General features: G+C 44.4%; 1 protein-coding gene and 1 pseudogene across 2 annotated transcripts; one reads left to right on the top strand and one right to left on the bottom strand.

The window, feature by feature from the left end:
- The first annotated feature begins 4,854 nt into the window (after positions 1-4,854).
- On the top strand, positions 4,855-24,082 carry shc2 (SHC (Src homology 2 domain containing) transforming protein 2). Of its 2 annotated transcripts, none has more exons than XM_055922512.1 (13): positions 4,855-7,688; positions 12,222-12,292; positions 14,286-14,346; positions 14,440-14,559; positions 17,096-17,149; positions 17,337-17,388; positions 17,606-17,732; positions 18,896-19,073; positions 19,478-19,571; positions 20,905-21,075; positions 21,258-21,556; positions 22,149-22,293; positions 22,508-24,082. In XM_055922512.1, exons 1-13 carry the CDS (start codon positions 6,945-6,947, stop codon positions 22,528-22,530), a joined length of 2,139 nt encoding a protein of 712 aa, XP_055778487.1. In that variant the 5' UTR covers positions 4,855-6,944; the 3' UTR covers positions 22,531-24,082. The 2 variants fall into 2 exon arrangements, with proteins under 2 accessions (XP_055778487.1, XP_055778486.1); XM_055922511.1 differs by having other exon boundaries at positions 22,125-22,293.
- A 1,453-nt stretch (positions 24,083-25,535) lies between these two features.
- LOC129855146 (ankyrin repeat domain-containing protein 24-like) lies at positions 25,536-43,130 on the bottom strand (annotated as a pseudogene).
- Positions 43,131-56,140: the final 13,010 nt, after the last annotated feature.

Genomic DNA, 56,140 nt, shown 5'->3' with positions numbered 1-56,140 from the left:
GTGACAAAACAATGTCCTCTGATGAACTACTGCTGACTGAGGTAATATAGTGTGGGGAAAAACAACATTTGTGTATTTCATTTCAAAGTCTGGGTTGTTGGAGGTCGCCAGGTTAATTTCGTGTCTTTATTAAATTTGAGCTCAAATGACCTTAGTGTATTACAGTATGAGGAGCTAGCCATGGAGTTATGCTCTGCCTTAATGAGTGGGTGGCATGCTTTAGTTGGTTGATTGCCCTCTACTTAGATAATGGGTGATTCAGTTAATTATTTGGTCATTCATGTTAACACCCTTACAGAAAAAACATGTGGAAATGAGTTCATGTAAAAATTCACATGCGAAAACAAGTGTTTTTGTAACACTTCACATGTGACCCCATTTTCACATGTGTAGTTGAAGGTTATCACGTTACCACATTAACTTCACATAAGATCACATGTAATCATATGAAAACGTGTTTTTGGAGCACTTCACGTGATCACATGTAAAATTCATGAGTTTTCTTCGTAAGGGCATGCTCTCCTATCACGGTTGGATACAAAGCCTAACCTTAAACCGTTAGCTGTCTCGCTCACCATCTTAAATAAGCATGCCCCATTCAGAAAATGTAGAACAAAGAACAGATATAGCCCTTGGTTCACCCCAGACTTGACTGCCCTTGACCAGCACAAAAACATCCTGTGGCGTTCTGCATTAGCATCGAATAGCCCCCACGATATGCAACTTTTCAGGGAAGTCAGGAACCAATATACACAGTCAGTTAGGAAAGCTAAGGCTAGCTTTTTCAAACAGAATTTTGCATCCTCTAGCACTAATTCCCAAAAGTTTTGGGACACTGTAAAGTCCATGGAGAATAAGAGCACCTCCTCCCAGCTGCCCACTGCACTGAGGCTAGGAAACACTGTCACCACCGAATCTACTATATCTATTATAATCTACCAAATCTACTATAATCGATCATTTCAATAAGCATTTTTCTACGGCTGGCCATGCTTTCCACCTGGCTACCCTTACCCCGGCCAACAGCTCTGCACCCCCTGCAGCAACTTACCCAAGCCCCCCCTGCTTCTCCTTCACCCAAATCCAGACAGCTGATGTTCTGAAAGAGCTGCAAAATCTGGATCCCTACAAATCAGCTGGGCTAGACAATCTGGACCCTCTCTTTCTGAAACTATCCGCCGAAATTGTTGCAACACCTATTACTAGCCTGTTCAAACTCTCTTTCGTATCGTCTGAGACCCCAAAGATTGGAAAGCTGCCACGGTCATCCCCCTCTTCAAAGTTAATAAACAGAATACCGACCATTTCAAATCCCACCGTATCTTCTCCACTATGGAGATACGGTGGCTTCCGAACTGGTCATGGGTGCACCTCAGCCACGCTCAAGGTCCTAAACGATATCATAACCACCATTGATAAAAGACAGTACTGTGCAGCCGTCTTCATCGACCTGGCCAAGGCTTTCGACTCTGTCAATCACCGTATTCTTATCGGCAGACTCAACAGCCTTGGTTTCTCAAATGACTGCCTCGCCTCGTTCACCAATTACTTCTCAGATAGAGTTCAGTGTGTCAAATCGGAGGGCATGTTGTCCGGACCTCTGGAAGTCTCTATGGGAGTGCCACAGGGTTCAATTCTCGGGCCGACTCTTTTCTCTGTATATATCAATGATGTTGCTCTTGCTGCGGGTGATTCTCTGATCCACCTCTATGCAGACAACACCATTCTGTATACTTCTGGCCCTTCTTTGGACACTGTGTTAACAAACCTCCAAACAAGCTTCAATGCCATACAGCACTCCTTCCGTGGCCTCCAAATGCTTTTAAATGCTAGTAAAACTAAATGCATGCTCTTCAACCGATTTCTGCCCGCACCTGCCCGCCTGCCTAGCATCACTCCTCTGGAAGGTTCTGACTTAGAATATGTGGACAACTACAAATGCCTAGGTGTCTGGTTAGACTATAAACTCTCCTTCCAGACTCACATTAAGCATCTCCAATCCAAAATTAAATCTATAATCAGCTTCCTCTTTCGCAACAAAGCCTCCTTCACTCATGCTGCCAAACATACCCTCGTAAAACTGACTCTCCTATCGGTCCTTGACTTCGGCGATGTCATTTACAAAATAGCCTCCAACCACTCTACTCAACAAACTGGATGCAGTCTATCACAGTGCCATCGATTTTGTCACCAAAGCCCAATATACTACCCACCACTGCGACCTGTATGCTCTCGTTGGCTGGCCCTCGCTACATATTCGTCGCCAAACCCACTGGCTCCAGGTCATCTATAAGTCTTTGCTAGGTAAAGCTCCGCCTTATCTCAGCTCACTGGTCACCATAGCAACACCCACCCGTAGCACGCGCTCCAGCAGGTATATTTTACTGGTCATCCCCAAAGCCAACACTTACTTCAGCCGCCTTTCCTTCCAGTTCTCTGCTACCAATGACTGGAACGAATTGCAAATATCACTGAAGCTGGAGATATCTCCCTCTCTAAGCATCAGCTGTCAGAGCAGCTTACTGATCACTGTACCTGTACATAGCCAATCTGTAAATAGCCCACCCAACTACCTCATCTCCATATTGTTATTTATCTTCTTGGTCTTTTGCACCCCAGTATCTCTACTTGCACATCATCATCTGCACATCTATCTCTCCAGTGTTAATGCGCAATTGTAATTATTTCACCTCTATGCCTCTATTTATTGCCTTACCTCCCTACTCTTCTACATTTGCACACACTGTACATATATTTTTTCTGTTGTGTTATTGACTGTACGTTTGTTTATGTGTAACTCCGTGTTGTTGTTTTTGTCGCACTGCTTTGCTTTATCTTGGCCAGGTCGCAGTTGTAATTGAGAACTTAACTACCTGGTTAAATAAAGGTGAATTTTCTAAATTCTTTTTAAACATTAGCTGTTGTTTATGTGCTGTAGAATGTGGAATAATGGTCACTCTGGAATAACTGTATGAATTCATTAGGTCTCACTAGGGCTGTGCACAGTGTGCAACACTGGGACGTTAAACGGGTATCCTGACTCTCTGAGGTCATTAAAGATCCCATGGCACTTGTCGTAAGAGTAGGGGTGTTAACCCCGGTGTCCTGGCTAAATTCCCAATCTGGCCCTCAACCATCATAGTCACCTAATAATCCCCAGTTTACAATTGGCTCATTCATCCCCCTCCTCTCCCCTGTGTTCTCAGTCAACTTACCTGGTAAAATAACGGATAAATAAAAAATAAAAATAAATAAACAGTGTGTTGTGAGTCTGTTGGCCATTACAATTATAATTGAAAAAGCCTGCTAAACCCCCTAGAGTTGATGTCCATGCACCCATATACAATAATTAACATAATAAAACAATCCCCATAAAAATCTGTCAGTTTAAGCTAGAGTTATTTTTTGGATGTGTCTCAATATACAGCATCTGCCGATGTCGCACTTCCGCATCTGCGGTGAAAGGTGTCAGAGCTAGAGCGATATTTGTCAGACCATGAGACATCCCGAAAATTGGTCTTCTCACAGAATTGTCTGTAGCGTTCGAACAGTTTGGCCCACAACTATTATGACCCCTCTATTGAAAGAGAACACGATGGTGTTCTCTGTTTTGCTCCATGTCCCCCACAAGCGTCTTGGAACTCTGAAATCGGTACAGCCGATCTGCCAACTTCTGTCTGAGGTGTCCGAAAAGTTTGGACTACACACTAATATTACCCATCTGTGGAAAGGTGAGACTCTCACAAACACATACATGTCAGTTGTTTTGCTCTAGGATGCCCACAGACTTGTCTGAAGGTCCCCGGTACCAGTTAATTTTTGGGGGGGAAGTACAGTATATATGGAGACAGTTTAGTGCCTTAAATGTTCCACACAGCTTAGTAGACTCTAATGTGTTAATTCTTCAGTTTTTACATTCTTCATTATTGAAATAACTTTGTACTTATCTTTATCAGTTAAACAAGATTATTTGCTTCTTTATGTCACACCTTGATCTGTGTCACCTGTCTTTGTGATTGTCTCCACCCCCCTCCAGGTGTCGCCCATCTTCCCCATTATCCCCTGTGTATTTAGACCTGTGTTCTCTGTTTGTCTGTTTCCAGTTCATCTTGTTTGTTCAAGCCAACCACTGTTTTGTGTCTCAGCTCCTGCTTTTTCCAGTTTCTCTTTTCTTGCCCTCCTGGTTTTGACCCTTGCCTGTCCTGACTCCAAGCCCGCCCGCATGCCTGACCACTCTGCCTGACCCTGAGCCTGCCTGCCGACCTGTACCTTTCCCACCATCTGGACTACCGACCTCTGACTTACTCTGAGCCTGCCTGCCTGCCGCCCGGTACTGTTGCCCACCTCTGGTTTCTGACCCCTGCCTGCCTTGTCATGTCTTTTGCCTGCCCCTGTTTGGGATATTAAACTATTGTTTATTTGACGTGGTCTGCATCTGGGTCTTACCTTCATACCTGATACTTTGTGTCTCTCATCCATTATTTTGGACAGTTTAGAGCTGAGTAGTGCTGTGTGTTCCGGAGTAGAATGGTTTCAGATTTAAATTATTATATCCTAAGTCCACTTCCTGTGTGTCTGATAATATGACATTGGGTTTGATTATCTGCTGTGTGACGAAACATGTTCTTCTGCTGTGACCAAAGATTTTTCCCAAAAAGATGAGCAGAACAAATCCCGGCTTAACCCACTTTGTCAGGGTTTTTGTAGACGACTCTCCCCCTCCCATGGTAACCTGAAATTGAGAGAATATGAGGGGACTAGAGTGGGGAGCTAAAAGGTCTGGTCTCCTCCTGCAGGCTCCTTTAGAAGATGGCGGATAGCTCTTGGGAGAGGGGTGGGGAAGGGGGGGACATGGGGAGAGAGAGGTCACATGTGCTGGGAGTAATTCTGAGTATTGCTGCAATGCTAGCATTGTTAGATTTTGCCTGTTTTTAGGACATGGAATCAATATGTGTGCATTTGCAAATTGGATGTTGTACTTCACCATTTGGATGAGTCTGTGGCAAAATTTACCCATCACCACTCATATAATAAATCTGAATGAATTGTTTACAATTTTAGCTAGTTAGAAGAAGTGAATTTCTGTACCTTCATTTCTACTCAGATGTTTTCACATCTTCTCAGCTATTGTTGACCTTTAGTTGCAGTTAAGTAACCACTTGCTGAATTATTGTAGCCTTTAGTTGTTATAGAACAACCTTACCATAAGGGGGTAAACACCTACACACAGAACATATTTTTTATACCTTTATCTAACTAGGCAAGTCAGTTAAGAACAAATCCTTATTTACAATGACAGCCTAGGAACAGTGGGTTAACTGCCTTGTTTAGGGACAGATTTTTACCTTGTCAGCTCGGGGATTCAATCTTGCAACCTTTCGGTTACTGGCCCAACGCTCTAACCACGAGGCTACCTGCCGCCCCAAATACACCAACCACACAATGGAAAAGAGTACTTTGTGTCATTTGTTTACTGTGACAGTTTCTAGGCAAGAAAAGATTGTCAAAGAGTTTATGATGCTCTCAGTCATCATCATCCCACCATGGAACCAGAAGTGTAGAGAGCAGAGAGATAACTTACTCTTTATGCACACTGGACTCTACCCACACACTCACATATACTTATACTGATACACACACACACACTGCATACGCCCACACACACATAACATGTGCACACATGCTTACTGACCACACACACACACACACACACACACACACACACACACACACACACACACACACACACACACACACACACACACACACACACACACACACACACACACACACACACACACACACGCACACACACACACACACTTTCACACTCACCACATACGCTGCTGCAACTGCTCCACATATGCTGCTGCTACAGCTCAGTCTTATCTATCCTGTTGCCTTGTCACTTTACCCCTACCTATATGCACATAGCTACCTCAATTACTTTGGTACCCCTGCACATCAACTCGATATTGGTACTCCCTCTATATAGACATGTCATTTTTACTTGTGATTTTTATTCGTTCACTATGCATTTATTCCCTCTGTTACTATTTCTGTTTAATTTAAAAAAAAATGTCTTTAACTCTGGATTTTTGGAAAAGGATTTGCAAGTAACTATTTCACTGGTAGTCTACACTTGTTGTTCACAAAGCATGTGGCAAATAAAATTACATTTTGATTTGAGATAAGACTTCAGGTATAGTGGGCGTTTTTCTTTACAACCACTGATAATTCATTGCATTTTGTCAAAGTCACAGATGTTTTGTATTATTTTACTGGCAGCACAATTCAGTCCCATAAATTTGATGTTAATGTGGTTAAAGTATTATTATGTGGCTAAGAGATTATTGACTCTTTTCACTAAATCATGAATTGATGGTCTTTGTTAAAAATTGCATTCATGTATGTTTTGCTTTTGCAGCCATTGCCTAAGGTATGTCTTATGATGGGAAAATCTCTATCTTTCTGTCATTCCCACATGTGGGGACATTATAATGTTGGTGTCTATACGCTGCATGTAGATACTGATTGTGTGTGCGCATGCGTGTGTGTGTGTGTGTGTTAGGAGGGAGGCTCAGGCAGATATGTGTTAGCTAATGCTGTCTGAGAGCAGCTGGGCAGGGCTAATAAACGAACAATAACACAATGACATCACCCAGAGAGAGAGAGAGAGAGAGAGAGAGGGGGTGCGTGCAAGCGAGCCAAAGCAAGGGAGAAGCTCAGATGCAGAGAGGCAGGAGAGAGAGAGAGACCGTGTGTGAGTGGGAGAGCACTGGACAGTACTCACTCAACATTGACAGGGGATACAGCTCTTTCCAGAAGATTTTGCATTTTTTTCCCCCCCTCTCTTCCATTGCACCTCTCCCCCTCCCCCTTTCCCCTTCCCCTCATCCTCTGTCAGCCCCTCTCAGCCTCTGCTTCAGGCTGCTCCTCCGGGCATGCTACTTAAGCCAAAGTATGGCCGCTTTCGCAACGCCTCTGTGACCTCCTCCTCCGACGACCTGATGCAGAGCTTAGCCATGAGCGGCAAAGTTGTGGCCACCCCTGTGGTCCTCTCCTCCACCCCCAGCCTGCTGCTGCCCCCCCTGCCTCCTCTGGAGTCCATCCCCGGGTCCTCCTCCGCAGCCCCGGCCCTAGCCGACTCCCCCTGTCTGGACGGGGAGCAGGACGCCACCACCACTTTCTGCATGCTCATCCCCAGGATGCCTCAGTGGAAGTTCTCCAACACTCTGCTGAGCAGGAGCCCCTCCAACTCCAGCTCCAGCTCCAGCTCAAGCTCATGCAAGGACTCCGGCAAGACTGCGGCCCCCTCATCGCAGGGCTCGCACGGCCCCAGTGGCCCTTCGGCCCCCAGTGGTCCCGTGGCAAGTCTGGCTGCTGTTTTGAATTCCTGTGACCCTGTGTGTGTCACCCCCTGTTCCCTACAGGCCATCAGCCGGCAGAGATCTGCAATGCGCTCAGCCAGTCCAGGGGGCCACGGAGCAGGGGCTGCAGAGGGCACAGGGAGCCCTGGGGGCCACAATGGCTTCAGGACAGGGATGAACCGCAGGACCAGGGTGGAGGGCATGTGGCTGGGAGGGGAGGACTTCAACCAGAAGGGCAGCTTCATCCACAAGCCCTCCCAGGGATGGCTGCACCCAGACAAGAATATCACAGGCCCTGGGGCCTCCTACATTGTCAGGGTGAGTCACCATGCATGCAGTCCCTCTACAGCTCTCTGCATTACCCACATATTGTTTTCATTCGGTGTATATTAAAGCACTTCTGCATTGCATTTTTTTAAGGGTCGTCTTCCGTGCTGTTAAATACTGTATCTGTCAGGGATAATTTGACAGCTTGTTGATGCTTTCCACCCAGAATTCCTGTTATCTTGTTTACAAACAAACCTGTAGAATAGTGAATAATTTAAATCCCTTTTGGAGTAAAGCTTTAATAAGACAACACTGTCAGAAAGATATCCTGTTTGCAGATGACGTTGGGATGTCTCATTCCTTGGAAATAATATCAGAATGTTACGATGATAAACCACCCTAATTGTGTCTCTTGGATACAATGGCATTAGGATGCCGGGCAGTGTGTTATGCAGCCAATGTGTCGAGGCTGAGGAGTTAGATGGCTCTCTCTGCTTTATGTGGTGTGATGTAGTCGGCTGGGGAGACTGCGTCAGCCTTCAGGCTTTCGGGTGGGTGGATGTCAGTTGAGTGAAATAAAGAGAATGGAATCGTAAACTGAACAACAAATATTGCATGTGGTGAATGAGTGATACGTGGATTGAGTCAATCTATATTAATAGAATGTGCATAACAAAGCACAATCATTTAAGGAGGTTTATCTCTAGTTTCAATGAAGTGTGTGTGTAGGAGGGGCATGTTTTGTGATTAGCCTGATTGTTTGCGCCTAAGTGAAGGATTGGATGTCATGTTACTTCAGACAGACAGACATACATTACATCGTCGTAATCAGTGACAACGGTTATTTCCTTGTTACAAATCCTGATGGTAGTGGATATTATGGAATGTGTTATCGCACATTGGGTTAAAATACACCTGAAATAACAAATGATAGTATTGTTGATAAAAAGCTTTTCCTGATCTCCCAACACAGAAGCAAAAAAGCAAATATACAAAGATTTAGATATAATTTCCTGGTCTAAGCTGGTGACTTTGGCTCACAAAGGGTTACATCCGAGGCAGAGTGTTTGACGTCAATGTCAATGATCTCCCCCTCCTTTACTCCCCCCAGCCTCAATAAAACGACATGGCTCTTTATTAGCCCAGTCTAGGCCCAAGCACGCTTTGTAATTACATTAAACACAGGCACCATTCATTCCTATATTCAATTACATTTAATCACAGTCATTTGCATCACATGTACTGGGGTAGAACTAGCGTGACCTAGCAGGGTATTCTAGTCCATCTGTAGTAGCATACAGTAGAGAGAGAACACTCAGCCAGGGGTTTCCCTCAGCTCTAATCCTGCTTTCCTCACATGCCTAACATAGTCCGCAGCTAAGCATGCTACAAGGAGACAAAATACCTAAGAGCATTATAGGAAATATTTCATTACTGTTACGCCCTGCACCAGTTTTCATTAGCAGTTTGCTGTAGCCTACCATTATAATAATAGTTAAATGGCACCTGCAGCCAGCCAGGCAGATAAGATGGCAGTATATATATATGTATATATACAATCACCCCTACAATAAGTGCCATGTCATCATTAGTGACCATAGAGAGTCAGGACACCCGTTTAATGTCCCATCTGAAAGACGGCACCCTACACAGGGCAATGGCCCCAATCACTGCCCTGGGGCATTGGGATATTTATTTAGACCAGAGGAAAGAGTGCCTCCTACGGCCCTCCAACACCACTTCCAGCAGCATCTGGTCTCCCATCCAGGGACTGACCAGGATCAACTCTGTTTAGCGTCAGAGGCAAGCCAGCAGTGAGATGAATGCCACATTGTCTTCTCTCTTCTCTGCTGGAGGGAGACACAGACAGACAGACAGGCAGAAAGACACCATTGTGCACATTTCCTCCCAGGTACTTCCTCCCTGTCCCTGCAGCCAGTCGACCACCCCGGCAAGCTGAGGCAGAAGCTGTGGTGTGGTGGCCCTGCATCTGCGTCTTCCACAGCCATTCCACTGCACTGCAGGCCTTCTGAAACCAAACCCACACAGCTGCCATCCACCCACCCTGACCTGGAAAACTGCAACATGAGAAATACTAAGAGAGTTATTCAGCGAAAAGAAAAAAGACTTGCACCTTGGTTGGACTGTAAGGTAGCGACAGTGCAGTATAACTTTTCCACCTAGAAACATGAGCCCCTAGCCAGTATCCCCCTGCATCTATCTAGAGAGCCGAGCATCAACGACATAGATATTAGATCGACTTTGGCTGGAGACTTGAACAGGATGTTCTTGGATAGAGGGACCAAATTTGCCTCTGTAATATGATAGATACCCTTTGTTGACAGTCACTTCCTTCAAGGCAAAGCAACAGTGAAGATGGCATGTCTTTCAGAGGAAGAGAGCTGGCTAAGAAGGACACATTTTCAGAATTTCTCTGGAATGTTTCTTGGAAACGCTGCATCACAGGTTTCTGGAAGGGAGTATTAGAGATTATGTCGGGGGGGGCAGAAGTAGAGCAAAGCGCTCGAAAGCACAGTGTATCGTCCGAGAGAGTGACAATGAAGGCATTGAGAAGAAGCTAGAGAGAAGGAGAGGGAAAAGGAGGGAGAGGAGGAGACTGTCTGACTGATGGAAGACTTCCCCTGTCTCCTAATCTGGTTAGGGGGCTTGTTTAGCTCTCAGGCAGGGGAGTTAGCCTGATTATTTCTTTCCCTGTCTCTGGCAGCAGCCAGCCACAACAACAGATCCAGACAAACTACACATACAGTAACAAGACATTGATTGAGCTTGAGTCAAATGAGGATGCATAGGTTGGCTAAGCTTGTACACCTGTGAAAGTGAAGGGGACTACAGTATACCTATCCCATACACTGAATGTACAACACATTAAGAACATTCTTCCTAATATTGGGTTGCCTCAATTCATCATGGGCTCTACAAGGTGTTGAAAGAGTTCCACAGGGATGCTGGCCCATGTTGACTCCAGTGCTTCCCACAGTTGTGTCAAGTTGGCTGGATGTCCTTTGGGTGGTGGACCATTTTTGAGACACACAATAAACTGTTGAGCATGAAAAACCCAGCAGTGTTGCAGTTCTTGACACAAACCAGTGCGCCTGGCACCTACTACCATACCCCGTTCAAAGGCACTTAAATATTTTGTCTTGCCCTATCACCCTCTGAATGGCACACATACACAATCCATGTCTCAAGGCTTAAATATCCTTCTTTAACCTGTCTTCTCCCCTTCATCTACACTGGTTGAAGTGGATTTAACAAGTGACATCAATAAGGGATCATAGCTTTCATCTGGAATCACCTGGTCAGTCTATGTCTTTGAAAGAGCAGGTGTTGCTAATGTTTTGTACACTCAGTGTACATACAGCAGGTTGATACTGTATAGTGGAAGCACAGTCAACTTGGTGTGCTCTTTAAAAGTAGCACAGTAATGCAAATGTGTCTGCGTAGGTGTATCAGTCAATCAGTGAGAATTGTGTGTGTGTGTGTGTGTGTGTGTGTGTGTGTGTGTGTGTGTTCACTCGGCTGATTTGTTGTCTATATTGGTGATCTGTTGTCTATATTGGTGTTTGGTTTTGCGTGGGTGTGGTTGTCCCACATAGACCTAGAGGACATGTCATAAGTGGCATGTTTTTAATTAGAAAAATCAAGATTCGCCACACCCACTCTGCCCCTGGCTCTGTCACACCTAAACACCCATGGATTTCAATTGCTAATCAAAACAAATGAAATACAACTGACAAAATGTGTCCTTTTCTGTGAGCTGTGTACCGTTGGGCCTCCGGGCATGATGCATAGACAGAAGAGGATTTTAAAGGAGATGTGGCCTATTTAAACATCATTTAAATTGGCTTCGAGCTATGATGTTTATATTACTCTGATGCTGATATGGTTCAGTAATACAGCCCATTTATTGTCCTAGTATATGTAGCATACGTATGGTGTATAATAGTCTTTTTGGTAGTAGATGGGAGTTTCAGTATGACTAATAACAGACTCCAGTGGAACCCTGGTGATGGAGTAACCTCTCCCAAAGCACTTTCCCTGGTCCCCCGTGACCCACACTCTCACAAACACACACACACACACACACACACACACACACACACACACACACACACACACACACACACACACACACACACACACACACACACACACACACTCTCTCTCTCCTTTGGGGCCTCTGAGGCTGCAGCTCCCTAATCGAATACCCATTATTACCACCTTAACCTGACCATTACCCCGTCCCTAACACTGCCTGCAAATGACTGGGCCTCAGTCATATTGACTATGTTACTATATGGGGTATTAGTACTATGGTATAGATATTTTTCATACTGTACAGTAATGTGTTAACCATTTCTGAAATACATGCCACACTGTGTGTAACCCATTGCCGTAGTGCCATGTATCAGTGAAAAGGGTGGTCATGACAGTTCCTGTCTTGTAAAGTACTGTATGTATTAACGACCCTCTAATTGGATTGAGAAAAGGAATCTAGAGAAGAATAAATCTGGGTTGGAAATCTGTCATGTAATAAAGTATGTTGTTTTTCTGTTTTTGCAGTACATGGGCTGCATTGAGGTGTTGAAGTCGATGCGATCGCTGGACTTCAACACTCGGACCCAGGTGACGAGGTAAGCGAGAGTTGAGTATGTCCTGCTTGTGATGAGTCAGTAGAACCCGATCTGAGCAGAGGGAGAAGGTAAACACAAGTCACAGTGATACCAAATCAGGTAGAGATTCACAGGCATGCCAGTCCTGCTTTCCCATGTAATGATATCACTAGAGGGAAACAGTTCCTGCAGAAGGCCCAGAATACTGTGTGACATTTTGACTGAGCCATTTATGCATGTAAATGGCACATGTGAGCTTTTGGTGTGTGTGTGACTGTTGGCACTCACATGTGTGTTTGTGTGTCTGTGTGCGCGGGGCTCCTTGCCTGAGTTGGAGCAGTGTAGTCCCTCCCTATATTTCTCTCCTCCATGATCGATTGTCAGTAATCTGAGCCCACACACACACAGGGCTTAAGTGCTGGGGGAGAGGCAGAGATGGAGTGATGGAGAGATCTATTATTGATGATGCTCGCTAATGACTGTGGAGAGCTGAGCTGCAGTGGTCCACATGGACTCTACCCTGCCTGTCTGTGGGAGACAGAGTAAAACAACAAGGAAGAAGGAAGTGGGAGAAATATAATGTTTATATGGTTTAAAGAGCAGAGATTGAAGATGGATGTATTTATGACAGTGTTATGGTAAGATCTATGATATAAGGAACTTACCAGTGCTCCGTTTGAATAATTTAGTAACGAGCTCAGTTGTCATTGCTTTCAGAATGACATTTGTTTACACTATACCGTTATTGTTTTTCCTGTTTTTCCTGTTCTGCTTCTATTAGTTTTTTTCCTGTTTGTTATTGGCAGCTTAACAAAAAGCCTGTCATTCCCCATGAAACAACTTCAAAGACTGCCTGGAGATTAAACCACTGATTATTTGTTGGTCCAGCATGAGTCTGGAGGTCCTCTTTGACAGGTCATGCAGTGTCATGGTTTTGAACCAATATGCTCCAATGGGACTGTACTTGGCCAGGACAGAGACTGCAGACTAACACACCAAAACACTCACGCCCAGGATCCATGCACTGCTATTCTCCCAGGCCTCAAGTTGAGTCACATGCAAATGCTGTTTTCCAAAACTCTCTTAAAAGTCCTTTACTGGAGATGAACGCTGATCCTTGACTCTAGCTGGTGCCACCACCTGTCCCCTCTGTCCCCTGACAGATGCTGTGTTCCGGCTATCTCTGCCACCACACAAGGGGACAACATCATCAGACATCCTCACTCATTAGTCCCCAAGGCTGCCCATGCTAACAGTTAGAGCAGCCTAATGGCATAGAATACACTGCAGTAGTACACCACAAAATGTGGCTCTCCCATTGCTTCTGAACCAGGAGGATAAATGGAGAGGAAAAGTAAGGCTAATCGAATAGAGCCTAATGAGCCCATAAATTCTCAGACCAAGACATCAATCATGCTGAGATGTTTTTGTTCCTTACCCAAACATAATTTACTGGAGAGAATGTGCTTATGTGAACTCAGCTGAATAGGATATTGATATTAAGTGTTCCTCCTGTTAGCCTTGTGTAAACTGAGATTAGACATCTTCTGTCCTGCTTTGATCTGAGGGACCTCACCATGACCTTTGAAGTGAGATGGATTGGTGACCCCTGACCTCTAACCTGAGGCTGAGGGAGGGGCTACTGACCTGCTTTCTCTATAGCTTACGTAACCACTTCACCCATAGACTGTCTATAGGTTGATGATGGAGTACAGTTAGACTTTTCAACCTTTTCCCCATGTAGCTGCTTGATGCTGAATTCCAAATTGACCCCTAGCCCATATCCTCTTTAGTAGATCTGAGTGGATTGGCTAGGTGTATCCAACATAGCAAGATGCTCTTCTAGCCTATCAAAGGGCAAGATGGAAATATTACCATGATGCTCAGAACTAGAACTCTTCAAGGGTATGGTTAAGGGGGAGATATGGGATTCAGTATGGCTGTAACTGTCCTGTCTTAGTGTGTTGTCATTGTGACCCCTTTGCCTCTCCTCTTTCCCTCTCCACCCACCCAGGGAGGCCATCAACAGACTGTGTGAAGCTGTGCCTGGGAGTAAGGGGGCCTGGAGGAAGAAGGTGGGTGAAAAAATATGTTGATGCAACACTGTAGTTAAGTGTGTGTGTGTGTGTGTGTGATGCTAACACAGGCTCTGTGCTCCTGTCCTGAAGAACATTAACAAGGCCCTGCAGACCATCATGGGGAAGAGTAACCTGCGCTTCGCTGGTATGGGCATCGCTGTCAACATCTCTATAGAGGGCCTCAACCTGCTCATCCCCACGACACGACAGGTTAGGGATCCCCTCTCTTCAACTAACCACAGAACATAGCACAGGATATCACACCCAGGACCATCAGTGGAGTATGGCAGTATCCTAGCTTAAGACCAAAAATATAAAAGCAGGCTACAAAAAAGTAGACCAAAATTATTCCAATCCCGATTCAAATGTATTAGTTGGCTGGCTTTCTGACCATGCAGAGCATCGCTGGGAGAGAAGCTACCAGTCTAGCCTGCATGCCTTTCTCTCACTTTAAAGTGGAACTGAAACGCTCAAATCAACCTACATCATTGTTTTACATGTCGATGTTAGGTTTTCTTGTTGAATGTGCTTTTAGAACATAATATTATACGTTTTTTGAGCGTTTAGCACAAGCTTAGAGAGATGTGCCGGCAGCCATATTCAAACAACGTCATGGGAATGGTAGAGCATCCGTGTGCCTACTTTACTCATGGATTTTTTTAAACAAGAATCTGATAAAGAATGAATAAACTTAAAGTTAAAACTACCAATTTGAGATGGAAAAACAACAAAATACACACAATCATGTTAACAAGCTTTTATAAACCGGTTAAAAATCCACTTGCATACATTTTTGAGCACATTCAGCTGTAGGCTACATTACAGGGATTTTCACATGGGCAGTGGATCTACTTTTACCCGACATTGTGTAAGCTAGCTAAATGCATGATGTCCACAAGAACAAAGTTGGTAGCTAGCATCGAATAAGCCGGAATAGTCCAGTCAAAAACCCACTTGCACATGTTTTTGTGTTCATTCGGCGAGTAAGGTCTAGCTGTGTTAAACATTACTAGTAGTTCTGACTTTAGCATCGGATCATACTGTGTTAGTTGAAGTTTAGGCCTTTTCTCACCAACTGCTTTGCGGTCTTTTCGTCCAAATCCGTCTTATTTTCATATACTGTGTTTTTATTGTTGTCAAAATGAAAGCATTCTCATTGAGGCTACTAACATGCATTGTAATCTGTGCTGCCTGTCAGACGAACCATTCAAGGGATGTCATTGTTGACACGTTATCAAGATGGCAGCACGTAGTAGTCAGATGAGGCAATTCCATACGTTTTAACATAAATATGAGTTTTAGCAGTTTTTAAGGTAGCATCATGCTTCTTTATCACATTTAGTTAACAAAATCATCTTAACTTACTAAAATATTTCAGTTCATCTTTAAGAAGGCAAAGAGCAGAGACAGTGCCAGACAGTTTGCTTTGCCGGTCAGACATTTAGGCAGTGCACCAATTGATTTGAATTTGATGTCTGCATTTGACCTCGGCCTAGTAAGCCTCGTGGCCAGCTGTTTTATGCATCTGTTACTTTCACATTGATCTCGGCATTTGAAGTTAGCCTTGTTGTGACTTGACAGCGTGTGTTATGCATCTATTTCACGTTGCATGGTATGGGCCTTTCCACAAGTAAATGCATAATTTTATGATGCGGTTGACTTTGTATATGCATTTCCTGTCACGCCCTGACCTTAGAGATCCTTTTAATTCTCTATTTGGTTAGGTCAGGGTGTGACTAGGGTGGGCAATCTATGTTTTCTATTTCTTTGTTGGCCGGGTATGGTTCCCAATCAGAGGCAGCTGTCTATCGTTGTCTCTGATTGGGGATTATACTTAGGCAGCCTTTTTTCCACCTGTAGTTTGTGGGATCTTGTTTTTGGTAATGTGCTGACGTTACGTTTCGCTTTGTATTTGTTCTTTTTTCGGTGTTCATTTAATAAATTAAAATAATGGAGGCCTACCACGCTGCACCTTGGTCCGATCCTTCCATCTCTAAACGAATGGAACAGAAGATCCCACCACAAACGGACCAAGCAGCGTGGCCAGGAGGAGCAGACATCCTGGACACGGGAGGATATCTTGGACGGTAAGGGATCCTGGACGTGGGAGGAGATCCAGGCCGGAAAGGATCGCCTTCCATGTGGCAGACGGAGGCAGCGAGGGAGGAACAACGATGACACTGGGTTCGCGACCACGACGGAAGCCCGAGAGGCAGCCCCCATTTTTGGGGGGGGCGGGAACACGGGGTGGTTGGCGGAGCCAGGGTTTAAACCAGAGCCAACTCCCCGTACTCACCGTCGGGAGCCTGTGACCGGGCAGGCACCATGTTTTGCGGTGATACGCACTGTGTCTCCAGACCACCGTCTGCAGTCCGGAGTCTCCAGCGACGGTCGGTAGTCCTGAGCCTCCAGCGACGGTCGGCAGTCCAGAGCCTCCAGCGACGGTCGGCAGCTACGGTCCGGAGTCCCCGGCGACGATCTACGGTCCGGAGTCGCCGGACCGTAGGGAAAGCTAGGGAATGGCAAAGCTAGGGAATGACAAAGTGGGGTGTGGGTGGGGGGCAATCACACTTCATATCACAAACTTGGCTATGGCTAGCTCACAGCAGGGTAGTGCAACACAATAAATTGCTATCTTTTTAGCTTCCTGTTTTAGGATAGCTGATTAGTAGAAGATGCGATATTGATGTGGTGAAGGACTGATATAAAGTCTGCACCTTCCTTTCTTTCTCTCTCTCTTTCACAGGTGATAGCACACCATCCCATGCAGTCTATCTCCTTTGCCTCTGGGGGAGACACGGTGAGAGTTTGTAGCATAGTGCACTTTAGGCTTTCCCTGTTTTCCTCTGTCTGTTTGTTGAAATGGACCGCTTGGTAGACAGCATGTCTGACTTGGCTGCTTTTGACCGTTTTCCAATCCTGTGACCATCTTATTCAATTATATCCTAATTCATCAGAATTTATTGAGGTTTTTCCCTATGTTGCAGGACACGCCCGATTATGTTGCTTATGTGGCCAAAGATCCAGTCAATCAGAGAGGTATCTTCAGTTCACCGTTCTATTTCATAAACAGAAATAATGCCTATTATACGTCCATGCAGTTTCTTCCTGGCAATAAGCGCATGAGGGTTTAAAGACAATATGGTTCACTAACAGTTTAAGTTAAAGATATTGATGTTTCTAACTATTCTTTAAAATATAAGTTGTTATGCTCACAGGGGCGTTGCAGCACTCACATCCTCTGTGTTCTCTTCAGCATGCCATATCCTGGAGTGTTGTGACGGTCTAGCCCAGAATGTCATCAGTACCATCGGCCAGGCCTTTGAACTGCAGTTCAAACAGTACCTCCACAGCCCTCCCAAAGCCATCCCCACCATGGAGAGGTGAGACCAATGATGTATATATACACTAGATCAAGCCTGATGATGAGTTGGTTATTTTAATCAGCTGTGTAGTGCTAGAAAAACAAAACGTTACCCAGGACCAAGTTTGAGAAACCCTGCAATAGATGACTGATAGGAGATGCTGTGTTGAAGCCACCGTGCCTCCACCATTGTAGAAAATAGTTAGGAAGCTAAAGAAATGCATTTATTAATGTCTACATTAGTTTCTGCCACATTTATTCTATTACAGACACCTTCGTGCATACTTTTAAATTAGATTATGTGAGCTAAACATTTTTTTTAAGTATAGAAAAACATATAAAACAATATGTATTTTTGGGCGACCTGACCAAATTCACATAGTAAGTTAGAGATCTGTCATTCTCATTGAAAGCAAGTCTAAGAAGTGGTAGATCTGTTCTATGTTCACTATTTCTATGCTTCCCATTCTTATGTTTTGTTTTTGCGTTTTTTACTTTGGTTTTGTACACCAGCTTCAAACAGCTGAAAATACAATATTTTTGGTTATGAAAAAGATATTTCACAGCGGTTTAGATGGTACAATGATTCTTTTCACCATACTTCCTTGTTTTGTCACATGAACTGAAGTTAGGCGAACTATTCGAGTTTTAACAACCAGGAAATGGCGTCGCGACTTTCTGCATAGTGCACCTTTAAAGTCACATTTTTTGAGATGACTAATGTTACTGTCCCCACTACAACAACAAAACATACTTAAATACACACAATGTATTCATCCTATGTGGTTAGCACACATTGGTACAGTGCAAGCACGGTGTCCTATTTAAAGCGTTGACTTGCATTTTACACTGACACACACTCAACTTGATATGAAACTCGTCCTTTTTTCTCAGGTGTTAGAAATGTGATATGCTGTGCTCAGATTTCAGCCCATCATCCTGTTTTGATCCCAATTAAATCAAAACTGTTATTTAAAGTGTAATGTGTTTCGCTGTGTCACCGGGTAGACGGAAGAACTCTACTGTACCTGTTCTGCTCTTGATTCAAATGTATCTCCTGCTACCAACAATATAACCATTCAAACCTACTGTTTTATGTTATCGGCTGTGGAGGATGTCTGATTCCTTTTCCTTGTCACATTTGGAAATTCAATTACCGCTATTCTAACCGTTTCACCTCAGGAACATCAGGACAGAGGACTCGGCATGGGGTGATGACGAGGACTCCTCGGAGCATGACTACTACAACAGCATCCCAGGGAAGGAGCCTCCTGTTGGAGGAGTGGTAGACTCGAGGCTGAGGCCTTGTACGGCCTTGCTGGGCCACGTCCACAGCCAACCACAGAGCAAGGCAGCGCAGGTGATTCCCCAGCCTCCAGGATCACCTACATAAACCCGTTGATCTAGTATCTGTGGACACACGACTGATGACCTTGCCTGCCTTTCCCCCATAATGTCTATAAGAGAGAGCTGTGGGCTTACAGTAGCAGTGAACTCAATAACTGTAGATGTGCCTGCTACATAGTTACAAGAGATAGACATCACAGGAGATAGAAACCAGGCCTCTGGGTTGCCTAATTGGTGAGAGGAAAGTCTTCCTTATACCCTACAGTCTATACTGAGGATTCAAACATATGGTGTCTGTAGAAGTGTATTACATAGGCAAGAGAGGAACTATTTATTAACAGGTGGTCTGAAGAGCCATAAAGAAGCACATGTCTACTATAAGTAATGCAAATGAGATTTTGTGGAATCTGTTTTTAGATGGGTTCTCCGGCCAGGAGAGACACGGCGTCCTACCCCTCAGGTCAGCTGTGCTACGAGCTTCACTGGGACACTGAGAACAACGGCAGCTCAGGTGAGACACCATGTGGCCTGATATGGTACTGCAGGACACAATACTGCAAGTCATAGGCATTATAATGGTTGGGTAAATAATACATTTTCGTTCCCATATCATTTCATCAAAGTATATACACTACATGGCCAAAAGTATGTGCTCGTCAAACATCTCATTCCAAAATCATGGGCATTAATATGGAGTTGGTCTCCCCTTTGCTGCTATAACAGCCTCCACTCTTCTGGGAAGGTTTCCACTAGATGTTGGAACATTGCTGCAGGGACTTGCTTCCATTCAGCCACAAGCGCATTAGTGAGGTCGGTCACTGATGTTGGGCGATTAGGCCTGTCTCGCAGTCGACGTTCCAATTCATCCCAATGATGTTCGATGGGGTTGAGGTCATGGGCTCTGTGAAGGTGAGTCAAGTTCTTCCACACTGATCTCGACCAAAAATTTCGTTTTGGACCTCGTTTTGTGCACGGGGGCATTGTCATGCTGAAACAGGAAAGGGCCGTCCTCAAACTGTTGCCACAAAGCTGGAAGCCCAGAATCATCTAGAATGTCATTGTATGCTGTGGCATTAAGATTTCCCTTCACTGGAACTAAGGGGCCTAGCTCGAACCATGAAAAACAGCCCCAGACCCTTATTTCTCCTCCACCAAACTTTACAGTTTTCAATATGCATTGGGGTTGGTAGCCTTCTCCTGGCATCCCCTAAAACCAGATTCGTCCGTCGGAATGCCAGATAGTGAAGAGTGATTCGTCACTCCAAAAAACGTGTTTCCACTGCTCCATAGTCCAATGGCGGCGAGCTTTACACCTCTCCTGTTGACGCTTGATCTTAGGCTTCCGTGCACCTGCCCGGCCATGGAAACCCCAGCACAAGAACTCCTGACGTTGCTTCCAGAGGCAGTTTGGAACTCGGTAGTGAATGTTGCAACCAAGGACAGACGATGTTTACGCGCTATGCGCTTCAGCACTCGGCGGTCCCGTTCTGTGAGCTTGTGTGGCCTACCACTTCGAGACTGAGCCATTGTTGCATCTAGATGTTTCCACTTCACAATAACAGCACTTACAGTTGACCGGGGCAGCTCTAGCAGGGCAGAAATTTGACGAACTGACATGTTGGAAAGGTGGCATCCTATGACGGTGCCACATTGAAAGTCACTGTGCTCTTCAGTAAGACAAACATTGGCAGTAGAATGGCCTATGAAGATTGCATGGCTGTGTGCTCGATTTATACACCTGTCAGCAACGGTTGTGGCTGAAATAGCCAAATCCACTAATCTGAAGGGGTGTCCACATACTTTTGGTAATGTAGTGTGTTAGTAAACGGAGTTGTGATTGACAGGTCTGACATCAGATGGGTACCTGCGGGCAGACGGCCATCCCCCGGGAAGTAGGGACTATGAAGAGCACCTGTATGTGAACACCCAGAGTCTGGAGGGCCTGGAGCAGGGAGCAGAGGGCCATAGGGGGGCCAGGGGGCCAGACAGCCCCAAGAAAGACATATTTGACATGAGTGAGTCTCATTAACAGCTACCCATCTGCTGAACACAGCCACTGACACAATAGAGATACCGTTATTATTCAAGATGTGGGGAGTATCTGGGCAATTGGGTTGGCATGTATGGATGATGTCATTCATGTTACAGGTTCCGTGTGTGCCATGCATGTGTTTTCACTCTTCCTGGTTCTCTGCAGAACCCTTTGAGGATGCTCTGAAGATGCACGAGGCCGGTGGTAACGGTGGGGTGTGCGTGTTGGAGGACCAGTGGCCCAGTCCGCCCCGGCGTCGTGCCCCTGTCGCCCCCACAGAGGAGCAGCTTCGGCGGGAGACCTGGTACCATGGCCGTATGAGCCGCCGGGACGCTGAGAAACTGCTGGTCCGAGACGGGGACTTCCTTGTACGAGACAGTGCCACCAACCCAGGCCAGTATGTCCTGACGGGCATGCACTGCGGTCTGCCCAAACACCTGCTACTGGTTGACCCAGAGGGAATGGTGAGTGATAATCGCTGAATGATAAACAATATTGGATGGGGAAATTATGGTCTATGGGGCTGAAGAGTATACAGAAGACTCAAGGCTAATTATGTAAATAAGATATTTATGTTTTTTATTTTTAATATATTTGCAAAAATTTCTACCAACCTGTTTTCATTTTGTCATTATGGGGTAATGTGTGTAGATTGATGAGGATTATTTAATCAATTTTAGAATAAGGCTGTAACGTAACAAAATGTGGGAAAGGTCAAGGGGTCTGAATACTTTCTGAAGGCACTTTAAATAGTTTACTGAAATGATGTCAGTCACCTGAAATTTGAATTTGTTTATTTAGCTACAGTCAAGCATTAGCATTGTTGTGCTAGTACAAAACATGCTAAAGAATAATAGTGGTAGCACCCCTCTTAGAAATTGCTCCAGAAAGCTGATACTTGTATAATTTTTACTTAGCTACAGCCTAGCATGAGCATTGTTGAATGCAAAACAATGGTGGGGGTAGCATCCCTGTTAACATGCATCAAGAAGTAGCCATTTAAACTCTTTGTGACCTACTTACATCTGTTAGCCCACTCCTCCTCGTCACTGCCAGGTACGAACCAAAGACATGCTGTTTGAGAGTATCAGTCACCTGATCAGCTACCACCTGAAGAACGAGCTGCCCATCGTGGCAGCCGAGAGCGAGCTGCACCTCAAACAGGTGGTCCGGAGGAAAGAGGGGACAGCGTTCTGGAATGGTAAGAGACAGAAATGACAGCCCAAAGTGATTGTGCTCAGCACTGCCTAGTTCTATTTGAACGACTGTTTTGTGATAACCTTCAGTGTGGGCAGTTTATTGATACATTATAGTGTTTTAATAAAGTTTATGTTCTAGATGTTTGTGTTCTGCTGGTCTAGTTCTTTAGTACGTGTTTGATTGATATCCTTTGAAATCCTTGCCTGTTTTACTAGGAGTCAGAGGTGTGTCCATATAACCCCCAGGGAGGAAGATCTTCACTTTGGCATATCCCCCAGAATCAGAGCTTTCGCAGGGGTAGGAGGACACAGGCAACTCCCTCTGTCCAGGACCCAAGGGCATGGCTGCAGTACCTGGCTGCCTCCTACAGTGCCGACAAACTTTCCACCATCTCCACCTGAACTCTCAGTATACAGTCATTAAGCTAACCGACGCATCAGAACAGCCCAGCCAATCACAAGGATGGAATGTGAGGTCACAGTCACATTCAGTAGTTGTTCCATAGGAAAGCATCATTTGTGAGTGCATGATGATGTTGCACCTCATACTGCTGATGTCATACACAGTCCCAGAATGATTTGGGTTCCCTGTGTCTTTCAACGGACAAATGTGAACATTGTATATGATATGTGAGAAACTCCTGGCAGCAAAATATCACTAAATTGTTTTATCAGAATGCAGTTCTTTACTCCTCAGACATTGGGATGCTTTAATGGACTTTTATAAACTGTTCATCTGCAGCAGTAGCACCTGCACCTTCATGATTTATTCATATGTAATCTCAGGACCTAATTCTGAAGGTGTTAAATATCTGATTGCATGAATTGAAATATGCTTCAGAGATACAGTACTAACCAGACACCAACCCTGAAAATGTGTCTGTCTCTCTGTCCCATCCATATCCACAGGAAGTCTGCATAACACAACATTGGGAATATACAGTTGGTCAAAATACATGGGTAGAACTCCGAATATCAATGTGTTGAATAAGAACCACATGCTTGTCAAAGTGTTTGTATGGGACAGTCATAGCTCGCCAGTGAATACCTACCCAAGTTGTGTGTTACCATGTCTACTGTGTGAAGTTATCACACTGGTCAGAGCCTGTGCTCTCAGAAGGCAAACTGTATTACTACAAATGACTCAGTGTAAAGATAATCAAGACCCATAAAATAGTTCAGTGCCTTAATACTTGGTGTTTCATATCTTTCCTCCCAAATCACTTGTGCAGTATCATACATGCTATATATATACCACAGCAGAAGGCAGTAGTGTGTGCTGCATGTATGTATGCCCTGAGAGCAAATGGCACATTTTCTTGCCATGCCAAATCACACTTTAATCAATGAATGGAGTGGACTGAAAGTCAAATCATCCCTTTTTATTGTGAAACTTTCTATAAGCTGCTGATGTATGGGATAGGGGGGGTGTAAATACTGTAGAACATCCCATAGTGTGTTCTGATTGGCTGTCCTCTTGTGTGCTTCCTATTCTATTGTACCAGTCATCCAATCAATCATCTTCATGAGCATAGGCCCTTACTGATTTGATCACCATCCTGTGTTGTTAATGGCAACATGTTTTATCAATAGATAGGGGATCTCCTGGTATCTGCTGTGTCTTTGTCTCAGTCCAGGCACAGGGAGACAGAGGACATGGCTTTCTGGGACGTTAGTGTACTTTACAGTATGCAACTTTTCCAAATGACCCCTTTGCTTTATCAGGCCTTTCTTGTATCTACTCTTCTTTGAACTAAATACATTTTTTTCAATAAAATTTGTCAAAATTAAGGTTATTCAAGTGTGGGGTTTGTGTTAAATCCAATCCACATCATTTGGGGCGGCAGGTAGCCTAGTGGTTAAAGCTTTGGACTAAAAACCCGAAAGGTTGCAAGACAGAATCCCTGAGCTGACAAGGTAAAAATCTGTCGTTCTGCCCCTGAACAAGGCAGTTAACCCACTGTTCCCCGGTAGTCATTGAAAATAAGAATTAGTTCTAAACTGACTTAAAACTCTTCCTCTGTCTGGATTGATTAGAAATGTAGGCTAATGTTGGATGACGTTTTAAAGTGAGATGTACATACAGTATGGAGCGGCTCCATGAAAAGTCCAGCTGTCAGGCATTATTTGAGCACATGGCCCAATGAAGACTGGTCTTTTCCATTTAAAGGACCCATGAGCAACAACATGAAGTTCCTAGAAGTATGTCAAATGAAAGCTAAAAGTATATATATATATTTTTTAATTAAGGCTATATACATTTTCCACCATTTCCCACCCTTAAAATTAGGAATAAGCAAAGGCTTTGATTTCTGGTCAAACAGATGGAAAACGGGTCTTAGAAATCATCTACAAGAAAAAGTCATAAAACGCACATTATATTTGTATATCTATTTAGCATACATCACCATGAAGAAAATGACATTCATATCCATAATTATGGATTTCTGTATACCGGTAGTACTGTAACGGCTTTCTTCCTGGGGTGAAGGAGAGGACCAAATGCAGCGCGGCTAGTGTTCAACATGATTTAATAAAGAAGAGACAATAACGTGAACACTATACAAAATAACAAATGTGAAAACCGAGACAGTCCTATCTGGTGCAGAACACAAAGACAGAAGACAACCACCCACAATCCCCAACACAAAACAAGCCACCTATATATGATTCTCAATCAGGGACAACGATTGACAGCTGCCTCTGATTGAGAACCATATTAGGCTGAACACAGAAACAGACAAACTAGACACACAACATAGAATGCCCACCCAGCTCACGTCCTGACCAACACTAAACAAGCAAAACACACAAGAACTATCGTGACAAGTACAGATCAGGGGCCAATGATGAAATTCCGTTACCACAATGTTACCGGGTGTAAATCCACTTCACTTAGTGTAGTTAAATAACCAAAATATATTTTTTCAACTTCAATGTGTCATGTCATAGCTGACACCAATTCTTCTGCAGACATCTTGAATGTTAATTCAGAGCAGATATAAAACAGTTTTGTGAAAACGTGGACACAAAATGGGAGATTTTACAAAAATTGTCTTACCAAACTTTGCGTCTGCACTGTTCTTCCAGTAAATGTTTTATAAATTGTCAGTGTAAATTGTTAAAATTAGTGGTATGGTTTGTTAAACTTTTAAATCAATGGTTTTTCTTTGGAATACATTTTAAGTGAAAAATCGGCGTCTCTGTGCAATTCCGTTACCATGGAATTGCCCGACCCCTGATATCCCTGACCTAGCCTAAAATAGACCAAGGGAATATATGGAAAGCGTCACCTTTGAGTTTTTATTCATCCAACAAATGTTCAACAACTAAACAATGAGGTAGAGGCAGGAGTTTGGTTTCTTTCTATACCTTTACTGTAAGAATATCATACAAAATACAATCAGTCATACAATCAGTAGGCTCAAGAGACAAGAGATACATTCTTGTTATTCAATACAAGTACATCTCTATACAGACATTTCTCTTTCTGATACCAGAAAACCATACTTGTCCATAAATAGTCATAAATGGGTTAGCCTTGATGTCTATCCAAGGCTACATGTACTGTACTGTATTGTATTGTATGCAGCTGTCTCCAAAACAGACCAGCTGCTTTCAGTAAGTGTGTACATATTCTGTAGTTAGTAGATGGTACAGTACAGTGCTGGATCCCATGGCCTGTTGTGTCTGCCAGTGTACGGTGAGTATTCTCTCTCTCTCTCTCTCTCTCTCTGTCTGTCTGTCTGTCTGTCTGTCTGTCTGTCTGTCTGTCTGTCTGTCTGTCTGTCTGTCTGTCTGTCTGTCTGTCTGTCTGTCTACCAACCAACCAGGGGGGTCAGTGTCCCTGGTCCTTGTGTGACATACTGAGGATAAGAAGTAACAGACCCTGTACCTCCTCGTCCATCCAGCCCTGAGGAAGATACAACACAAGTCTCATTCACATCCCCTCAGCTACACAACACTGACCCTATACTGATATGTCTTCAACAAAGGTGCATAGAGTTGTACTTACCTGTTCAGCAGCCAGTAGATGGGATCGGTACACAGCTATAACTTGTCTGTGCGTTCGTTCCCAATCCTGTAATAACATATACAATACAGTATGCTCAAGCAGTCTTTTAACCATGAACGTGAATAATGGTATATATTTTGGCTCATTGGTGCCCTCACTTGGATTTCCTTAGAGAGTACAGCCACTCTGTTCTGCAGTGACACCTGTTGTCCAAAGTTCCCAGGGTGGACTCTCTCAGACTGGGAGTGGGCGGAGGAGGAAAAGCCCAGAGGAGGACTCAGAGCCCCCACAGCCTCTTTCAGACAGAACACTTCCTTAGACAGCTCAATTATCTACACACAACAAGGGATGAAGGGAGATCATAGATCCCTTCATTTCCCAAGGTCATTTTCTCAGTTCCAAATCACACTCATGCCCTCACCCTTTGTCACTATGTATAGATATAAAAGAGTGTATAGCAATATGGCACCCAGCTTCCCAGAGGGCAAGGAACCTAACCCTTAAGATCTGGAAGAAGTGCCAGGGGGTAGGTTGCCTGACGACTCATACTGAATGTAATTTCGCTGCTCTATCTCTACATGCAGTGCATTTGGAAAGTATTTAGACCCTTTGACTTTTTCCACATTTTGTTACGTTACAGCCTTATTCTAAAATGGATTCAATATTTTTTCCCTCATCAATCTACAGTACCCCATAATGACAAAGCGAAAAAAGGTTTTTAGAAATGTTTGCATATATATATATATATAAAACAGAAATACCTTATTTACATAAGTATTCAGACCCTTTGCTATGAGACTTGAAATTGAGCTCAGGAGCATCCTGTTTCCATTGATCATCCTTGAGATGTTTCTACAACTTGGAGTCCACCTGTGGTAAATTAAATTGTTTGGACGTGATTTTGAAAGCCACACACCTCTCTACATAAGGTCCCACATTTGACAGTGCATGTCAGAGCAAAAGCCAAGCCATGAGGTTGAAGGAATTGTCCATAGAGCTCAGAGACAGAATTTTGTTGAGGCACAGATCTGGGGAAGAGTATCAAAACATTTCAGCAGCATTGAAGGTCCCCAAGAACACAGTGGCCTCCATCGTTCTTAAATGGAAGAAGTTTGGAACCAACAAGACTCTTCCTAGAGCTGGCCGCCCGGCCAAACAGCCATCGGGGGAGAAGAGCCTTGGTCAGGGATGTGACCAAGAACCCGATGGTCACTCTAACAGAGCTCCAGAGTTCCTCTGACGAGATAGGAGAAACTTCCAGAAGGACAGCCATCTCTGCAGCACTCCCCCAATCAGGCCTTTATGGTAGTGGCCAGACTGAAGCCACTCCTCAGTAAAAGGCACATGACAGCCCGCTTGGAGTTTGCCAAAAGGCACCTAAAGACTCTGACCATAAGAAACAAGATTCTCTGGTCTGATGAAACCAAGATTTAACTCTTTGGCCTGAATGACAAGCATCACGTCTGGAAGAAATATAGCACCATCCCTGCGGTGAAGCATGGTGGTGGCAGCATCATGCTATGTGGATGTTTTTCAGTACCAGGGACTGGGAGACTAGTCAGGATCGAGGAAAAGATGAACAGAGCAAAGTACAGAGAGATCCTTGATGAAAATCTGCTCCAGAGTGCTCAGGACCTCAGATTGGGGTTGCCAAGACAACACAGGAGTGGCTTCGGGACAAGTCTCTGAATGTCCTTCAGTGGCCCAGCCAGAGCCCGGACTTGAACCCGATCAAACATCTCTAAAGACCTGAAAATAGCTGTGCAGCGATGCTCCCCATCCAACCTAACAGAGCTGGAAAGGATCTGCAGAGAATAATTGAAGAAACTCCCCAAATACAGGTGTGCCAACCTTGTAGCGTCATACCCAAGAAGACTCGAATCACTGCCAAAGGTGCTTTAACAAAGTACTGAGTAAAGGGTCTGACTACTTATGTAAATGTCATGTTTCAGTTTTTATGTTTTATAAATGTGCAAAAATGTCTAAAAACCTGTTTTTGCTTTGTCATTATGGGGTATTGTGTGTAGATTGATGAGGGGAAAAAATTATTTTATACATTTTAGAATAAGACTAACGTAACAAAATGTGGAAAAAGTCAAGGGGTCTGAATACTTTCTGAATGCTTTCTGAATGCACTGTACACTCAGTCTGAGACCGCCACTGTAGAAGCTGTTTCTGCTGACGCAAAGTGAGGGGCGTTGTACAAAACAAGTCATCAGCGATTGGATCGTCTGTAACCAATCAGAGTATCAAAGCCAATTTCTATTTCCGAAATGCCGCTTTCCCACGTGTGTTCAGGCTCTGGCCCAACCCATCGGTTTTTGGGACCAATCAGAACGGTTTGAATGTGTTCGCATTCGAAAAGTCATCGGGGAGGAGATCAAATCCAGATTCCTCGTGTAGAATAAATGTTAGTTGGTGTGGTGTTTGACCAGAGTGAAGTGGCTGGGAAGCCAGGCGAAGGGGGAGGGGCTAGGGGTCGATTTTGAATAAAGGACAGTGTCGCTAAATTTTACTTCTATCATTTGTGTCTCAGTCTTACCTTGCGGTCATTCTCCTTGACCAGGGCCTGGGAGTCCTGGATGTCTTTGTGGAGCTCCTGGACGTGGCTGAACTGGGCCTGCAGGTTAGCCAGCTGCTGCTGCGCTGTGGCCAGCTGAGCCTCGGCCACCTGACACTCACTCTTATTAAACAGAGCCTCACGCTGCACCTGGAACACCTGTTGGGAGGGAGTCAGGGGAGAGGGGAGAGAGGGGGGAGTGAGGAGAGGTAAAGACAAGGGGAGGAGGGAGAGCACGTCGATGGCCATGAAAGGAAAGGCGGCAAGGAGATACTGTATAGAACACACACATAACTAATGCTAGGAGAAAGGAAGCCCTGGTACACATAAGTCCAATGTGTAGTCAGTAGCATGTGGCTTGTGGTTAACTCTTGAGTTAAGGTTTCAGTCTCTAACTTTGTTAAAATTCTCTGTATTTTGGTGAACAGGAACAAATACAACACACACCTCGGTGCAAGTCTTCTCGTGTTTGCGTGTGAGGTTGTTGAATTGGGCGGTGAATGCGTTGATCTCGGCCTGCAGTGAGAGGCGCTGGGACTCGTGGTCCTCCTTGGACACCAGGCCCTGTTCCACAGCCTTCTGGGACCTCAGGTCTCTCAGCTCTGTCTCCTTCACACGCAAAGCCTCCTTGGTCTCCGCTGCACTGTTCTCACTAGCCTGCAGGGAGCGCTGCAGCTCTGCCTGATACACAGCAGGGACAACAAACACAACATGAGGGTGCTTTCCTAGTACTTTTACTGTAGGCTACAGTAATTGATTGTGGGCCATACATGATGACGGAGGGGTTGTTATTAGTGCCAAATTATATTGATTGCACAACCCCATGATTTTTATCTAGATTATTAAATAAAAGCCTAATGTCCATTCACTTAGGACCTCAATGTAGTATGATTTGAGTCAAACAGCTCATTCTTGCTATTTGCTAGAATACCATTTGAAGCTAACCTTAACTTTGTCATGCTCCTCCCAGGGTATAAGGTCCTGTTGTGTGGCCTGTAGTTGGGCCTCCAGCCTGGCCGTCTCTGTCTGGGCGTGGCATCGCAAAGCCCTCTCCGCCTGCAGTTCCTGGGCTGTCTGGGCCAGCTGCTCCGACAGAGCTGTCAGCGTCTCTGTGTGTTGGGACAGGGGTACTGCATGTCTCAGGTGGAGGGTGTCCTGAGACCGACCCTCGCGCTCAGCATACAGACAGTCCGGCGCCTGAGCTGCTTCCTGCCTAGCCACCTCCAGTTCCTCCCTCACCCGTCTCAGAGAGCGCTCTGATATTAGAGAAGAAATATCACAGACGTAGAGAGTGCTCTTATTGGTGAGAAGTATCACCACGCAAAGCTAAGAAAGAGCTCTGATTGGACAGAACCCACTGGGCTCAGATGTTAATTCAACATCTATTCCACATTATTTGAATGTAATTTGTGGATAATGTGGAAACAACGTTGATTTAACCAATGTGTGCCCAGTTGGAAGTGAAAGCAAATTAATGGTTATAAACTAGTTATTTACAGCTTACCACCGTAATTAACTACAGTAAAATAATTTGTCCTTATGCCCCAAAGAGAGCAACATTTTTTGATAAGTGACAGAGAACATTATAATAGTGGAGTAGCCAGGTTTCCATCCAATTGGCGACAGATTTAATGCAAATATTTCCCACCAGAGATGTGTTTTCATCACACTGACTTGTTGCAGATAAAAGGCTGTGCATGATAAAGAAGTGCACATTAAAATAACTTTTGCGGTTAAAGTTAAATGGGTTTCCATTGCATTTTCAACTCTACCAAGGTTTTTTTTCACAAAAACCTTAAATGGCAAATGTTCCCACTCTGGTCTTGGAACAAGTGCTCTAGCCAACAGCTCGCAGATACAGTGCTGGTAGGCTAGTCTACATGATGAGATTATTATGGATAAAAGCAAGATCATTTTTGGGGTCAAACGGCAGCCCAGCATCAATCATCATGTCACCAGAATAAGGATATGGATATTGGATATTTATTGGAAATGAGCATCAAGCTCATCACCCTGAACTTTCACCAGCCTGTGAAGTTCATCATAACTTATTTCATCTGTAGCCTAATAAACTGCAATAAACCGAGTCACACAACATATCATTGCATGACTCCAAGTTTATTTCGATATGATGGTTATTATATCAATATTTATGCATAAAGGCTTTTCTGCCGATGTTTTTTGCATAATCAATTTTACAGACATAAAAAGAACCCACAATGTCGAACAAACAAATTGTCTGCAGACAATTATGAAATTGTTCCGGCATTTCCTGTTTCCAACAGCCCGGTCATTACTTTTTTCATGCATCAGGTAATTCATCTGCATGAAATGGTTGGATGGAAACCTGATTAGTAACAGGACACCAGGTTGACACCAGGAAAAAACACACCTGATGTGATGGAGGACTCTGACCCTTCCGACCTCTCTTCCTCATCTCCCTGACAGTGTGTGGGGCTGGGGGCCGTAGTCTCTCCAGCTCCAGTAGGGCCTTGTTCAGTCTCAGGCTGGCCTCGGACCTCTCCCTGGTCAGCTGCTCACACTGCAGACGCAGGGTAACCTGCACCTCGACCATCTCCGAACAGGGAACACAGTCCCTCAGCTCCCCCTCCAGCTCCACCACACAGACATGGAGCCTACGCAACACCTCTCCGTCTGGCTCTACCACTCTCTCCCTCTCCCAGCTCTCCCCGACACTTTGCTCTCCGCCAGGGTGGCCTCCAGTTCGCTCACCCTCTCCCTGAAGCTCCTCACCCTCTCACTCTCCCCTCCTCCGTCCTCCTTTTCAAACTCTTTTTCTGTTCCTTTCTTTTCCAGGGCTGCCTGTAGTTCCTAAACTTTCTTTCTCAGCTGTTTGACTGTGTCATTGTCCTCTGCGCTCTACCCCTCTCCCTCCCCCAGGCCCGCTCCCTCACCTTCTCTCTCAGCTGCTGCGTCTCCAGGCTCACCACCTCGCTGCTGCCCCTTGGGGTCTCTCTCTCACCCCCCATTCCCCCTGCCTGTTCCCCAGAATATACCCTCAGGTGCACCTGTTCTCTCAGCTCCTCCAGCTCAGACTGGGAGTGGGCCAGCTGCTCCTCCTTGCCACACAGCCTCTCCCTCAGCTCCTTACTGCTCTCATCTTCCGTCCCCTCCTTCCCCTTCCCCTCCTTCTCCTCCTCTGCCCCTGTCTCTCCCTCTCCTCCTCCCTCCATCGTCTCCTCACACCTGGAGGTGAAAAGAAATAAACATCAGAACTGAAGTGAAGTGAGAGGCTTACCTATGGTTGGCATATTGTGTTAGAATCTTCAATTACAATATTGTGGCTGGCAGGGTTCAAATTACATATTGCCTCTTAAATAGTGGGCTTAAAGACTGGACGAGTGTTAGGACTGGACGAGTGTTAATATGTTGAAGCCTTCTGGGGGTGTCCATGTTAATATATTACTGTAGTCCACCCCAGGGCACCTCTAAAAATTGAACTCTAACCTTAGTGAGGGATGTAAATGTGACATTTTAGTAATTTAGCAGATACTCTTATCCAGAGGGTATACAGTGGGGCTGGTGTTGTGGGTGATAATCCTTACCCCTCTCCCGCCATGCTGGAGGCCTCAGATGAAGCCTGGGCCTGGGAGTAGCGCTCCTGTAGAGCTTCAAACTCCCTCCTGAGGGAGTCACACAGAGCCCTGGAGACAAAGTCTGGGCCGGTTGTCTGCATGTCAGGGTCATCCTTCTCAAACATCTCCAGCATCTGCAAACCACACAAAATCACAGTACAGAAATAATCAGTAAGGGTTTTCTTTCTTCGCTAACAGTTGTGATGTGTATCTCATAAGTCAAGCATCCTATTTTGATGTCACAATTTTAAGTCCACATTCAGAGAACTGCTTCCTCTCCTCTTCCTTCATGACAGCTTCATAGTTAGCCTCTGTGCTGTACCACCATCCCTGCTGCACCTCACACACAGTCCCAGACAAACCCTCCAATGGTAGCCTGGTTATAACCAATGATTTATATATACAGTACACTAGATGGTTGATAGGAGGCGTGGTGTTGAAGCCACTGTGCCTCCATCTTGGCACACCCTTACCATTGTAAAAAATTGTTAGGAAGCTATAGAAATGCATTTATTAATGTCTACATTTGTTTTTGCCACATTTATTCTATTACAGACACATTAATACAAATAAAAAAATACATTAAAACATTTCCCTGAAAGTATAATTTTTAGAGATAACTAATGTTACTGTCCCCACTACAACAAAACGTAATTTTGACCTTTAAACATTTAATTGAAATACTGTAGGATTCCATTCATGCCTATGGAGGACTGTTACGTACTGGGGAGTGTCAATATGGGCGACCAGTGGCTTCAAAGCCTCTCAATGCCCAATACATAGCATCAGCAATCCAGGGTTTAAATACACAGAATACAAATATAAACGCAACATGTCAAATGTTGGTCCCATGTTTCATGAGCTAAAATAAAAGATGTTCCATACACACAAAAAAAGCTTATTTCTCTCAAATTGTCTGCACAAATTTGTTTACATCCCTGTCAGTGAGCATTTCTCCTTTACCAAGATAATCCATCCACCTGACAGGTGTGGCATATCAAGAAGCGGATTAAACAGCATGATCATTTCACAGGTGCACCTTGTGTTGGGGACAATAAAAGACAACTCTAAAATGTGCAGTTTTGTCACACAGCACAATGCCACAGATGTCTTAAGTTTTGAGGGAGCGTGCATTTGGCATGCTGACTGTAGGAATGTCCACCAGAGCTGTTGCTCTACTATAAACCGCCTCCAGTTTGGCAGTACGTCCAATGGGCCCTACACTTAACCACACCAGCCCAGGACCTCCACATCCTGCTTCTTCACCTGTGGGATCGTCTGAGACCAGCCACACGGACAGCTGATGAAACTGAGGAGTATTTCTATCCGTAATCAAGCTCTTTTGTAGGGAAAAACTCATTCTGATTGGCTGGGCCTGGCTCGCCAATGGGTGGGCCTGGCTCCCAAGTGGGTGGGCCAATGGCTGCGCCCCTGCCCAGTCGTGAAATCCATAGACTAGGGCCTAATGAATTTATTAGAATTGACCGATTTCCTTATATGAACTGTAACTAAGTAAAATCGTTGAAATTGATGCATGTTGCCTTCATATTTTTGTTCACTATACTATTCACATTTACATTACATTTAAGTCATTCAGCAGACGCTCTTATCCAGAGCGACTTACAAATTGGTGCGTTCACCTTATGACATCCAGTGGAACAGCCACTTTACAATAGTGCATCTAAATCTTTTAAGGGGGGGGGGGGGGGTCAGAAGGATTGCTTTATCCTATCCTAGGTATTCCTTAAAGAGGTGGGGTTTCAGGTGTCTCCGGAAGGTAGTGATTGACTCCGCTGTCCTGGCGTCGTGAGGGAGTTTGTTCCACCATTGGGGTGCCAGAGCAGCGAACAGTTTTGACTGGGCTGAGCGGGAACTGTACTTCCTCAGTGGTAGGGAGGCGAGCAGGCCAGAGGTGGATGAACGCAGTGCCCTTGTTTGGGTGTAGGGCCTGATCAGAGCCTGAAGGTACTGAGGTGCCGTTCCCCTCACAGCTCCGTAGGCAAGCACCATGGTCTTGTAGCGGATGCGAGCTTCAACTGGAAGCCAGTGGAGAGAGCGGAGGAGCGGGGTGACGTGAGAGAACTTGGGAAGGTTGAACACCAGACGGGCTGCGGCGTTCTGGATGAGTTGTAGGGGTTTAATGGCACAGGCAGGGAGCCCACAGCCAACAGCGAGTTGCAGTAATCCAGATGGGAGATGACAAGTGCCTGGATTAGGACCTGCGCCACTTCCTGTGTGAGGCAGGGTCGTACTCTGCGGATGTTGTAGAGCATGAACCTACAGGAACGGGCCACCGCCTTGATGTTAGTTGAGAACGACAGGGTGTTGTCCAGGATCACCCCAAGGTTCTTAGCGCTCTGGGAGGAGGACACAATGGAGTTGTCAACCGTGATGGCGAGATCATGGAACGGGCAGTTCTTCCCCGGGAGGAAGAGCAGCTCCGTCTTGCCGAGGTTCAGCTTGAGGTGGTGATCCGTCATCCACACTGATATGTCTGCCAGACATGCAGAGATGCGATTCGCCACCTGGTCATCAGAAGGGGGAAAGGAGAAGATTAATTGTGTGTCGTCTGCATAGCAATGATAGGAGAGACCATGTGAGGTTATGACAGAGCCAAGTGACTTGGTGTATAGCGAGAATAGGAGAGGGCCTAGAACCGAGCCCTGGGGGACACCAGTGGTGAGAGCACGTGGTGAGGAGACAGATTCTCGCCACGCCACCTGGTAGGAGCGACCTGTCAGGTAGGACGCAATCCAAGCGTGGGCCGCGCCGGAGATGCCCAACTCGGAGAGGGTGGAGAGGAGGATCTGATGGTTCACAGTATCGAAGGCAGCCGATAGGTCTAGAAGGATGAGAGCAGAGGAGAGAGAGTTAGCTTTAGCAGTGCGGAGCGCCTCCGTGATACAGAGAAGAGCAGTCTCAGTTGAATGACTAGTCTTGAAACCTGACTGATTTGGATCAAGAAGGTCATTCTGAGAGAGATAGCAGGAGAGCTGGCCAAGGACGGCACGTTCAAGAGTTTTGGAGAGAAAAGAAAGAAGGGATACTGGTCTGTAGTTGTTGACATCGGAGGGATCGAGTGTAGGTTTTTTCAGAAGGGGTGCAACTCTCGCTCTCTTGAAGACGGAAGGGACGTAGCCAGCGGTCAAGGATGAGTTGATGAGCGAGGTGAGGTAAGGGAGAAGGTCTCCGGAAATGGTCTGGAGAAGAGAGGAGGGGATAGGGTCAAGCGGGCAGGTTGTTGGGCGGCCGGCCGTCACAAGACGCGAGATTTCATCTGGAGAGAGAGGGGAGAAAGAGGTCAGAGCACAGGGTAGGGCAGTGTGCGCAGAACCAGCGGTGTCGTTTGACTTAGCAAACGAGGATCGGATGTCGTCGACCTTCTTTTCAAAATGGTTGACGAAGTCATCTGCAGAGAGGGAGGAGGGGGGGGGAGGGGGAGGAGGATTCAGGAGGGAGGAGAAGGTGGCAAAGAGCTTCCTAGGGTTAGAGGCAGATGCTTGGAATTTAGAGTGGTAGAAAGTGGCTTTAGCAGCAGAGACAGAAGAGGAAAATGTAGAGAGGAGGGAGTGAAAGGATGCCAGGTCCGCAGGGAGGCGAGTTTTCCTCCATTTCCGCTCGGCTGCCCGGAGCCCTGTTCTGTGAGCTCGCAATGAGTCGTCGAGCCACGGAGCGGGAGGGGAGGACCGAGCCGGCCTGGAGGATAGGGGACATAGAGAGTCAAAGGATGCAGAAAGGGAGGAGAGGAGGGTTGAGGAGGCAGAATCAGGAGATAGGTTGGAGAAGGTTTGAGCAGAGGGAAGAGATGATAGGATGGAAGAGGAGAGAGTAGCGGGGGAGAGAGAGCGAAGGTTGGGACGGCGCGATACCATCCGAGTAGGGGCAGTGTGGGAAGTGTTGGATGAGAGCGAGAGGGAAAAGGATACAAGGTAGTGGTCGGAGGCTTGGAGGGGAGTTGAAATGAGGTTAGTGGAAGAACAGCATCTAGTAAAGATGAGGTCAAGCGTATTGCCTGCCTTGTGAGTAGGGGGGGAAGGTGAGAGGGTGAGGTCAAAAGAGGAGAGGAGTGGAAAGAAGGAGGCAGAGAGGAATGAGTCAAAGGTAGACGTGGGGAGGTTAAAGTCACCCAGAACTGTGAGAGGTGAGCCGTCCTCAGGAAAGGAGCTTATCAAGGCATCAAGCTCATTGATGAACTCTCCGAGGGAACCTGGAGGGCGATAAATGATAAGGATGTTAAGCTTGAAAGGGCTGGTAACTGTGACAGCATGGAATTCAAAGGAGGCGATAGACAGTTGGGTAAGGGGAGAAAGAGAGAATGACCACTTGGGAGAGATGAGGATCCCGGTGCCACCACCCCGCTGACCAGAAGCTCTCGGGGTGTGCGAGAACACGTGGGCAGACGAAGAGAGAGCAGTAGGAGTAGCAGTGTTATCTGTGGTGATCCATGTTTCCGTCAGTGCCAAGAAGTCGAGGGACTGGAGGGAAGCATAGGCTGAGATGAACTCTGCCTTGTTGGCCACAGATCGGCAGTTCCAGAGGCTACCGGAGACCTGGAACTCCTCGTGGGTCGTGCGTGCTGGGACCACCAGGTTAGGGTGGCCGCAGCCACGCGGTGTGAAGCGTTTGTATGGTCTGTGCAGAGAGGAGAGAACAGGGATAGACAGACACATAGTTGACAGGCTACAGAAGAGGCTACGCTAATGCAAAGGAGATTGGAATGACAAGTGGACTACACGTCTCAAATGTTCAGAAAGTTACTACAGAAATTCACTACACATGGGCTGTAACCCTTTGTCCTAATTCTGTCTACTTGTACAGACCATGACCCAGTTAGTGAAGAAAGCCTGCACTAAGTCTCTGTGTGATGCTATTATTCTATTTATACCTGGGTACTGCTTCATCATAGACCTATAAAGTGGTAATATGACAAACGGTCCAATCTGACGCTGTTCAGCCATCCTTGAACCAGTCCATCAACATCATCATCATCTGCTGACTGGGACTTCTCTGGTCTGGATGACCTTTTGATAACCCCATTTTTATCAATGAATCAGCTGATGGCGTGTATGTGTGTGTGTGTGTGTTCTTACCTGCACTTTGAGGACCAGCTCCTGGTTCTGTGAGGTCAGCTCATCCACCTGTCTGCATAGCTCAGCCACAGTGTCTGGGTCTGCAGGACCAGGAGAGGTGGAGTTCGGGGAGTCTGCCTCCTCCTCGTCCAGAGCAGAGGAAGACTCTCTGGACCGCCTGGAGAGCAGCTTCTCAGCACCTTCAAGATATACGGGGTAAATCAATGTCATATTTTGTCAAACACATTGCAAAACATCAGCCAATACCATGGCAGTAGAATTTGAGTGAAAATCATCATCTAGTTATGATGTATGACTCATTAGGGTTCTACAACCTAGTCCATACATCCATACAACATTTGGTCCATTTAACAAATATACAAATGCCGTATCTTAATTTGATCATCCTGTTGTTGCAGGAAATGCAAGCTTGTAGTGTATTTGGGGTTTAAAAAGGCTTCCAAAGTTGGTAATTTCCTCTTTATTTCAGACATGATTTGCTCAAACAAAAAATGTATTAAACCCTACAAACAATGTCCATTAATTATAATCCACATAATAATTCACATTTCCTGTTGCTGCAGGATAATTTTTCTGCTGTAAAAAACTGGGACAAAAATTAAGATACGGCATCTGTAACAATTTGCCAGCAGTATTCCCTCTCTCCCCCCACACACACCTGGGAAGTCCAGTATGTCATCATCTGAGTCACTGGCTCCGATCACCTGCCTTCAGCTCCTCCAGCTCAGTCTGTAGCCTGTCCCGCTCTGCCTCCGCCTGTTCCAGACACTCTCTCAGCTGGGTCAGCTAGCACAGGCAGACAGTGAGTGCACAGCTATTACCAGATTTCTAACATCCTTTCAGATATATGAGAAGTTTCCAAGGAATGGGGGTTTGAGCTTGATCCAAAGCTGGGAAATGAACCGTGCATGCAGTACCTCCTCCACGGCAGTGGGTGCGCTGTTCTGCTGCTGCTCCAGACCTTTAATCTTCTGGAGCAGACGCCCCCTTTCCAGACGCAGCCTTCGGATCTCCTCAAAAACCTCCTCATTCTCTATCACAGACACACACAAGGAAATGCATATCAGTAGTATCACAGTCAAACAGCAGCACCATACTCATTAGCAGTCTCAAATTTAATACAGTAGATAGTGATTCACTATGTATTGTCTGTTACTTTAGTCATGAATACTGCTATTCAAAATTGATATCTAAAGATTAATCCTTTGAATTGAGTTGTGTTGAGTTGTATACCATAAATATAAGCCTATTTTATCTCCTGTATGCTTAGGTGCTATGCCTACAGTATGCCGTGGCAGGGGAAGTAACTCACGAGGTTGGCCTGATTAGAGCGCCGTGTCTCTGGAGACTGAGCTGAGGGAGAGGCAGGGGGAGGAGAGCTCTGGGGTGCAGGAGAAGGCAGGGATGGAGAGTCCCTGAACATTGTTATTAAAGTTAGTATGATTATGATCATCACAGCCTAGCATAAGTTAGAGTTAGTAAGAATCATATAGAAAGTATTTTGTAAAAACTGTGCCATCCATCTCTGGAGTTGGCCTCGTACCTGGGGAGGGGAGCGAGGTGGAGGAGGGGCTTTCCTCTTGCGGGGGGTGGTCCCCCTGGCAGAGGAGGGGGAGGTGGGGGCTGCCTCTGGAGACACAGACAAGCAGAAGGAACAGGGGAACAGGTGAGAAATAGCAGCAAGGACAAAAGCAAAGCCAGGCAGTACTGTAGCCCAAAATGTTGTGAAATTAGCTTTTAATGTGTGATGTTACTTCAGCTGTTGTTGTTCAAAAGATATTGTTGTAGATTGAAAATGGGATAAGAAGTTGGTGTTCCTTCTTATGTTGTAAATTCTATTATGTACAATCTAGAAATAGTTGCGTTAGGTTTTCACATGTACTGAATGTGTAGTGAGTGAAAATGAAAAGCTGAGTGGTCAGTTACCTCCTCGCCATTGCCCTCAGTGGCTATGTATACATGGGGAGAGACAAACGGCAAATCCGTTTAACCTCTGGTCCATTGAGATTCAATACACCCGCATGCACGCACACGCACATACACACTGTAGTTATAGCTAAGAAGCATACCGGCCCATAAAAATCCTCCTATATATCGTAGCACTCAGTATAACACCAAACAGCCCTACTGTAAGCTGTAAGACACAAGAGTCCTCATATATCACATATACCTCATATATCTGCTTCCATTCATCTCCATTTCAAACAAAGCACACATCTGTTTCTCGTAAATCACCAAGCCTTTGTTTGAAGATAAAAGTGCAGCAAGCCTCTGTTTCAGGCTTTTACAATTACCCCCAGCTGTCCCCTTTACTTCATCCACTTCCTCACATTACAGCCATTTCCTGGGGGACCAGAGAAGGGCCATAGACCAGGCCATAGAATTACAACTGATAGAAAGGATTATGCTCCATGGGTTCTGGTACAGTACATTAAATAGCATACAAAGTGTTGTAGTAGTTGCCAATGCTAATTAATTGAACATTTGAAATTGGCCCCTGGTATAACCAGCAGGGAATGTGGTCTGTTCTATCAATTATAATTATATCCACCATTCTACCAGGGCCCAGAATGGAGCCCCAGATTGGACCTAAAGGGTAGCAGAGCAAGGTTGTGCTCAACTTAATTTCAAGTCAGTTCAGTCAAGAAATGGATTGAAGTTCCAACTCAACAAATATTCGAATTTAAAGGGAATTGAGCCAAACCCTGCTTCAGTCAGCAGGTGAGACATCAAGAGGTTACCATGGGTTACCTGGAAGACAGTTCTGCAGAAGCTGTGCAATGCGCTGGTTGCCGGCGGTTTCGCCGTAGTGGGCTGCGTCGTGTCCGAAGGCGTCGGCCAGCTGTGGGTTAGCCCCCCCCCCCTCCCCCCCCTTAGCAACACCTCCACTGTCTCTGCACTGTCACTCTTACAGGCCAGCATCAGGGCTGACCTACAACACAAAAACCAGGACATACTTTTTTTCACCAAATCTCTATGTTTGATGCAAATGGAATGTGTCCAGACCCTTTTTTGCAATTTTACTTGGTTTCGAGAAACTTACCCCACCAGTGATAGACTTCCCCATGCTCGTTCTACAGATTCAGGGGCAGACATCAAACCTGAACAAAGGCTCCAAAAACACCCAGACACATCCTTTTAGAAATGGCAACGCTCTCAGTATAGTGACGCAGGTCTTCAGATGTTGTACATATGACATTTTGTCATTCCAAACTTTATCCGCAACTTTATATTCCATTTTGTTGGACTTGAGCGATACATTTCCGTGCACGTTCTTTCTCGTTTCCCGTATCACCACAATGGGAATGAGAAAACCTGTGCGTTTTCGACCACAGTAATGTATTGGGTTTATGGAGCCTTTGTTCATGTTTCTCTGCCCCTGCAACAGCAGAAAGAGCATGAGGAAGTATATTGCTTTTGGGGTAAGTTTCTCAAAACCAAGTGAAATCGCAAAAACATTGTCTGCACACCTAACATGTCTTTACAAAAACAAAGTGAACTTGACCTTTCAGTTGTGTTCACAGTTTGTCTTGCATAAGTCAATCTAATGTTGAATTACCTGCCATGGTTGTCCTATATGTTGGGGTTGGCCCCTCTGTCCAACAGGAAAGCACACAGCTCCACTCTGCTCATCTGGGCTCCTAGGGTCAGCGGGCTCACTCCATCCTGAGATAGACGAGACCACAATGGCTTAACATGGTTGATTGAATCACATTATAGTGCTTGGCTGTAACAAAACCCTGCACACCCTGTAGTTCTCCAGGACCTGGCTTGGTGATTGTTGCTGTACAGAGGCAGTCTAAAGCCTACGCCACTTACCCCATCCTGGGCATCCAGACTGGCCTTACAGTCCCACAGAGTCTCAGTGCAGGACAAGCAGCCGCTCACAGCTGCAGGAAGATGGGCAGACACCATAGGTAGACAAATGGAAGGTATTTAAAAGTTGGGTTGTTTACAGTGTTACACAGATGGTGCTGTAATCAATTGCATTATAGCTAGGGCATTGCATACCTGCGTGATGCAACACTGTCTGACCAAAGCTGTCTGTGGAATCTACAGGCAATCTCTCCTGTGGGAGTATGAGACGTATTCACCAAAAATGTATGATAACTGCATACCTTATTTTCTATGTATTATAGTAATGTTAACTATGTCTGTCTGCTGTACCTGTAATAGTCTCTTCAGGCACTCAGGCTGGCCGTTCTTGGCTACTAGGTGAATGGCACTGAAGCCTTGAAGTTGATAAGGCCATCACCAAGCGAGAGAGGGAATGAATGAGTTAACAAAAACAAATTGCAAGAGAGCATGTTATAGAAAAAGGAGGAAGGGAAGCGCTACTAAGGTACACTATAGTACATTTTGGTAGATAGAAGGTGCTCTTTGGTAAAAGGTGTAAATTGGTCATCAAAAAGAAAGGAAGACCAAGGCACTCTTCATATAATTAATTAGAATGCCTTTATTAGTATGGCATGTTCAATAGAAACAAAGTTGTTTAAAAACAAAGAGCATGTTATAATTGAGATAATGAACTTTGAATATGTTGTTTTGACCAATTATAGCCACAAAGCATTACCTTGGCGATCAGTGACACTAAACATGTTAACATGTTCACTGAATGAGACTGTCGTCTCACCTGAGCCATCTGTCACATTAATGTCTGGCCCGTGAGCCAGGATGACCTCCAGACAGTCCAGATGACCCTGAGACGCACAGAGGTGGAACCTACCAGGAAGAGAATAACACTGGTTATGAATATAACCAACAAGAAGATCATCAACACTAATAATGACAACAAAGAAAGTAGAAAATATTTAAACTCTTTACCCTCTCTCACTGACAGTTTGAACATAAAGGGATGTTTCGTGGACACATTTAAACCTAGTCCTAGACTAACAAGCAAGTTCAATAACGATTCTCCATTGAAAGTACTTCTTAGTCCAAGACTAGGCTTAACCTGTGTCAGGGAAACTGGCCCTAAGTGTTTGGTACTTTTGGTACGCTGACTTCCCCTCTGCATCCAGTTAGGTGGGGCAGAGTCCCTTCTTCACGATCAGAGCAGCTACTTTGTCAGGTTCGTTCTGCCCTACAGCCATCACTCTTACTCCAGTCCTGGCTCTGAGGGGACAGACGGGTCATAACCCGGTCACAACCTGGGGCTGATCAGAGCTAACCAAATGACTGTACATGCTGTACTATACAGAGTAGACCCTGACCCCCTATCTGATTACACACTGTACAAAGGTCTGAGTGATGACTAACCATACAGTAGGTCTAGATGAGACACTACTAAATCTAATACTGCGTATCTCATCGAAGTGAAATGAAGACGGACATACAGTACCATCTGCTTGCTTTTATGGTAACATTCCACACAGTGCACAAAATCACTTTCAACTGTTTTTTCCAGAAAAAGTAACCCTTTGAGAGAAAGAACAATGAAAAGACAGCTCAGGTCAAACGGAGAGGGATACCTACCACCAGTAAGCTGAAACAAGGACAGAAATAACGCTTCATCAGGCTCAGAGCTGACGAGCCATAGAGCCAAAGAGCTGTCCACTGTCTGACCAAAATACTGACACACAAACATACACTACTCAACTACTCACAGGCCTCAAACACACCGTCAGAGTTGCACACCAACTTTGCACTAAATGACAAAGCATAAATACACAGTATAACTACACAGACAACCAATAACCCACTTGCACAAAGCAGAACAGAAGAAATGTATGACAGGAGAGTCGTGATGATGATGCTACATAAACATGAAGTCTATACATCCCTGTACAAACAGAAGACCACTGCTCTAGCCCTCTGAGTCTCACAACAATATAGCTCTCCATATGCAGTGCTTTGCTCTCTCAGCCAAAACACCCTCCCCTCTTCCTGCCCTGCTGTTAATGCTCTCAGGGACCTACATACTCTGTCTACAGTCTCAATCTGGCACGCACTGTCTCTCTCTCACACACCATCTCCCTCTTTCTGTTCCCTTCTTATTTCACACCCCAGCCAAGTACTGTCTTCTCTTCCCACTCCTCTCACAGTCTGTCCATTTGTTTCAGTCAGCTCTCTCCCTCTCTGTGCGGTCCTATTTGGGCTAGGCAGTCCCTCTCTCTCTGGACCTACTGTATGTCTGCCAGGAGAAGACGAAGGCTCAGCAGAAAGAGGAGAACAGAGCTGGCTGGTACAGGGCTGGTAGTGCCAGGGTAGGGCAGGAAGGACACGCTGATAGAATAATAACATCCTGAATCATCTCTCGTCTGACCTGGATGCAGCCATTTACATAATTATAATTGATTTTCACAATAAGTGTAAAAATATAATGTATTCTTTTATTAAACTGAGATAAGGCCATAACGTTTCTTGCTATATCCATTTGTTTGCATTATACACTGAGTGTACAAAACGACGGCCTACCAAGAGAAAAAATGCACCCTGCGAGGACAGGGGCTGGGATTAAATATACAGTTGAAGTTGGAAGTTTACATACACCTTAGCCAAATACATTTAAACTCCGTTTTTCACAACTCCTGACATTTAATACTAGTACAAATTCCCTGTCTTAGGTCAGTTAGGATCACCATTCTATTTTAAGAATGTCAGAATAATAGAAGAGAGGATTATTTATTTCACCTTTTATTTCTTTCATCACATTCCCAGTGGGTCAGAAGTTTACATACACTCAATTAGTATTTGGAAGCATTGCCTTAAAATTGTTTAACTTGGGTCAAACGTTTTGGGAAGCCTTCCACAAGCTTTCCACAATAAGTTGGGTGAATTTTGGCCCATTCCTCCTGACAAAGCTAACAGAGTCAGGTTTTTAGACCTCCTTGCCCGCACAAGCTTTTTCAGTTCTGCCCACAAATGTTCTATAGGATTGAGGTCAGGGCCTTGTGATGGCCACTCCAATACCGTGACTTTGTCCTTAAGCCATTTTGCCACAACTTTGGAAGTATGCTTGGGGTCATTGTTCATTTGGAAGACCCATTTGCGACCAAGCTTTAACTTCGTGACTGATGTCTTGAGATGTTGCTTCAATATATCCACATAATTTTCCATCCTCATGATGCCATCTATTTTGTGAAGTGCACCAGTCCCTCCTGCAGCAAAGCACCCCCACAACATGATGCTGCCACCCCCGTGCTTCACGGTTGGGATGGTGTTCTTCGGTTTGCATGCCTCCCCCTTTTTCCTCCAAACATAACGATGGTCATTATGCTCAAACAGTTCTATTTTTGTTTCATCAGACCAGAGGACATTTCTCCAAAAAGTACGATCTTTGTCCCCATGTGCAGTTGCAAACCGTAGTCTGGCTTTTTTATGGCAGTTTTGGAGTAGTGGCTTCTTCCTTGCTGAGCAGCCTTTCAGGTTATGTCGATATAGGACTCGTTTTACTGTGGGTATAGATACTTTGTACCGGTTTCCTCCAGCATCTTCACAAGGTCCTTTGCTGTTGTTCTGGGATTGATTTGCACTTTTCGCACCAAAGTACGTTCATCTCTAGGAGACAGTTTATACTTGCGTACTACTGTATGAACGTGGTACCTTCAGGCATTTGGAAATTGCTCCCAAGGATGAACCAGACTTGTGGAGGTCTACAATTTTTTTCTGAGGTCTTGGCTGATTTCTTTTCATTTTACCATGATGTTAAGCAAAGAGGCACTGAGTTTGAAGGTAGGCCTTGAAATACATCCACAGGTATTTCTTTATAAAAAAAATATTGTATGCTTGTCATGTGATGAATGGTCAATTGTGTTTTTAATTGTTTGAGATGATGCTTTGTCAAATGCCTGTATTTATCGAAGTACTGAATTTGTTACGCAACATTTTTCAATGATAAATCTGCAACATAGTCAGTTGTATGTTTTTATTTTTGTGTTAAAATCTATATTTTGACTCAAATTATGTCAATTAGCCTATCAGAAGTAGAGGTCGACCGATTATGATTTTTCAACTCCGATACCGATTATTGGAGGACCGAAATAGCCGATACCGATTAATCGGACGATTTTAATTTTTTTTTTGTAATAATGACAATTACAACAATACTGAATGAACACTTATTTTAACTTTATATAATACACAAATAAAATCAATTTAGCCTCAAATAAATAATGAAACATGTTCAATTTGGTTTAAATAATGCAAATAAAAGTGTTGGAGAAGAAAGTAAAAGTGCAATATGTGCCATTTAAGAAAGCTAACGTTTAAGTTCCTTGCTCAGAACATGAGAACATATTGTAACGACCCTGGGTTTATAAGCGCGGAAATCGACTCTGCCGCACGAGCATGCTTTTGCAGCACAGTCGATAGCGCGCCGGACCTCAGGCTAGAAGGTCGAGGGTTCGAGACCTGCTCCCTGTGTTTCATTACATTGGTGTCAGTAGTGATCGGACCTTGCATCCACGACAGTGCGTGTGCTTGGCCGGTGAGCGCGTTCCTGTAAGACGTAGAGTCGGAAGCTAGCGCGAGGACGCACTCTTTGAAAGGAGGGAGTAGTGTAACGACCCTGGGTTTATAAGCGCGGAAATCGACTCTGTCACACGAGCATGCTTTTGCGGCACAGTCCATAGCACGCCGGACTTCGGGCTAGAAGGTCAAGGGTTCGAGACCTGCTCCCTGTTTTTCATTACAATATGAAAGCTGGTGGTTCCTTTTAACATGAGTCTTCAATATTGCCAGGTAAGAAGTTTTAGGAATGTAGTTATTATAGGAATTATAGGACTATTTCTCTCTATACCATTTGTATTTCATTAACCTTTGACTATTGGATGTTCTTATAGGCACTTTAGTATTGCCAGTGTAACAGTATAGTTTCTGTCCCTCTCCTCGCTCCTACCTGGGCTCGAACCAGGAACACAATGACTACAGCCACCCTCGAAGCAGCGTTACCCATCGCTCCACAAAAGCCGCGACCCTTGCAGAGTAAGGGGAACAACCACTCCAAGTCTCAGAGCGAGTGACGTTTGAAACGCTATTAGCGCACACCCCGCTAACTAGCTAGCTATTTCACATCGGTTACACGAGAGAGTTGATAGGCTTGAAGTCATAAACAGCTGCTGGCAAACGCACGAAAGTGCTGTTTGAATGAATGCTTACGAGCCTGGTGGTGCCTACCATCGCTCAGTCAGACTTCTCTATTAAATCATAGACTTAGTTATAACATGATAACACACAGAAATACGAGCCTTAGGTCATTAATATGGCCGAATCAGGAAACTATCATCTCGAAAACAAGACGTTTATTCTTTCAGTGAAATACGGAACCGTTCCGTATTTTATCCAACGGGAGGCATTAATAAGTCTAAATATTCCTGTTACGTTGCACAACCTTCAATGTTATGTCATAATTACGTAAAACTCTGGCAAATTAGGCGGCCCAAACTGGTGCATATACACTGACTCTGCGTGTAATGAACGCAGGAGAAGTGACACAATTTCACCTGGTTAATATTGCCTGCTAACCTGGATTTCTTATAGCTAAATATGCAGGTTTAAAAATATGTACTTCTGTGTATTGATTTTAAGAAAGGCATTGATGTTTATGTTTAGGTACACATTGGAGCAACGATACGCACCGCATAGATTATATGCAACGCAGGACATGCTAGATAAACTAGTAATATCATCAACCATGTGTAGTTAACTAGTGATTATGATTGATTGATTGATTGTTTTTTATAAAATAAGTTTAATGCTAGTTATCAATTTACCTTGGCTTACTGCATTCGCGTAACAGGCAGTCTCCTCGTGGAGTGCAATGAGAGGCAGGTGGTTAGAGCGTTGGACTAGTTAACTGTAAGGTTGCAAGATTGAATCTCTAGAGCTGACAAGGTAAAAATCTGTTGAAAATAGACATTGAAAATAAGAATGTGTTCTTAACTGACTTGCCTAGTTAAATAAAGATTAAATAAAGGTGTAAAAAAAAAAAAATATCCACGAAATCGCTGTCCAAAAATACAGATTTCCGATTGTTATGAAAACTTGAAATCGGCCCAAATTAATCGGCCATTCCGATTAATCGGTTGACCTCTAATCAGAAGCTTCTAAGGCCATGACATAATTTTCTGGAAATTTCCAAGCTGTTTAAAGGCAGTCAACTTAGTGTATGTAAACTTTTGACCCACTGGAATTGTGATACAGTGAATTATAAGTGAAATAATCTGTCTGTAAACAATTGTTGGAAAAAGTACTTGTGTCATGCACAAAGTAGATGTCCTAATCAACTTGCCAAAACTATAGTTTGTCAACAAGACATTTGTGGAGTGGTTGAAAAACAAGTTTTTATGACTCCAATCCAAGTGTACGTAAACTTCCGACTTCAACTGTAAAAATGTAGGACAAAACAAACATCAGGACAAGAGAGACACCAAAACACTACATAGAGACCGAAGACAATAACACAGCATGGCAGCAACACAATCAATGTAGATGAAGGGGAGGAGACAGGCTAAAGACTGATTTTTAAGCCTTGTGACAATTGAGACATGGATTGTGAATATGTCCCATTTAGGGGGTGAATGGGCAAGACAAAAGGTTTAAGTGTCTTTGAAGTAGTAGGTGCCAGGCGCACCGGTTTGTGTCAACAACTACAACGCTGCTGGGTTTTTGTGTAGCAAGAATGGTCCATGACCCAAAGGACATCCAGTCAACTTGACACAACTGTGGGAAGCATTGTAGTCAAGATGGGCCATTATCCCTGTGGAATGCTTTCAACACCTTGAAGAGTCTATGCCCCAATAAATTGAGGCTGTTCTGAGAGTGAGGGGGTCTTAATGTTTTGTACAGTGTACATCGTTGTATCAAATGGTTAAGTTAGTAGAAAATAGGACAAGGTATACCAACATTAATAACCAGTAAAGTAGGCTGGTCCTATTCCCTATAGTGTGATTATGTGTGTTGTGTGTGTGTGTGTGACCAACATTGTGAGAAAAATTAAGATGGATGATAAGCTACACTCTTAGAAAAAAAGTTGCTATCTAAAATCAAAAGAGGTTATTTGGCTGTTCCCATAGCTTGGATCCAGGTAGAACTAATATGGGTTCCATGTAGAACCCTTTCCACAGACCCTCTGCAAAGCAGTCATATCACTCTGGCTATGGGGATCTCTCACTAAAACAGGTCAAGGCACACAGGAGTTACATTTCTACTCAGAGCTTACAGTAGAGATAACTGTACTATAATCTATAGCATAGCCACACACAGCTATCGCAACCAGCTTCAGTTGCGTAGACATTCAAGACATTAGTATATACACAACATTTGTACAGAATTCTTGTCTTGGGATTGATTACTTTATTTTCACTCTCACATGTGTGTGTGTTTTTAAAACCACCTGCATAATGAGATGGTGACGACAGCAGGAAATTAAGGATTCTTGTGTGTGTGTTTGTGTGTGAGTGTGTATGGGCGGAATAATTAAAGTCTACCTGAGAGCTCTGGTTACAGCATATTGGCCTGCTCCCCTGCTGCTCAGTGATACTGCCCCCCCCCCCCCCCCCCCCCACACACACACACACACTGTCTGTCAGCACTGGGACCTACACACAATTAGCCACCTGAGAAGAGCCTAGCACCACCCATAGCAGTCAATACCAGGTTCAAAGAAAGTTTGGATAAGAAGTTTTACTGCACATGAATACACCTCCAAACTCTAAATGTAATCTGACTCAGTGTATTGTAGATATCAGTGCATGGTTGGATGGTTTTGTAAGAGAGATTCTCCAACTTTTACCTCATTCTTCGTCAATTTTGCCTTGAGGTTCTTCATTTTGGCTTACTGCACTTTGCATCCAGAAAAGTGAAACTCTGAAAAGAAATACACCAATTATTTCACTCACCATAGCATTTCAACACGTGGGTTGCTAGCTTTTAACATGCATTCAAACAGGTGTCCCTTTGCATTACCTACAATACAACAATAACCCGGTTTGATGGAGTCTTGTGTGATAGACACAATTTATACCATGGCATTGTTAAATACTAGTTTCTGATTGGCTTAAAGGGCATTTTACAGCATGCATTATTTCCATATAATGCACAGTATATCAGCACGGTATATCTGCTAGTGCATTGTGGAACACACCTTCCATTTTGTTCATTATTTTCCATATATAATGCATAGCCCCTCATTGATTATTTTTGTAGAATGCCATCATCGAGACAGGGCAATTCTCAGTTTCATTTATGAAGCATTTTGCCTTTTGGGAAACATAACCAATACATTTACAGTTTTTATCAGTGTTGGGGAAGCTACTCTAAAAATATACACTGCTCAAAAAAATAAAGGGAACACTTAAACAACACAATGTAACTCCAAGTCAATCACACTTCTGTGAAATCAAACTGTCCACTTAGGAAGCAACACTGATTGACAATAAATTTCACATGCTGTTGTGCAAATGGAATAGACAAAAGGTGAAAATTATAGGCAATTAGCAAGACACCCCCCAAAACAGGAGTGATTCTGCAGGTGGTGACCACAGACCACTTCTCAGTTCCTATGCTTCCTGGCTGATGTTTTGGTCACTTTTGAATGCTGGCGGTGCTCTCACTCTAGTGGTAGCATGAGACGGAGTCTACAACCCACACAAGTGGCTCAGGTAGTGCAGTTCATCCACGATGGCACATCAATGCGAACTGTGGCAAAAAGGTTTGCTGTGTCTGTCAGCATAGTGTCCAGAGCATGCAGGCGCTACCAGGAGACAGGCCAGTACATCAGGAGACGTGGAGGAGGCCGTAGGAGGGCAACAACCCAGCAGCAGGACCGCTACATCCGCCTTAGTGCAAGGAGGTGCACTGCCGGCGCCCTGCAAAATGACCTCCAGCAGGCCACAAATGTGCATGTGTCTGCTCAAACGGTCAGAAACAGACTCCATGAGGGTGGTATGAGGGCCCGACGTCCACGGGTGGGGGTTGTGCTCACAGCCCAACACTGTGCAGGACGTTTCGCATTTGCCAGAGAACACCAAGATTGGCAAATTCGCCACTGGCGCCCTGTGCTCTTCACAGATGAAAGCAGGTTCACACTGAGCACATGAGCACATGTGACAGACGTGACAGAGTATGGAGACGCCGTGGAGAACGTTCTGCTGCCTGCAACATCCTCCAGCATGACCGGTTTGGCGATGGGTCAGTCATGGTGTGGGGTGGCATTTCTTTGTGGGGACGCACAGCCCTCCATGTGCTCGCCAGAGGTAGCCTGACTGCCATTAGGTACCGAGATGAGATCCTCAGACCCCTTGTGAGACCATATGCTGACACATGCACATTTGTGGCCTGCTGGAGGTCATTTTGCAGGGCTCTGGCAGTGCATCTCCTTGCACAAAGGCGGAGGTAGCGGTCCTGCTGCTGGGTTGTTGCCCTCCTACGGCCTCCTCCACGTCTCCTGATGTACTGGCCTGTCTCCTGGTAGCGCCTGCATGCTCTGGACACTACGCTGACAGACACAGCAAACCTTTTTGCCACAGTTCGCATTGATGTGCCATCCTGGATGAACTGCACTACCTGAGCCACTTGTGTGGGTTGTAGACTCCGTCTCATGCTACCACTAGAGTGAGAGCACCGCCAGCATTCAAAAGTGACCAAAACATCAGCCAGGAAGCATAGGAACTGAGAAGGGGTCTGTGGTCACCACCTGCAGAATCACTCCTGTTTTGGGGGGTGTCTTGCCAATTGCCTATAATTTCCACCTTTTGTCTATTCCATTTGCACAACAGCATGTGAAATTTATTGTCAATCAGTGTTGCTTCCTAAGTGGACAGTTTGATTTCACAGAAGTGTGATTGACTTGGAGTTACATTGTGTTGTTTAAGTGTTCCCTTTATTTTTTTGAGCAGTGTAGTTTACCAAGCTACAAATTATTTCACACAAAAATAATTTACGCTTACACTAAAGCTACCCTTAATAAAAATGTATATTTTAGTTAGCTAAAGTTACTTTGAAAAAGTAGTTCACTGCATCCAAACTACTTTGGGGAAAAATTATCCTTTTTAAATCTGTAATGTCATAGACTACAAATTGCAAGACACTTTGAGGTCATATGTTAACAGAATGTGTAATTTAGCATATTAAATACAAAAATAGGCATGTCTGACGCCAAAAAAAAGAAAGGAAATGATTGCCTACTTCATCCAGATTTTATTTTTGCATGAAAAGTAGTGCATAGTTCCAGTATCCTAGTTAGCTACACTGCTACTTGACAAAAAAAGTTATTGACTACTGGAAACACTTCTTATATTTGAATTTAGTTCAATTTAGTTCAAATCTTATATTTGAATTTAGTTCTACATGTGAACTACATGTAGTTCACACTGATTATTATTAAAGTGGTAATAAACAGGTGATGTGCATGTAGTAGGCCTACACACATTAGGCTACATACCTCTAAATTATCTTGGTATATAAATAAATACCTGATGTAGAGTGCTGGTACTTGGAATGGGTTGCTTCGGTCCCATGAGTCGCCTGCTGATGCAACGTACACCACTGATCATGTTGGGACTTTCAAAGGCACGTGCCCTTTCTTCTAGATCCTCCAATCACCTATGCGCAAGAGGTTTGATCAGAGTTTGATGGCAGAGGTAGATGACAGATTTTGTGTCGTAGGTATTTTTTATGTAAACATTGGAATAACTCATTTATCAACTAAGGACAAATATTCCTATTTCATCTCAAATTAGAGTAGGCTAATTTCTCATTATAAATAATCTAGTTCAATGCTGGTTTATTGCGATAAACCATGTTTTACTGCATTGCAGCTTGTCTTGCGGCATATCCCAAATTGTAACTTTAACCACGTTTCCGTCCAGAGTTTTTATGCTAGTAAAGTTATACTTTATTAAAACAAAATCACGACAGTGTCACGTTCCTGACCTGTTTTCTGTTAGTTTTTGTATGTGTTAGTTGGTCAGGACGTGAGTTTGGGTGGGCAGTCTATGTTTTCTGTTTCTATGTTGGTTAATGGGTACCTAATATGGCTCTCAATTAGAGGCAGGTGTTTTTCATTTCCTCTGATTGAGAGTCATATTAAGGTAGGTGTTTTCACACTGTTTGTTGTGGGTGGTTGTCTCCTGTGTCATTGTTTGTCGCACCATATGGGACTGTTCGGTTTGTTTGTACATCGTTCTTTTTGTGTAGTCTATTTTTCCCTGTTCGTGCGTTCTTCGTGTTATATGTAAGTTCGTATATTTCAGGTCTGTCTACGTTTTCGTTTTGTTATTTTGTATTATTCCAAGTGTTTTTCCCGTGTTTCGTCGTTGTCCTAAATAAATATTATGTATTCACAATCTGCTGCATCTTGGTTCAATCCCTGCTCCTCCTCTTCGGTTGAAAAGAAGGAGGAACACCGTTACAGACAGCTGTGATGGAAAGAGGAAGTGCCGGTACAATTTTATAAATGCCGAGAGAATTTCTTATTTTTTATACGACAAATAATTATAATCTAAAAAAAATACATTTAAAAAAGGGAAACATTTGTTCGTTTGACATGGTAGGATCCATTTGTGTTGGTAAAATTAGTTATGAGAGAAATGGCGGTGTAAACGCCTTTATGCTCAAATATTGATATAATAACTTTTCATACAAACTCAGCAAAAAAAGAAACCCTTTTTCAGGACCTTGTCTTTCAAAGATAATTCGTAAAAATCCAAATAACTTCACAGATCTTCATTGTAAAGGTTTTAAACACTGTTTCCCATGCTTGTTCAACGTACCATAAACAATTAATGAACATGCACCTGTGGAAGGGTCGTTAAGACACTAACAGCTTACAGACGGTAGGCAATTAAGGTTACAGTTATGAAAACTTAGGACACTAAAGAGGCCTTTCTACTGACTCTGGGCATCTTTCTTTTGGTGTGTATGAACGTGCCCTGAACGTGCCCTGCATGAACGTGCCTTACACGGAACCCAAACCAGCTGTGCGCGTGCGCCATCGTGCATAAATTTATTTTGTCCCCCCACACCAAAAGCGATTAAAACATGCAGGTTAAAATATCAAAACAAACTCTGAACCAGTTATATTAATTTGGGGACAGGTCGAAAAGCATTAAACATGTATGGCACTTTAGCTAGTTAGCTTGCTGTTGCTAGCTAATTTGTCCTGGGATATAAACATTGAGTTGTTATTTTACCTGCAATGCACAAGGTCCTCTACTCTGCCAATTAATCCACACATAAAACGGTCAACCGAATCGTTTCTAGTCATCTCTTCCTTCCAGGCCTTTTCCTTCTATTGACTTTATATTGCGATTGCAACTTTCATAAATTAGGTGCATTACCGCCACTGACCTCATTCGTCTTTCAGTCACCCACGTGGGAATAACCAATGAGGAGATGGCACGTGGGTACCTGCTTCAATAAACCAATGAGGAGATGGGAGAGGCAGGACTTGCAGCGCGATCTGCGTCAGAAATAGAACTGACTTCTATTTTAGCCCTTGGCCATGCAGACGCTCATTGGCGCGTGCAAGCAGTGTTGGTGCAATAATTGAATAACATAGATTTAAAAATTTATTTTGCAACGCTCGCGCACGCAACATGAGTGGTGTACTCAGCCTGTTAGGCATGCTGCAAGGATTCACGAGGACTGCAGATGTGGCCAGTGTCATGACGTTGGCCTGGGAGGGAGTAGGTTTATGACAGTCATAAATACCTCTTCCCCCCTTTTTTCCTCTCTCTAGTCTACTGATGTGACATTAGAAAACCCCTTGGTTAACATAGAGATTCTGGGAACATCAGAAGTTAGGGGGAAATGAACTTTATTCTGGTAATCCGACCAATTGAACATATGCGGTGGTACTTAATGTATATTATGTCAGTTCGGTTGTCATCTGGCACATTCTCATCAATGATAGAATGACATAAACTCTACAGTGGAAAGTCTACACATCAGAGTTATCGGATTCACATGGAATTGTTGTTGAATTGAAATGTTTGAATATGAAATTATTCGTGATGGGATGAAATGTGATTTTAGCTTCTAAAATGTGAGAATTGGGTTTTCATGAGTGAATTAGACCCGACTCAGTGGCCCGCCCACGTGAAGAGACATAGGTTGTAAATTGTGAAACACACCTCTTTTCTCCCTCCACTACATAAGCCATTGACGAAAATTTTACCTCCGGTTACGAGGATGTGAGGACGACGGCCCGATGTCAGAATGGTTCAGATAATAACTACAGAACGAAGCCAACATTAGCGTGAGCTTTGGTTGCGAATGGTATGATCATTGAACTCTTATTCACTACCAAAGTGATACGTCCTAGCCGTTGGGTTAGCAACAGCAGCTGCAAACGTAAATTAGGATAGGACAGACATAGTATCCCGTCTACCACACAACGACGTTACTACAACGTATTCAATTTACCAGCAGAGACATTCTTCAAAGGACAAAGGACACGGTTGGGGAACCATCTACCACCAACCTACCGAAGCGCAGCTCAGAGTAAATATTTATTGCATTTTCCTTTTCCAAATGGGTGGTAATTTAGAATGCATAGGATACTGTATTTACGATAGCATGGCTTCTCCCTTGGTTCCTCAAAGTCTTCCCGCTCTTTCACTCAAACCCAGCCCCCTTTTCTTTTGTGTAACCAGGTGTCATATCTGTTCCGCCCGCTAGGGACGTTTTCCTTTATGACGTAATTTGTAATCAAGGTATGATTCATTCTGTGTATATGTAATTCTGTGTGATTAGTTAGGTATTTAGTAAATAAATACTTAAACCCAATTTTGTATTGCTGATTCAACTTGTTAGCCAGGGTTCGTGAAGATAACCAAGAATTTACAACTTTCAGATGAGACTGAAATAAGGTGACGATTAATATTGACTGCTATTGATGTAAAATATTACTAGGTCTTTAAGAGTTTATTCAGAAGATAACAGCTCTATAAATATTATTTTGTGGTGCCCCGCCTCTCTAGTTAATTACATTTACATGATTATCTCAATCAGGTAATATTAATTACGGAGAAACGATTTTATAGAATAGTATGTCATATCACTGAATCCGGCATAGCAAAGACACGACACCAGGAAATAAATTGCAATGTCTGTACTGTGAGACGCCTACGACAGTGCTACAGGGAGACAGGACAGCTGATCATCCACACAGTGGCAGACCACGTGTAACACCTGCACAGGATCAATACATCCGAACATCAGAACAGCGAGACAGATACAGGATGGCAACAACAACTACCTGAGGTACACCAGGAACGCACAATCCCTCCATCAGTGCTCAGACTGTCCGCAATAGGCTGAGAGAGGCTGGACTGAGGGCTTATAGGCCTGTTGTAAGACAGGTCCTCACCAGACATCACCGGCAACAACGTCGCCTATGGGCACAAACCCACCGTTGTTGGACCAGACAGGACTGGCAAAAAGTGCTCTTCACTGATGAGTCACGGTTTTGTCTCACCAGTGATGATGGTCGGATTCGTGTTTATCGTCGAATGAATGAGCGTTACACCGAGGCCTGTACTCTGGAGTGGGATTGATTTGGAGGTGGAGGGTCCATCATGGTCTGGGGCGTTGTGTCACAGCATCATCGGACGGAGCTTGTCGTCATTGCAGGCAATCTCAATG

This window comes from Salvelinus fontinalis, chromosome 5 (assembly GCF_029448725.1).
Source record: "Salvelinus fontinalis isolate EN_2023a chromosome 5, ASM2944872v1, whole genome shotgun sequence".
Classification (NCBI taxonomy): domain Eukaryota; kingdom Metazoa; phylum Chordata; class Actinopteri; order Salmoniformes; family Salmonidae; genus Salvelinus; species Salvelinus fontinalis.
This window is presented reverse-complemented; position numbering and strand designations above follow the sequence as displayed.

Coding starts and splice junctions, on each gene's coding strand:
- shc2 (XM_055922511.1), top strand. CDS start 6,945: ATGCTACTTAAGCCAAAGTATGGCCGCTTTCGCAACGCCTCTGTGACC. Junction 7,689..12,221: donor GGGCCTCCTACATTGTCAGG/GTGAGTCACCAT, acceptor CTGTTTTTGCAG/TACATGGGCTGCATTGAGGT. Junction 22,294..22,507: donor GGGGACAGCGTTCTGGAATG/GTAAGAGACAGA, acceptor CTGTTTTACTAG/GAGTCAGAGGTGTGTCCATA.